This window comes from Dasypus novemcinctus, chromosome 3 (genome assembly GCF_030445035.2).
Source record: "Dasypus novemcinctus isolate mDasNov1 chromosome 3, mDasNov1.1.hap2, whole genome shotgun sequence".
NCBI classification, from domain to species: domain Eukaryota; kingdom Metazoa; phylum Chordata; class Mammalia; order Cingulata; family Dasypodidae; genus Dasypus; species Dasypus novemcinctus.
In genome coordinates this window covers 15186805-15258893 of record NC_080675.1, presented here as the reverse complement: position 1 = coordinate 15258893, position 72089 = coordinate 15186805, and the positions used below count along the sequence as shown (strand labels likewise).

At 38.0% G+C, this 72089-nt stretch overlaps 1 protein-coding gene across 1 annotated transcript; it reads left to right on the top strand.

Moving 5' to 3' along the window:
* Positions 1-18925: 18925 nt before the first annotated feature.
* On the top strand, positions 18926-58277 carry CPSF2 (cleavage and polyadenylation specific factor 2). The gene is made up of 16 exons (XM_023583765.3): positions 18926-19177; positions 22433-22489; positions 26963-27146; positions 28600-28759; positions 28838-28943; positions 29933-30062; positions 32254-32369; positions 33645-33832; positions 34509-34799; positions 48497-48597; positions 48944-49144; positions 51390-51542; positions 52278-52503; positions 54272-54571; positions 55892-56026; positions 56407-58277. Exons 3-16 carry the CDS (start codon positions 26998-27000, stop codon positions 56497-56499), a joined length of 2349 nt encoding a protein of 782 aa, XP_023439533.1. The 5' UTR covers positions 18926-19177; positions 22433-22489; positions 26963-26997; the 3' UTR covers positions 56500-58277.
* Positions 58278-72089: the final 13812 nt, after the last annotated feature.

Genomic DNA, 72089 nt, shown 5'->3' with positions numbered 1-72089 from the left:
ATTGTTGCAAGAATATTACAATATTGCTGTTAACTATAATCCATAGGTTACATTAATTGTATTTTCCCCATGCTTCTCATTCTTACCACCTTGCAATAGTGATGTACATTTGTTCTGGTTCATAGAAAGACATCCTTGTATTTGTACTACTAGCCACAATTCTCATTCACCTCTGGTTTCACTATGTTATTCAGTCCCTAGAGCAGGGATTCTTAATCTTTTTTGTTCCATGGGCCCCTTTGCCAGTCAGATGAAATGAATACTACTGTAATTTATTTATTGCATACATTCATAAGTTATTTATTTATTTATTTATTTATTTTCAATTCAAGTTCACAGACTTCCTGAAATCTTTCCACAGACTCCCTGGGGGTCCATGGACCCCCGGTTAAGAACCCCTGCCCTAGATTTTTCTCTAGCTTTCTTTCAATTGTCATTTATATCCCTAGACTATCCTTTCAGCCACAATCCCATTTATAATCCAGTTGTGTTAGTTCTACTCACTATTATGTGTTACCATCAACTCTGACCATTTCCACACTTTTATGAACAAGTTAATGAAAACTTCTACATACATTAAGCATCAGAACCCCTTCTCAGCCCTCCTCCTATCTCCTAAATTACTATACTCTAGGTTTTAACTCTATGCATCTATTCTTCATATTTAGTTCATATTAGTGAGACCATGAAATATTTGTCCTTTTTTGTCTGGCTTATTTCACTCAGCATAATGTATTCAAGGTTCATCCATGGTATCATATGTGTCCCAATTTCATTCCCTCTTACAGGAATAGTAAGCATAGTATTCCATCATATGTATACACCACATTTTGTTTACCCATTCATTGGTTGATGGACACTTGGGTTGTTTCCATCCTTTGACAGTTGTGAATAATGCCACTATGAACATCAGTGTGCAGATGTCTGTTCACATCAGTTTTCAATTATTCTGGATATATTCCTAGTAAAGGAATTGTTGGATCATATGGCAGTTCTCTATTTAGCTTCCTGAGGAACTGCTAAACTGTCTTCCACAGAAGCTGCACCATTTTACAGTCCCACCAAGAGTGAAGGAGTGTTCCTATTTCTTTATATCCTTTCCAGCTCTAATTGTTCTCTCTCTCTCTCTTTAAAATAATGGTCATTCTTTATGGTGTGAGATGATATCTCATTGTCACTTTGATTTGCATTTCCCTAATAGCTAGTGATAATGAATATTTTTCTATGCTTTTAGACCATTTCTATTTCCTCTTTGGAGAAATATTTATTTAAGTCTTTTGCCCATTTTAAAAATTTTATTGAAGTATATCATTCATACCTGAACATACAAAAACAATAAGTGTATACTAAAAGTTGTGAACTCACAAAACAAATATGCATGTCATACAGGGGTCCCACACATCAACCAACCACCAATACCTTGTATTGTTGTGAAACATTTGTAACAAATTATGAAAGAATATTATCAAAATCTTACTACTAACTATAGTCCATATTTTACATTTGGTGTATTTTCCCCCCAACTTACCCTATTATTATTTTTAAAACATATTTTTATTACAGAAGTTCTGAACTTACAAAACAATCATGCACATGTGTAGAATTCTTATACTACACCCCTTCACCAATGCACCACACTGTGGTGGAACATTTGTTACAGAATATGAGATAATATCATCAGACTGTTATCACCAACCATGGTCCATAGAGTATATTTGGCACACTTTTTCCATAGTGTCCCATTATCAACATAGTACATCTTTGGCATATGACCCGACCTGCGGATCAGTCGAACCAAGACCTGAGGGAGGGAGCAGGAATGAAAGGGACAAGAGACACAAAGAATGGAGACAAGACAGGATTCTGATCAAGTCTCGTTTATTGAGGGTCGATCAGGGGTATTTATAGCCAGGGATGAAGGAGGTGGTACATACTGAGGACAGCGCAGTGTTGGTAAATGATTGGGTGACTAGATTTCAAATTTCGCGCCATACGCATGGGCAGATGGTTGTTTAGTAACGTCCGCGGAAAGACTTATGCGCTCTTTAGGGAGTGCCCAATCGGAGCCCCGGGGAGTGGCATGAGGGTAGAAACTTAATTACTTTAGCGAGGGTGGGGAAATAGAAACTTAACTAGGTTAGGCATATTTCACGAGATGGCTGCAACTGATACTGGCGCCAAAAGCGGCCTCCCACAGGCATAGATGCCTGAATATTACAGTATTGCTGTTCATTACAGTCCATAGGTCACACCAATTTATTTTTCCCATGCTTCTCCACCTTCCCGTCACTCAGCAATAATGATATATATCTGCTTTAGCTCATAGGAGGACACTCTTGCATATGTACCATCAATGATAATTCTCATCCACCTATGGGTTCACTGTGTAATTCAGTCCCTAGATTATTCTCTAGCTTCCTTTCAATTGACATTTATATCCCTAGACTACCCTTTCCAGCCACATTTCCATTTATAAACCAGTTGCTACTCACTGTAAAGTGTCACCATCAACTCCATCCATTTCCACACTTTTACAGTACAGTTAAGTAAAACTTTGACATACATTAAGCATCAGTAGTCCTTCTCAGCCCTTTTCCTATCTCCTAATAACTAATACTCTAGGATTTAACTCTATGCATTTATTCTTTGTAGTTAGTTCATGTTAGTGAGACCATACAATATTTGTCCTTTTGTGTCTAGTTTATTTCACTCAGCATAATGTCCTCAAGCGTCATCCATGTCATCATATGTGTATGTGTCTCAATTTCATTTCTTCTTACAGCAGCATAGTATTCCATCATATGTATATACCACATTTTGTTTATCCATTCATTGGTTAATGGAAACTTGGGTTGTTTCCATCTTTTGGCAATTGTGAATAATGCCACTATGAACATCAGTGTGCAGATGTCTGTTCATGTCACAGTTTTCAGTTCTTCTGGATATATTCCTAGTAAAGGAAATGCTGGATCGTATGGCAGTTCTATATTTAGCTTCCTGAGGAATCGCCAAACTGTCTTCCACAGAGGCTGCACCATTTTACAATCCCACCAAAAGTGAAGGGAGTGTTCTTCTTTCTCCACATCCTCTCCAGCACTTACTGTTTTCTGTTTTTTGAAGTATGGCCATTCCATGCAGTATGAGATGATATCTCATTGTTTTTTTGTTTGCATTTCCCTAATAGCAAGTGATATTGAACATTCCTTCATGTGCTTTTTGGTCATTTGTATTTCTTTTTTGGAGAAGTGTCTGTTTAAGTCTTTTGCCCATTTTTGAATTGTATTGTGTGCTCTCTTATTATTGAGTTGTATGATCTATTTTTACAGAATGTAAATCAAACCCTTATTGGAGATGTGGTTTCCAAACGCTTCCTCCTATTGTGTGGACTGCCCTTCCTCCTTCTTGATGAAGTGCTTTGAATCACAAAAGTGTTTAAGTTTGGGGAGGTTCCATTTATCCTTGTTTTCTTTCATTGCTTCTGTTTTTGATGTAAGGCATCTAATGTATTTTTAATCTCATGCATTGTCTTTTGTTCCCATAAGCTGTTTTTTTTTTTTTACAGGTTTTCAAACTGTTCTTTATGTTTTCCCAATGTCTTCTTAATATCCTTTATCTCTTTAGTCATATTTTCCTTCAACTCCATGAACTGATTTAGGAGATTTGTGTGATTACCATTGATAAGTTGTCTTAAATACTTGTGTCGTTTCAGGATTTTTGGTTTGTTCCTTTGCCTGGCCCATCTCTTCCTGTTTCATTGTATGGCTTGTAATTTTTTGCTGATATTTAAGCATCTGAATTTACTCTGATGGTGAATTTCTCTTTCTTGCCTAGCGGTTTTGTTTCACAGCTCTTCTTTGATTTTGGGTTCAACTTATTCTAAGTCTTTAAAATTGCCCAGGCTAAGTTATCCAAATAGGGTAATGTACTCACTAATGGGGTGTAGATCCCCCCAGGAGTTCGGGATAAGACAAGCCTAAAAGTAGGTTTCCTCCTTGCAGTTTCCTGGCTGGCCAGCAGATGGCAATCATCAGTGAACCTTTTCCCCGGAGGTGACTCAATCTCCACTTGAGTGTGATTCTGGTCTGGCCAGAGCCAAAATTCAAAGTGGGCTCTGCTGGCCAAATTCAGTGATAAAAAGCCACTCTGGGGAAGTGGACGTGGCTGAACTGATAGAGCGTCCATCTACCATGTGGCTCAACTGATAGAGCATCCTGGACCATATGGAGGGTTCAGGGTTCAATCGCCAGGGCCTCCTGACCTGTATGGTGAGCTGGCCCATGCACTGTGCTGCCATGCACAAGGAGTGCCATGTCACACAGGGGTGCCCCCGCATAGGGGTGCCCCACACACAAGGAGTGGACCCCACAAGGAGAGCTGCCCTGTGTGAAAAAAGTATAGCCCGCCCAGAAGTGGTGCCAGACACACGGAGAGCTGATGCAGCAAGATGACGCAACAAAAAAGAGACGCAGTTTCCCTGTGCTGCCGTATAATGCAAACAGACGCAGAAGAACACACAATGAATAATAAATAAAAATAAATCTTCTTTTTTTTTTTCTTTAAAAAAGAAGCCACTCTGCCTTTGGCAGCATGCTCCCTCTTCCCAGGTATTAATCTATCTGTTCTCTCAGATGACTGTGGTGAGCCACAGGTTTTACCCAGGGTGTTCGTCTTGAGGGTGGGGGCTGGATGGCGTTTTGTGCCATGGGAGATAGTAGCTCATGGGTTTTGTTGTGGCTTCTTCATCTTGCTGTCCCTTGCCCTCCTGGGAGGTGCACAGCACTCTCCTGGTCTGCAGAGCCCCAAAGCAGGTCTCTTAGCTTTTTGTCCTTCCTCCATTGATTGTGTGAGAGAGTTGATCCCTGCCTATCTATTCCAATGCCATCTGGAGGTCTGGAATTGATTTCTTGATTTCCTTTTTGAATTGTTCATTGCTGGTATAGAAACACCACTGAGTTTTGCATGTTGATCTTGTACCCCACCACTTTGCTGGATTTATTAGTTCTAGTAGCTTTCTCATGGATTCTTTGGGATTTTCTACATATAGGATCATGTTATCCATAAATAGGAAAAGCTTTACTTCTTCCTTTTCAATTTGGATGCCATTTATTTTTTTTCTCTTGCCAAATTGCTCTATCTAGAACATCCAGTATAATATTGAATACCAGTGGTGACAGTGGGCATCCTTGTGTTGTTCCTAATCTTAGAGGGAAAGCTCTCAGTCTTTCAGGATTGATTTTCATGTTAGCTGTGGATTTTTGATATACACCTTTTATGATATTGAGGATGTTCACTTCCATTCCTAGTTATTGAGTGTTTTTATCTGGAAATGTTGCTAGATCTTGTCCAATGCCTTTTGTGCATTAATTGAGATGCCTGTCTGTTTTCTTTCCATATATTAATATCATGTATTATGTTGGTTGATTTTCATATGTTGAACTACCTTAGCATTCCTGGGATAAATTTCGCTTGGTTATGGTCTATAATGGTTTCAATGTGCTGTTGGATTTAGTTTGCTGGTATTTTCTTGAGGATTTTTTGCATCATATACATATAGGATAACTGGTCTGTAATTTCCTATTCTTGTGGTATCTTTATCTGACTTTGGTATTAGGGTGATGCTGGCCTTATAGAATAAGTTGGTAAGTGTTTTCTCCTTTCTGATTTTTCGGAAGAGTTTGAACAGGATTAGCATATTTCTTTGTTGGAAAAATTCACCAATGAAGCGATCTGGTCCTGGACTTTTCTTTGTTGGGATATGTTTTAGTTTACCAAAGAGCTGCCAAAGCAAAGTACCAGAAATAGGCTGGCTTTTACAAAGGGGATTTATTTGGGGTAAAATCTTACAGTTCCAAGGCCATGAAAAGTCCAAACTGAGGTACCATAAGAGGGACTTTCTCATCAAAGTCAGTTATCACGTGTTGATGTGAGATGGCTGCCAGTCTCTGCTGAGGTTTGAGCTCAGCTAGGGCAACCAGGCAGAGTGCTTGTCTCTTTCCGGGCCTCTATCAGTCTCAGCTGCTCTGCAGTCTTCCCAAATTCAGCTGCAAGCTTTTGGGTGTATGGCTCATCTCTCCCTGGGCCTTAGCAATTTGAGCCCCTCGGGAGTCTCTCTCCTTACAGGGTGAAATGCGAGTCCTTTCTCTAACAGGGTAGAATCAAACATGGTGGCTTCCTTTTCCTGTAGGTGTGTGCCTCTGCTTTTACCAGACCCAGCAAAGGGGTGGAGAGGCACCAGGAATCATGCCCCACCGACACAGTCCAATCAGAAGTCCAAAAGCAATCTTTTTTTTTTTTAAAGATTTATTTATTTATTTAATTCCCCCCCTCCCCTGGTTGTCTGTTCTCTGTGTCTATTTGCTGCGTCTTGTTTCTTTGTCCGCTTCTGTTGTCGTCAGCAGCACGGGAAGTGTGGGCGGCGCCATTCCTGGGCAGGCTGCTCTTTCTTTCGCGCTGGGCAGCTGTCTTTACGGGCGCACTCCTTGGGCGTGGGGCTCCCCTACGCGGGGACACCCCTGCGTGGCAGGGCACTCCTTGCACGCATCAGCACTGCGCATGGGCCAGCTCCACACAGGTCAAGGAGGCCCAGGGTTTGAACCGCGGAGCTCCCATGTGGTAGTCGGATGCCCTAACCCTGGGCCAAGTCTGTTTCCCCAAAAGCAATCTTATCAAGTCATCTAATCGAAGAATTTAATGCAATCAAAGGGGATCACACCCACGGGAATAGTTTAAACACATAATCTTTCTCTTTTTTGAGATTTATAAAATAATCTCAAACTGCCACAGGAGGTTCTTTTTTTTTTAAAGATTTATTATTTATTTCTCTCCCCTTCCCCCCCACCCAGTTGTCTGCTCTCTGTGTCCATTCGTTGTGTGTTCTTCTGTAGGAATGTCTCTTTTTGTTGTGTCATCTTGCTGCATCAGCTCTCCGTGTGTGCGGTGCCACTCCTGGGCAGGCTGCACCTCCCCCCCCCACTCGGCGGCTCTCCTTACGGGGCACACTCTTTGGGTGTAGGGCTCCCCTATGTGGGGCACACCCCTGTATGGCACAGCACTCCTTGCACACAACAGCACTGCGCGTGGGCCAGCTCATTGCACGGGTCAGGAGGCCCTGGGTTTGAACCTTGAACCTCCCATGTGGTAGACAGACGCCCTATCCATTGGACCAAATCCACTTCCCCACAGGTTTTTATGTTTACTGATTCTGTGACGGTCCTGACCCGTGGGACACTAACGAGGGCTCGGAGACCTGCTAAGGAGGAATGGTGGGACAAGAGACACGAAGAATGACAGCAAGACAGTGTTCTGATCAAGCTGCGAAATTTTATTGAGGGAACAAAGCATATATACTCTTGGGAAGGGGAGGAGCGGTGGGTGAGGACTTGGGGGCTAGGACTGGCTGTCGCTGTTGCTGGGGTAAGTGGCAGGGTTCAGGGATTGGTGGCTGCTGTTGCTGGGGTGGAAGGCAGACTTCAGTTTCGCGCCTTGGGCCTGCGTACTGCTTTATCAGTAAACGGGCGGGAAACAGAGAACAAAGGAGTGGGGAGGAAGAAGAATAAGGAAGTGGGCTCCGCTCTGGCGGCCATGTTACTGGCATTGCTGAACTCAGTGTATACTCGTATTGACTGCTCCCAACATGATTCAATCTTTTTTCTTTGATCTGTTGACCAAAATCTCTTTTTCAATTGGTCTGTTGATAAGTTGTTTCTTCTTGAGTCAGTATAGACACTTTGTGTGTTCCTAGGAACTTATCCATTTAATCTTAGTTATCTAATTTGTTGATATACAGTTGTTCATAGTATCTTTATAATTGTTTTTATTTCTGTGGGTAATGCACCCATTTTCATTTCTGATATTAGAAGTTTGTATCCCTTTTTCTAAAGATTTATCAATTTTGTTCTTTGTTCTTTTCAAAGAACGAAGTTTTGGTTTTGTTGATTCTCTCTTGTTTTTCTGTTCTCTGTTTCCTTTATCTCAACTCCAAACTTTATTTTCTTCCATCTTCACAATTTGCTTTTAGTTTGATCTTCTTTTTCTAGTTCTTATAGGCCTGAACTTAGGTCACCGATTTGAGATCTTTTGCTTTTTTAAAATGTAACATTTATAGCTATAAATTTTCTTTTGAGCACTATTGTCTTTGCTGCATCCCATAATTTTGGGGATGTTGGGTTTTGTTTTCACTTGGCTCAAGATATTTCCTAATTTCCCTTGTGATTTCTTTATCCATTGGTTGTGTTGTTTTCCACATATTTGTGAAATTTCAAGTTATGTTGATTTCTGGCTTCATTCCATTGTGATCAGAGAAGATACTTTGTATGATTTCAATCTTCTAAATCTATTGAGATTTTTATTGTGACCTAATATATGGTCTATCCTACACAATGATCAGGTGCACTTTATAAGAATGTGTGTTCTGCTGTTGGTGGGTAAAATGTTTTACATATTATGTTTGGTCTAGTTGGTTTTGAAGTATTGTTCAAGTCCTCTGTTTCCTTATTTTTTTTTTTTTAAAGATTTATTTTTATTTATTTAATTCTCCTCCCCTCCCCCGGTTGTCTGTTTTCTGTGTCTTTTTGCTGCGTCTTGTTTCTTTGTCCGCTTCTGTTGTCGTCAGCGGCATGGGAAGTGTGGGCGGCGCCATTCCTCGGCAGGCTGCTCCCTCCTTTGCGCTGGGCGGCTCTCCTTATGGGTACACTCCTTGCGCGTGGGGCTCCCCTACGCGGGGGACACCCCTGTGTAGCAGGGCACTCCTTGCGCGCATCAGCACTGCGCATGGCCAGCTCCACACGGGTCAAGGAGGCCCGGGGCTTGAACTGCGGGCCTCCCATGTGGTAGACGGACACCCTAACCACTGGGCCAAAGTCCGTTTTCCCTCTGTTTCCTTATTGATCTTCTATCTAGATATTCTATCCTTTATTGAAGTGGTATATTAAAGTCTTCTACTATTAATGCAAACCATTTATTTCTCCCTCCAACTCTGCCAATTTTTAAAATATATTTTGGGGTTCTCTTGTTGGGGCCCTGCATACTTTTGTATTATACCTTTTCTGTTTGCCAGGTGACATTCCCCGCCCCCCTTCAAGTTTCAGCTTAAGCTTCTTTCCTTGACCTCTGGAAAGGCCACTGAGGAAAAGTCCTTGTGTCACCACTACATCTTGCGCATGAATCTATTAAAGTACTCATTACACCATATTGTATTATTACTTTAAATGCTGGTTTCCCCTACTAGATTATTAGCTTTTGAGGGTCAGGTTGGGGAATCTTATTCTTTGTATCAAGTGTTGGTAAAGAGTAGCAGGGGAAAAAAAAGCGTGAATTCTTTCTGATTGATTGGCCTTTTAAAGAAGTATTACAATAATTCAGTAAGGGAGAGAGAGAAGTTACTGAGCTATCAAGGAAAAATTCCTGGAGCCAGAATTGACTAAACAGATGTACTTCTAGTAGTCTTCCTTTATTACCTTGGACAACTCAACTTTTCCCAAATCCACTTCATTGAAATTGTATTTCTTTTTTAAGGATTTATTTTATTTACTCATCTCCTCCCCACCCCCTATTGTTTGCAGTCACCATCTGCTGTGTCCATTTGCTGTGTGCTCTCTGTGTCTGCTTGTCATCTCTTTAGAAGGGTCCTGGAACCGAACCCAGGACCTCCCATGTGGAAGACAGGTGCTCAATCACCTGAGCCACCTTAATTCCCTGGTTTGTTGTGCCTCTCATTGTCTTTCCTTTGTGTCTCTTTTGTTGCATCAGCTTGCTGTGCCTCCCTGCTGCGCCATTTCGCCTTCTCCATGAGACACTGGGAACTGAACTTGGGACCTCTCATGTGGTGGGCAGAAGCCCAATCATTTGAGCCACATCTGTTTCCTGATATTGTATTTCAATAAGTGTGATTGCACACAAATATTTCCTTCTTTTCGAACCTTGTCCCTTTTCATTCAAACTGGCATTAAGTTGTTATCCAAACTAAGTAATTTAACTTAATTTCAAAGAAACATCTGACATTTTAAAATTTATGTGTCAATTTAAGTGTCTTGAATCCTGACATGAATCAGTGATAACCAGGGCTTATTATTTCATTGTAATGTTACTTCTCCTAAATTCAATCTTACCTAAACACATCAATAAAATTTTGTTTCCAAGAAGAGGTACCTGAACATTAAAATATTTTTAAAAAACTGTCAACCAAATCAAAATATTCATATGGGATTACCTGGAATTAGCAATTTATTTCAGTAGAACCTATAATAAGACATGTATCCAAGAGCATTGTTTAAAGTTTCTGTATTTCCCTTAAGGGCCATAGATTTAGGGGTATTAATGCTCGCAGTAAAGTATATATGCTGGGAAAAAAAACCCAAAGAAATATAACCAAATATTATATGTAAGTGCTACTATTTATCTGTGTCCTTTCTATGCTACCCTCCTAATACTCGATTGCCTATTTTCCCAAATATTATTAATCAATATGCTTTCATATATTGAAGGCAAAGGAAAATTCTTGAGCTATCCCATTTCTTTAGTGTTATTTTTAGAATTCTCCAGTATCTTGTACCTCAAAAGTGGCTATACTTTTTTTTAAGTCTTGACAGCTTTATGGAAGTATAACTGATACAGAATAACGGCATGTTAAAATGTGTAATTTGATAAATCTTGACACATATATATCAGGTGACATTTATACATGGGAAACCATCACAGTCAAGATAATGAACATATTATGCACAAAAGTTTCCATGTCTTCCTGCTCTACTCCCTCTTCCCTTAGAAAACCACTGACATTTGATTACTATAGATTATATTTTCAAACACTATATGAATGGAATCATAGTGTGTTCATCATCAGCCTTCTTTCACTCAGTATTTTGTTGTTGTTGACGTACTGGGATTGGGAATTGAACCTAGGACGTCATATGTGGGAGGGCGGTGCTCAAGCACTGAGTCACGCTGGGTCCCCTATGTTGGGTCCCTCATCTGTTTGCTCAGTGTTTTGGTTGTTTTCTTTAGGAGGCACTGGGAACCAAACCTGGGACCTCCCATATGGGAGGCAGGTGCTCAACTGCTTGAGCCATATCCGCTCCCTCAGCATAATCATTTTGAACTTCATCCATGTTGTTATGTAGATCCTGTTACTGCAGAATAGTATTCCATTTTATGGATTTAATATAACTTATTTATGCATTTATCCTTGATGGGTATATATAAATGTATAAAGATACATACATACATACATATATATGTTTTGGCTATTACAATTAAAGCTGCTACATTCATGTGAAGTCTTTGTGCGGACATATGCTTTCATTTCTCCTAGTAAAGAACTCAGAGTGGAATGTTTATGTATTAGATTTGTTTAAACTTTTAAGAAACTGCTAAACTTATTTCCAGGTGGTACAAATACTGGTAGCTACTGTTTCCATTTGCTCTACATCCTTGTCAACACTTGGCAAGCTTAGTCTTTTACACTTTATTCATTCGAAAATGTTTGTGGTCTTCAATTGCATTTCCTTGGTGACTACTGATGTTGCACATCTTTTCCTTTTATGTGCTTGCCATCCTCATATCCTTTTTGATAAACTGTTAAAATCTTGTGCTTATTTAAAAAAATTGGATTCCTTTGACTCATTATTGAATTATAAGTTGTTTACATTTTCTTAAAACAAGTGTATGCTTATATTTTCTCCTAGCCTACAGCTGCATTTTTGCTTTCTTTACACTGTTTTTGAAGAGCAAAAGTTTTTAATTTTGATGAAGTACTAAGTCTTGATTTTTAATAATAGTTCATGCCTTGTGTCATATTTAAGATCTCATTGCCATTCCAAGGTCATTAAGAGTTTCAGCTATATTTGACCAAATAAAATCTCAGCATCATCCTCTTTAAAAGCTCCTTTGAAGCACATGGTTTGCAAAAGAAAATGCTGAGAAGTCACTGAAGAAGAAATTTGATTTAATCTTATGGTCTAGAAAATTAAATGCTAATTGTAAATTTAATACCAATGTATACAATTAGGTAGTAAATAATTATGAAAAAAATATATATATATATATCCCCCACCCCCTTCACTGATAGCTCCCTAAGCTGTTGGCTTGTTTGTGCTTGTTGTCTGCTTGTTTTTTTCTCTTCAGGAGGCACTGGGAACCAAACCCTGGACCTCCCGTGTGGGAGGTGGTGCCCAACCACTTGAGCCGCATCTGCTCCCCAAATTACTTTTTAAGTTAATGGATTTTTAATGGTTTGTTACTTGAAATTTGATACTTCACACAAAAATAATCACTCTTCAGAGTCTTCAAATCAAATGATCAAAGTATTTTATTTCTCCCACAATTTTTTTTGTTTAATAATTGTGAATTTTTTTTAGGAGGTACCAGAGTTTGAACCCAGGACCTTGTACATGGGAAGCAGGTGCTCGAACACTGAGCTATAACTGCTCCCTTCCCATAATTTCTAAAATAGAAACATTCTGTAATTCAGCCTCAGTCTCTACTTCCAGGTAACTTCTTCATTGGGTCTCAATTCCCTGTGTGGAAAGGAAAAAGGACAAATAAAAGTCTTAAGAAGAGACAAAAGAAAAAGTCAAAGGAGTAATTCAACTACTTTATCATCTACTAGATTGAACTGTTTTTAAAATTATACATGAGATTCAACATATTCATTCTACTCTCTCATGATTTAAATTTTTACTATATATTCAACTTAAGTTTTCTAGATGAAGAACTATAATTTCTTTATCTTTATATGAAAGCTATTCTCCTATTGATGATCACATTTAATGTTTTTAGACCCATCCTGGCTCATTTTAACTTTCTCGAGATCCCTGACTCGTGAACCACCTCTATATATCAACTGTAACTGCGGCTCACTTCTCTTGGCCCCTGAGCTTCCTCCTACCCAGCATGTATACCCACTAGCAGACAGACACTCTGTCTTGCTAACCTCAACTGCTGCCAGAGGGACAAGGCAGTTGCCAGTTCCTATTTGATCACTCAACCACCATTTTGCCCTAAACCTCTCAGGTAGTGTTTCAGAGAACAGAGTGCTAAGCTACTATTTATTTCAGCTATATCATGGCTTAAGTAAGATAGTATATGATAATATATATGAAAGCAGTATGAGGGTAAGATTTAATGAGCTGATCTAAAACTTAGTTACTATAGTGAAATGTGCTCTGAATTGCAAAAATACAGGACTTCCAAAGATTTGAAACAGCTTGTTCATAAAGTGAAGACTTTATATGCCACAGGTAATAATCCTAGCTTTATTTAGCCATTAAATAACAAACAAAACTAAGAAGTTATTACCACTTGAATTTAAGTACTCAATGGGAAAAACTTGCTACTTTTGCTTATTTTTGGCACATGTAATAACAAGAATAAACACAAAAGTTGGTCAATTGCTGGTATTAAAAAATATACAAACTAACCTTTTAAATAATATGCTCTTGTTCCGGAAAGCAGTTAACTTTTCATCATTCTTTCTGTCTAAATAACATCCGAAGACAAATCCCATAGGTACAAGTATATGAACCCAGTGGTCCCGTACAATCTGAAGCAAATTCACCATGATTTCTAAAAAGTAAAATACAATAAACCAAAGCATAGAAAACGTTAAAATAAAAAGGTTATCAGAAATACAACTGCCTTTGAAATATCTTTTAAACCTCATCTGAAACAGGAAGATATAGGAGATAAATGTTGAAAGCACAAGCCTCTTTAAATTTGCTTGACATTACAATGTAGCAAAATATATAGGCAATGCTAAGTATAAAAATTACACAGCATTCATGTCTATTTAAATTTTATTTCTACCTTCAACAGTGATCTGATATGATCTAGTGCATAGAAATGGAGAATGGAAAAAAAATTCTACCAGCAGAAGCTGATTACTTCTACCCTCTCAGTATTTAGAATTTTCACATATGTAAAATATTTTTAGAACCTCTCACAATGCTAAAACAAATAATAGTACATTTAGCCAGAAACAGATTTCTTTAGGTAAAGCTATAAATTATTGAAAACTAATTTTTCCAAAGAAATGAAAAGATAATATTCAACACTATCTGTTAAATAACTACAACAGATAGGGGGGAAAGGAATTAATTTTCATAGAATGCCTACTAGGTACCAGGGCTATTACATATTCCTAATACATATAATGTGAAATAACTATTATTATCCCCATTTTGCAGGTAAGAAAAATGGAATTCATAGAGGTTAAAACCAACAGCTATTAACTACAGAGCTGAAATTCAAGTTCAGGTCTTCTCCAAAGTCTGGGCTCATTCTCTCACACTCCCTCTCTAAGAAACCTTGCTCTGAATGGATATTTATAGTACCTAAGAGCTTTTAAGTTCTAAGCATTCCCAAAAGGCAGAGGAAGAGGAGAAATGTTTGTAGTTATTATGTGGAAGATAAATTTGCACTAAATCAATGAAGACATAATTCAATTGTTAATTTTCTATAAAAATTTGTAGATAAAGATGGAATCAAAATACAACTATTTGTACATGACCCTAAAGTGAACAAGTCATAACAATGGCTGAAAAGACAGACAACTCCTTAGAAAGAGAAGTAATCATTAGTGCCAAAAATAGTGCTTAGTACTTAACTGTGCTAAGGGTATGAAGACTGAATTCCTGCCTCTCTCTTCTAAGACCGTGGTTCTCAAACAATTCTAATTCTTTTGTTTCTCAAACTTTAACCGAACATGCACTATATATAAAGCCATGAAGTTAAAAGTCACACAATTACTATATAACATAAAGTGTCTTTGTAGGAACTCCCCAGATGATTTTGATGCAAACAGTTCTTCAACAGTATAAATCTAATCTTATCTTATTTCCTAGAAAATTTTGTTCTTTTAGACTTGTGCCTTCATTAGTAGCATTATTTTTGCATTTGGTCTGTACTTTTTGTACAGACTAAATGCTCACCAAGTGCTTACTGCCTCAAACATTTTACGAACCTGAGCCAATCAAATATGGGGATCACAATGACTGCCTTAGTCAAATAAGATAAAGTAACTCTGCAAGTGATAAACTGCAAAATACTACACAACAGTATAGGTCTCTGCAGAGGTTGAGTTAACCATCTATCCTGCCTCATCCTTAGCAGGCTCCTCAAATTTCTTAAGAGGTGTCCATTAGATACTATTTTGTACTTAACCATTAGCAAAAAAGTAAATGCTGACTCCCAGTCCAAGACGGTATCAAATAAGCCATGGCCACCTGTGGGCTCTAAGCTATTAGTGCTGGCACTCTTCCAACAGGGCCAGCACTAAGGAGTTGCTTTTGTCTGACCTACCCTGACCAGAAGAGATGAGACAAGCCCTAGTGGCTCTTGCTGCATATAAGCTTTTTTTTTTTAATAATTATTTTTTTATTTTTAATTTTAAAGAAGCTTTAAATTACGTAATTGTTACATAAAAAATATAAGGGATTCCCATATGACCCCTCCGTCCCCCTCCCCCACTTTCCCATATTAACATCCTTCATTTGTGTGGCACATTTGCTACAATTGATGAACCCATATTGAAGCATCGCTACGAACGATGGCCTACAGTTTACATGATAGTTTACACTCTGTCCCACACAATTTTGTAAGTTGATAAAATATACAATGGCCTGTATCTGTCACTGCAATGTCACGCAGGATAAATCTAATGTCCCGTAAATGCCCACATATTTTACCTATTCTTCCTTCTCCTATCCCTCAGAATCTACGGTGGCCATTGCCTTTACATCAATGATAAGAATCCTTCCTTTGCTAGAATAAGTCCGTATTAGCATAATAATTCTACTTTAGTCTGTTGCTCATTCCCCAATCTTGAAGACTTGGGATGGTGATGCCCATTCTGCTTATAATTGAGAGGAAGTTAGATCCCATGGGGCAGATGGATGGAGCTATCTTGCTTGCAGTTGCAGACACTCTGTGTTCCTTGGGATGGGCGTTGTCCATCATCATCTCCTTGTTAGTTGTCCTGGGTGAGTTCAATGAACTGGAGAGCAGGTATTGCAACTCTGCTGAAATTCAGGGGTCAACCGGCACTTGGACAGACCAAAGATTTAAGTCTCTGGGACATATATTTATCAAGTATAGTGCTAATTATGGGTTCAAATAAAAGGGGTGGAAAGGCCATGTGTAGAGAACCTATACATGAGTCTAACTTTGTTACACTGGGGAGCATAAATTCCAAAGTAAGGTCCACTGAATTCCTGAGATGCTGAATTCCTGAGATGCCTGCCCTGCTTATTGTTTCTAGATATCTCTAGAACCCTCAGGAGCCCTGCTATTTGAGGCATTGTTTACTGTGATAGTCAGAGATCCTGCTGAAACTTGCATAAGCATAAGACCTCCCTACTCACTTTAAAATTTCTTAGCCATAAAAACTCATTCGTATTTACCATTTACCCCTTTTGGTCAAGGTCTATTTCCAGAGGCATTGCTAGTTGGTGCTTAATAATAATTCCTTGGTGCCAGGGAGGCTCATGCCTGGGAGTCATGTCCCATGCGGGGGCTGGAGGGAAGGGGGAGATAGTGTGTACATGTGCTGAATTTGGCTTAGAGAGAAGCATGTAGGCCCTTACACAGACCCTGGATTCCAAAGGCAAAGACAATGGGACTGACAGATAAAAGGATTCTGTGCAGTGAGAATCCACAACTGGACTCAACCAACAAAAGTAAGTATAATTCCATCCCTAAAAGATAAATGACAGGAGGTGGATGTGTAAGGTGATTGGGCTCCCATCTACCATAGGCCCTGGGAACTGAACCCAGGTGAAGGCAAGCTGGTGAAGGCAAGCTGGCCTGTGCCAGTGTGGAGAGCTGACAAGGGGGTAGGGGGATAATAAATAAAATAAATAAATCTTAAAAAAAAAAAAAAAAGGATAAATGATGAATCTTAGTCCTTAGAGGCATTTTATACCACAATTGTACAATATACTATTTAGTGGACTTTGGGATCAGTGGCACTGAATATACCTTGCACTGTATGTTTTACTGAGAGTGGGTGAAAAGGGAGGACAAAGATTGATGAATATAAGAAGTGAGCTAGAATAATTCCCTCCTGGAGAATGGACAGGAGAGGAGGGTAGACAGGCTCTTGGGGATGGGTCATGGGCTCAAAAACATAAGTGAGCTTGATAGGCAGAGGGCCGTGAGGATGAGAGAGCGTAGGAGGCACTCAGGGGATGGAGTAAGGACCAGCTGCTCTAGGGAGTGAATATCCACTTGGGTGCCCATGAGAGAGCTGTATATGAACTTTCACTAATTTGCACTTGCTATTCTGTCACATAACTACATTAAGAGATAACATCAGACACAGTCCTACATAACTCCTTTTATTTACCATTAAAGATGCTATCAAGGTCGATGTACAATAAATTAATGTCTTCTTTACATTGGTTTCCCCAGGGAAAAAATTGTCCTTTCACTTCAGAAATGGGAGAAGCCATGATTTTCCTGAAAAAACTAATGTGTTTTTTCCTTATGGACTCTGGGAATCATGTAACCGCTCATGATCCATGTTTTCACCTTCTTCTAGCAAAAGCTGACTTTTTTTTTTAATAGTTTCCCCCTTATCACGCAGGTTCTCACTGCTTTTCATAAGCATCCATTCATATAAGCCTCACAACAGTATGTATATTAACTATTGCAATGTTCCCAGTGTCCCCTATGCGGTGGGCACACACACAAACGTATACATATACATACACATATATATTTTTTTCCATGAGGAAATCCAGGGACAATCATAAAGTCATTTGCCCAGGCCCCAGAAACAGTAAGTGGCAGAGCAGGAATTAGTAACGAGGCAGACTGGCTCTTTGGTCCAAGCAATTAACTTGTGCTTTTCTGTCTCACATAGTAAGTCCAGAAGTAACATTTATATTAACCTCACTCCTGGCTTGATCTTTTTTCCTTAACATTACTTTTTCTTCAACCCAATTTTTTTTTTCCAGTTAAGTCCTTAAAGCAATCCTCTACATCTGATGTGTATTTTTGTTAGTCACTCTGCATTCACATTTGAAAGCTGTAGACGACTACATATTTACATCTCAAAAAATACTACTTTCTAATTGGTCTCCAGAACTCTTTATACGTACTGTCCAAAAAATGGCAATTTAACCAATAAAAACATTCCTGGATGCATGGAGGAACTAACTACTCGAGGCAGACACGCTATAGAAACGGAGCACAAATAAAATATTGGGTGTTTTTTTGTTTTTAAAAGCAAAAGGATGTGTGCATATTTTGTGGACTGGTCGGCACAAGAGCATTTGACATCTAGCAGAGTGAGGTTACTTCTAATCCTAACGAGGACAGAGAAGGCTGAAACTTGGACGAATTGAGATGCTAGTGGATAAGAAGACCCATCCCTGCTTCAGTCTCGGCACGGCATCTTGATCAGTTTCCTCCCCAGTCCGTGACTGGCGGTCACCGGGTATCTCTAAAGACTTTTTACAATTATGACAACCTCAGAGTTCCATTCTCGAAAGTTTCCAGGCGGGAAATATGAACCCAACCGTCTATCAGAAAAAAATGCTGTGTCCCTCTCCTACGCTAGAAGCCTCGGGAAGTTCGGCCGCTGCAGCCTGGGGCAGGCCCATCCACTATCCCCTTCACCACCGCCGAGGGCTTTCATGGAGGTGACCCCTCCCCGCCTGCACAACCGTGACCTGGCGCACCTCGGTCGCCCTGGGCCCAGAACTCACCGGCGATCCTGGTGCCAACAACGACCCCAAGACCAAGGGCAGCTGTGAGCTCAGCCACAGGCGCCGGCGGAAGCGGCGGCCTTGGGACCCGCACGGAAGGGAGGGGTGGCGCCGGGAAGTCATACTTTTTCTTCCCCTTAATGTTCGAATCTTCTCATACTTATTTTAGCTCTAAACGTCAGAAATATATTTAAAATAAAACCTCAGTCGCAGGTGATGATAGTTTTTGGTGGAAGAGCCATCTCCTTCCTGCAGCTTCGTTCTCCCCTCTCCCCGGAAGATGGTATCACCCTGGGTCTCCTCCGCCTCAGCGGGTCGCCTCCAGTTTCAAAATGGCGGCCTCCACGGAGGGGCTCCTGCTGGCCTGTCTTCACGGGTGCTGCTGAGTGAACATCAGCTTTCCTCGCTCTTGAACCGGCACTCGACTGGGGGTTGGGAAGGGCAGTGGACGGCGTTGGGGGAGGACTGACGAGGCAAGTGAGGGCGGAAGAAAAGAGTGAGCCCGTGGATGGGGGAGGGGGCGTCTTAGGCGCTCCGGGAGGGCCAGGCTCCTACTCGGACCCAGCCTTCTCCCCTGCGGACGTGCTCCCGGGGTTTAGGGTGCTCCGGTCATGGTCGTCCCAGGCCAAAGTGCTAAGCGAGGGAAAGAGAAGTTCCTTCTCCATGGGTCAAAAACTTCGAGTCTCGTGGGTGTACAGTTCACTCCCGTGCTCCTCTCTCCTCCTCCCTGTTTTCTCTTCCCTTTTCAGCCTGTGGGCGCTGGTGGAGTTAATCCGACTCCTGCTTTAATTTCTTCGCCTCGTGGCTGCGGTTTTCTCCTCAGCCTTCTTGCCCAGATTCGCCCTTCTTTTCGGGTTGAGAGACCCGCGGTCTCCTAAGCAGTGGCACAAAGTAGGTGTTTTTGTAGTTAATTGACTCCAGTTGTTGAAATGATGAGCTCCAAAGATCTTAGACGTTATCACGCTTTATAAAAATTGTCTCGGCCCTCCGCGCCCTGCCTCCGTCGCGCCCGAGCGCATCCACCCTCACAGCAGTTTCACTGGCCCTCATTTTCTTTTGACTTGGTTCTATTTTACATGTCCCCCAGAAAACAGGAGGTAGACTAAGTGTATCCCCTGGCAAGTCAATCCTTTGACCAGGCGAAGCTGAGGTATCATTTGCCCATAATCTATATTCTTATTTTACAACCCCTTTGGCTGTGTTATAAACCGCTGCTCTCCGGAAACTGACCAGGAAGAGGCTTCGGCGCCCAGGGAGCTACAGTGCCATCCCAGACCTCTTCGTTTTTACTTGGATTTGACCTAGTTCCCGTTAGTTGTCATCAACATGTACAATCATTGTTGAGAGAGTCAGTAACTGTGATAGATATTTGGGATGAAGATGAAGTATATAATAAGTGCCCTGAAGGCATTTGAGAGGGCACGGATTCGTGCTTGGTCTTGGAGATAAAAATGTTAGCTATAATAGGTAGACTGTATAGCCGACATCTGTCCAACAGATATTTTTTGTGCCTACTTTGTTACTAGGTAAAAATAACTGGCTTAGTCTCAGGGCACTGAAAAAGGTTTATGAAAGAGTTAATATTTGAACTGAGTCATGAAGGGTGAAAAGAGATTTGCTAATCTCCAGAGGAGGTCGTTCCTGGAGGGGTGACCAGTACAAAGGTGCAGAGACTTGAAAAGTTTTGGCTTCTTAGGAAGAGTGGGAAAATAATTGTGCTTAAGTATGTAGGGCAAGCAAGGGTGGCTGGTGAAGTGAAAGGTTGAAATAGACATGTAAAGGGCCTTGATTCCCGATTAAGGAGTTAAAGTTTTATTCATTAGCTAGCAGAAAACCTCTGGATATTTTGTGCAACCAGCAGGCATGAGAATATTTGATTTTTAGGAGGGTCCCTGACCACTGTATGGAGGATCAACTTGGAAGAGGAAAACTAGATGAGAGGAAATTACAGTTATCCCGGTAAGGTAATGAGTGCCTCAATTGAGGTAGGACAGTAAGGATGTTAGAGGATTTATGAAATGTCAAGTAGGATTCAAGTGCTGATGGCCAATTTGATAGTAGGAGAACCACTCCAGAGTTTTAGTCTGGGATACTAAATGGTTGGTGATACCATTAAAATTAAATCCAAGACTCGAGTATATAAATAGAATGGTGCCACCCTGTACTCAGGAGTGATACAGTGCTCTACAATCTGAAATATTGATTTTAAATCTAGAGTCCAGATCTGCGCTGTCTATTAGTAGCCACTAGCCACATGTAGCTATTGAGCACTTGAAATGTGGTTAGTTTAAATTGAGATGTGCTGTAAGTATGTATGTATACACCCTGAATTTTGAAGCCTTCATATGAAAACAAGACTGGACAATGTCTCAATATTTTTTTTAGAATGATTACATGTTGGAATAATATTTTAAACCTATTTGGGTTAAATAAGTATATTAAAATTAACTTCACCTGTTTCATTTTACTTTTTGATGTGATTATGAAAAAAAATAAAATTACATTTGTATTATATTTCTTTTGGACAGAACTGTTCTAGTCTAATGATGGAGAAATTCAGTATGAATGTGGGATTTGAGCTGGGCCTAGAGATGATGCAGGGCAGCTTCTGAAGCCCTCCAGTCCCAGTGTAAGGCATTCAACTTGTTTTTTCTCAAGCAATAAAATGCCTTCAGAGATTTCTAAGCAAGAAGTAATATGTGTAGGAGTGTTTCTGAAGATTAATCTGGCAGTAGTGTTTAGGTTGAACTGAAGGGAAGTGGAAAAACCCAAATGTAATGTAATTGAGGTACAGCATTAAGGTATTGGCAGTAGGAATGGAAAGGGAGTGATAGATGTGCAAGACAATCTGAGGGAAAAATAATCAGGAGTTAGTAACACTGTCCAAGAAGAAGTAAAGGGAGAAATAAATAATGTAGAGTTTCAGAGCTTCGTTATTTGAAGACTAATGAATTGATGTCATAGAGTTATAAAGTACATTTGAGGCTAAAGAAATTTAGTCCCAAAGTGGAACCAGCAAAGTTGAGAAGAGGAAGTAGTCTGCTATCAGCTCTCCTTTTATACCCTCCTTTCTTATCTTATTATCCCATCAATAGGACACAGATAGCGTTGTTAAATACTGAATTGGCAGTATCATGCTATCTTCCTACTCAATAAGGGATCTTAAAATGTTTCTCTTTTGTCTATAGAATTAGGTCTAAAATTCCCCAGGCCCTTTATTATCTGGCGCTCTTCTATTCATTAGGCCTTTTCTTTAATTTATGGCTAATATGAAAGTGTACCAAACTAGTTTTTTCATGATTCTCTATAAATTGTTCTGTCCCATTGCTCATGGTATTTCCATTTTGAATACCATCTGTCTTTTTCTACTCAGGTCCCACCAATCTTAGATCCCACCTCTTCAATGTTAATAACATAATCTAGTGTGTGTCAATTTTCAAAAATCCTGTTTCCTAAACTCAATGTTCCGTACCTGATTTTAAACTTTTTGGCAGATTATTGTTTATTTTTATGTCTTTTATTATTTTTTCCCTGTGTGTTTTATGTAAATTTAAGCTTCCTAAAATTTTAAGTTTCTTTTAAGAAAAGTGATCATATATTGTACTACTTCCTGTTGCTCACCAGTGCTCATCTTAGGGCAAGACATACAAGCAAAGGGCCATAATTAAAAACAAGTAAATCAAGTCATTTTACCACATTCATGAGGCTCTTATTTGTTTATTTTTTAGATTTATGAAGAATTTTCCCCCTCATGCTGTTTCATCCTATATATGACTGAGATATCAGTAAGTAATGAGAATCTAATCAAGATATAGGTTTATTATATTACGAGCAGTTATAGTAAAATCTCTTTTCTGCTGAATACTGGGTCTGTCTTCAAAAAAGGTTATAACATAAATTCCTCATTTAGTTCTATTTACAAGATACTTTGTATCTTGCAAGATACTTTCACTTTTTAACTTAAATAAAGTGGGAAGTTAAGGTAGGTTTCCAAGTAGAAGAGTTTCCCTTAGACCATTAATTGTGGTATAGCAAGCTTTTTGGCAGAGAGAATTTCCTTTCCAAAATTTTATTTACAAACTTTTTTTTCAGATAGGAAATTAGTGTGTTTGTACTTCTCTTCTACCTTACAAATAGAAACATACTAAATCAATTAGTTTAACCTCTTTGTTTCCACAACGTTTATTGAACAGCCACTATATGCAAGGCATATACTTCTATACTAAGGACATAAATGGATCAAGCTGCTTCTACACTGAGAGAGCTCTCCTTAGCAAGGGGAAACATGTAAATAGGTAACTTAATGGTATGGTAAGGGCACTAAGCTCATATAATACCAACCAGACTTCATTCATTCATACCATTAATATGCTTTGGGCACTGTGCAGGCATTGAAATATAGCTTTGATCAAAATAGTCAAGTTTTCTTCATGGAGTCCATATTCTACTGTGGGGGTGAGGAGGAGAAAAGGAGACAGACAGAGCAAGTGAATAACAACAATTATAGAGAGCACCAGGCATTTAGAGGGAAATAGAATGATGTTGTAGAGTGTAATGGGTTGGGGGGCTTTAGAGTGGATGGAGAAGGTCTCTGAGAGAATAAATTGGAGGCATGGAAAATATGCAACCTAGTGAGAGATCTTGGTGACAGTGGAGATAGAAGAAAATTTGAGAAATGTCATGGAGGTAAAATTGGAGGACTTACTGATGAATTGGATGTGAAAAATAAAAGAATCAGGAGTATCAGAGAACAGATGATATTTAAAGTCATGGGATTGGTTGAGAGATTATCTAGAGAAAAAAGAAAAGAGGTCCTTCTGAGAGGTACTGTGGTATTTAGAGGTTAAGTTGAGAAAGAGAATTAACAAAGGAGATTGAGGAATGACTTATTAGAAGGAAACCAGAGGAGGGATAACACTGAAGAAAGGTGGATAGAGCAGTTAATTTTGTTGAACACTGCTAAAATTTCAAGTAAGTTAAGGACAGAGAAATTTCCATTGGTTTAAATTGTGTAGAGGTTTATCATTGACTTTGATGAAAGCACTTTTTTCTCCACATGGTGAATAAAGAAGCTAGATTAGGTAATGTGAATTGGAGATAAGGAAATGAAGACACATATGTGGGTAAATATTCTGAGAAATCTTGCTGTGAAAGAGGAGCATGGAAATGATGCATGGTTGCAGGGCAGTGTAGAGTTGAGAAAGAATTCTTTCTAGTTGGGAGATCCTAGAGTATCTTTATATGCTTATGGAAATGATACATGAGTGATACATTGATGATGTGGGAGAAAAAAAGGAATGACTGAAGAAGTTAGAAGGTAAATGAGAATAGGATCCAGAGTGCACAGAGAAGGATTGGTCTTGGATGGGAGCAGGACGATTTATCCTTATTATAGGAGATAAAACAGTATACATGCAAAGAAATTAGTAGATGTGGTATTTGGAAAATGAGGATTTACTGTCTAATTACTTTTACTTTCTGGTTGAAGAATGAGGTGAGATTATCAGATGAGAGTAGAAAGGAGAGACGGTAGGTAATGCTTGAGCAGAGACAAGTTTCAGATGAAAAATAACCTATTAAGAAAAATAGAATTGGCAGGTAATACTTAGTAGGCATTTGAGATCTTTGTTATAAATTTAAAGAGGAAATATACAGTTGTGTGGTTTTGTTTTTTCCCTCTGGCAATATTCAGCTACTGATATAGACCAAGTGAATGATTAGAGTCAATAAAGGTTGAGGTTTTGCCAGGCTAGTATAAAGAAAAACTAGAGGAGCAAGATATTTAGAATGTTTACCAGAGAATGATAATTGGATGGATCATGGAATCGAAGATGATGACATGAGTGGAGACAGGAGGAGTCACAGATAATGAAAGAGTGTTCAGTGGATTAGAAATAGCAATGAGTACAAAGGATTTTGCTGTGGGAATACTAGAGTAAGTGAAGTGGCAATGAGAGAGAGACATTTCTAGGTGAAACTTTGAAAATGGTACAGTTATTGGTAGTGATAAGGTATAGGATATGACCATGGTGGCATGGGGCTGATGTGAAATGAAGAAGGTTATTGGAATTGAAGTCAAGGAACAGAGAGGACAGAGTATTAAATGGAACATCTGTGTTAATATTGAAGTTACTGAGAGGGAGACTATCTCAGGAACTAAAGTCCTCAATGAATAAATTTATGGTAATAGATTTCAGCAATGAGGAGGAAATCTGAAAGGTTAACAGTGAACTATGTTGGCAGCATGAGCTTTAGTGGGACTGGAGTATTTGAAGGATGAAGAAGGTGTGGTTTGGCAGCCACATTGGGGAACACATGTGCCTTATTTCCTGCTTTTCAAGTGTGGGAGAGTTGAGGTGAAAAAGTCTCTTGAGAATGCTGCAGGAAAAACAGTAAGAGGGAATAGTCAGGTGTCCATGAAGACACAGGTGAAGGAAACCTTTAGAGAAAAGGTTGAAGTTACAGATGAATATAATTATAGTTCCAGAGGACAGTCTGAAAAGATCAGGGAGGGAGAAGTGAGGGAATGGGTCCAACCAGGAGATGTACACCTCAGTAGAATGGATAACCTAGGAGAGTTGGACTTCTGGCTGAGACTGATATAAACAGGGAGGGGAGAATTGGTGAGATGAGCACACCTCCAAGCCTTTTGTGAAAGATAGGCAGTCAACTCACCTTTGTTTATAAGACGTTGGGCAGCTGCTCCTCCTACTGTTCGGGTGTTGAAAGAACAATAGGGTGTGCAGTAGCCATCTCTCCTTTTTTTTTTTTAATTTTTTTTTTCTTTATTTTTTTAATATTACATAAAAAAATGAGGTCCCCATATACCCCTCAACCACCTCACCCCACTCCTCCCCCCATAACAACAACCTCCTCCATCATCATGAGACATTCATTGCATTTGGTAAATACGTCTCTGAGCACAACTGCACCTCATGGGCAGTGCTCCACATCAGAGCCCTCACTCTCCCACATTCCACTCAGTGGGCAATGGGAGGACTTACAGTGCCCGGTAACTGTCCCTGCAGCACCACCCAGGACAACTCCAAGTCCCAAAAACGCCCCCACATCTCATCTCTTCCTCCCGTTCCCTACCCCCAGCAGCCACCATGGCCACTTTCTCCACACCAATGCCATATTTTCTTCGATTACTAATCACAATAGTTCATGAATAGAATATCAGTAAGTCCACTCTAATCCATACTCTATTCCTCCATCCTGTGGACCTTGGAATGGTTGTGTCCGTTCCACATCTATATCAAGAGGGGGCTTAGATTCCATGTGGATGCTGCTTTCCTTTTAAATACTGGAGTTAGCTGTGAAAAGCTAATTTACTTTAAGGAGCTAACATCTAAAATATTGCTGTGGAGTTATACTTTGCTAATGAATAGTCACAAATCAGTTTAATGGCACTCAATTCTTCTGGTTCCCTCTTGAAATACATATAGTAGACATTCCAGCCATCCATCCATGAAATATGTGTTGAGCACCTACTCTGTCAGGTTCTGTTTTAGAACTACAAACATAAGATACCACCTCTGTATTTTTGTTGCTCATAGTCCTCTGTAAAGGTTCTTAACATTAAACTCCTTAAAATGTATGCAAGTTTCTATGTGTGTATGTGCTTTTTTTTGTGTTTTGTTTTTTTAAGGGCGGGAGGGAGAACAGAGGTTCATAACTTTTTATCAGATGGTCGAGGGAGCATATTTATTTAAGAACCTTTGGTTCACCATGTAAACTAATAATTGTAATGCAGTGTGGTAAGTGCCATCACAGCAAACTACAGGAGGAACAGAGTCACCTTAAATTAATTCAGCAGGCATTTATTTATTGAGGAACTTGGATGGGCTAATAGAGATTAGGTAATTTATACATTATTTCAAATCTTCCAACATCCCTTTTATGTATATATTAATTCTCATGTTTTTTAGACCAGGTATGTAGGTGAAGAAAGGTTAATTAACACGTCTTAAACCACAAAAGAGTAAATTCAAATCTGGATCTGTCTGCTTCCAAAGTCTGCTTGCTTTTCATTAAACCACAACAGGGAGCCACTGATGGATATGTCAAAAAGATTATGTTTGCATTTTTAAACTTAGCAGTCATGGTGACTGGACTTTAAAATGTTGGCTTTCCGTGATGATAGAATTTTTGTGCACTTAAAAATTTGATGTTTTTTTTTTGTGATATAATTTTAATTTGTCTATTTATTCAATTGCATTTTTATGTTTAAATATGTTTTCTTTTTCTTTTGAAAGAATATTTTAGATTGTTGCAATTGGACCAAAAAAAAATGACATCTATTATCAAATTAACTACCCTCTCTGGGGTCCAAGAAGAATCTGCTCTTTGCTATCTTCTCCAAGTTGATGAGTTTAGATTTTTATTGGACTGTGGTTGGGATGAGCACTTTTCTATGGATATTATAGATTCCCTGAGGAAGTAAGTTATTTTTACTTTTCATATTTTTAGACTTTTAAGTTAACTTCTCGTTTATACTGTAATACCAATTTTTATGTTACACTGTACTTGCTTTTATGCTTTTATTGAGTGTATTATAAAGGATTTAGTTTTACTTATGCGAAAGTGACCATTTTACTTCCAGAGTTTTGTATGAATTATAAGCTATATTTCATGAAATTCAACAAAATCTTAAATTGGTTGTTATTTGCTAAGGGATCTCTCTGTAAAAATTTTGCATGCCAATTTTAGGAAAGAGCAAGATTAAGTTCTTGCTTTGAGGAGATAAAGCAACCTTCTATGTGAAAGTTCTACAGTCAGATCACATTTAGTCTGTTTTCTGTATCTTTTTTTTTTTTTTAAGATTTATTTTATTTATTTTTCTCCTCTTCCCTCTGTTGTCTGCTCTCTGTGTCCATTCACTGTGTGTTCTTCTGTGTCCACTTGCATTCTTGTCAGGTGGCACTGGGAATCTGTGTCTCTTTTTGTTGCATCACCTTGCTGCAACCGCTCTCCATGTGTGTGGTGCCATTCCTGGGCAGGCTGTGCCTTTTTTGTGCAGGGTGGCTCTCCTTGCAGGGTACACTCCTTGTGCGGGGGCACATGGGGGGCACCCCTGCATGGCACAGCACTTCTTGCGTGCAGTAGTACTGCGCGTGGGCCAGCTCACCACACGGGCCAGAGGGCCCTGGGTATTGAACCCTGGACCTTCCATATGGTAGGCGGATGCTCTATCAGTTGAGCCACATCTGCTTCCCTGTTCTCTATATCTTTTGATGCTAGACATTGAGATTTGGTGGCTAGAATAATGACTGAAATACAAAAGGATCCTAATCCATCAAAGAAAATTTCAGCTATATTCCCAGAATTATTCAAGTTACAGAAGGAAAGAGGACTTAAACATTTTAAAAAACTTAGAACTTGAAGCAAAAAAGTGTTCTCTTTTTAACTTCTTTTGTCAAAAAGAGCAAATGATTTCCTGGTTAATTGAAGTTTTACTATAATAATTATATTGTCAGCCACTGTCCTAAAAAGCTGAGGCAAAAATCCATTATAAATACGTGGTAGATCAAACATTGTCTCCTCAACAGTTCCTGAATTTCCAAGGTAAGTTCTTAAAATTGAACTAATATAGTTACACAAAGTAGTCATTCAAAATCAACTTACCTGGGGTGTCTGTTCTTTTTCTTTTTTAAAAGTGTGTCTAGACACTAATTTTAGGTGCAAGTTATAGCTATAATTTTTATATCTGAGTATTAATAATTGAAATTCAAAGAATCATAAGGTTAGCTCTTAGTTTTGTTCGTTTATTGCATCATAGTCTTTAATCCAAAATATTATAAGGAATAGAATTAGCAAATTAATTTTGAATATCCCACCTTTATCCTTAAAAACAAGATTCGAGAAAGTAGTCATTTTGATTGTGTTTGTCTAGGCACGTTCACCAGATTGACGCAGTACTATTGTCTCATCCTGACCCTCTCCACCTTGGTGCCCTCCCATATGCTGTTGGAAAGTTGGGTCTGAACTGTGCGATCTATGCAACCATTCCTGTTTATAAAATGGGACAGATGTTCATGTATGATCTTTATCAGGTAATTTAAAAGATTTGTTTTTCAATTTTAACACTCCTACAATGGTCATTTTTTAACCTTTCATTTGTGTTATTTTAGTCTCGACACAATACAGAAGATTTCACGCTTTTTACGTTAGATGATGTGGATGCAGCCTTTGATAAAATACAGCAGCTGAAATTCTCTCAGATTGTGAATTTGAAAGGTAAAAAATTATTCTAATAGCACATAATTGGACTAATGGGTTTTAACTACTAAAAATTCTGAGGAGAACTTGTAAAAATTATAAGCACTTTGATGTGAAGAATAAAAATTAGCCGTTTTCTGCCTTGATAAGGAACTCTGAACATACCCCCAAATCATTTGGATTTTAGGTATTTTAAACAAAGTGTTGAACAGCTCAGACCTTTTGACATTTGACTTGGGAAAGACTTATTTAATTTTTCCTATGTGTAACGCAAAAAGGTGATTGTGACCTACACCTAGGAGTGCACAGATAGGGGGAAGAGACCAGCTCAGGTAGGTAAATATAGTGATTGTAGCCAGTGAAGTGCTGTGGCAACACAGAGCAAAAAACTACCGAATTCTTGAATTGGACATTAAAAACTTTATTGTTTAATTAGGTCAGAAGTCATATATTCAGTTTATATTTATCATCTACAGAGAATTATATTAGGGATTTTCATAAATTAAGATTCCTAGCATTGAAAGAATGGTGCAACATTGGACTCTGAAGTTTTAACCAGGAAGTACCAATGGTGTCCAACAGTGTTGCTTGTACTTAGTTTTTCTATAGGATACATTCTTTACAATAATTGAAATATTCTGTCAGGTTAGTTATAGTATAAATGGAAACACTTGGTAACTATGCATGCCCATTATAAATATTAACCTTTATTAATTCATACTAAATAATTTAAAATGTACTAGCTTTTAAGTTCAATCTCTAGCCTTGTGTTTACAACCACAAATATTTCTGCAAGAATACATAATAAAATGGCAGTGGTGTTTGCTACCAATGAGGGAATGGAGAAGTTGGGGGACAGTAGAGTGAGATTTGCTTTTCATCATATTCCTTTTTACTTTTGAATTTTGTGTCACTGATTATATCGACTCTTAGAAAACAATTCAAAAATAGCCTTTATTCAGAGTTGTAAAAGAAGTCTGAGTATTGTCATTATCTTCTTGACATAGGCAAAGGACATGGCTTATCTATCACACCTCTGCCAGCCGGGCATATGATAGGTGGAACGATATGGAAAATAGTTAAAGATGGAGAAGAAGAAATTGTTTATGCGGTTGACTTCAACCACAAGAGGGAGATGTAGGTATATCAAGACAAAAGCTAAAGGAAATGCAATTGGTGCTATTGCATTCTTTTTTTTTTTTAAAGATTTGTTTATTTCTCCCCCTGCCCCCGCCCCAGCCTCAGTTGTCTGTTCTCTGTGTCTATTTGCTGTGTGTTCTTCTTTGTGCTCCTCTGTTGTTGTCAGCAGCATGGGAATCTGTGTTTCTTTTTGTTGCGTCATCTTTTTTTTTTTTTTCAAAGATTTATTTATTTATTTAATTCCCTTCCCTCCCCCAGTTGTCTGTTCTCTGTGTCTATTTGCTGCGTCCTGTTTCTTTGTCCGCTCCTGTTGTCCTCAGCGGCACGGGAAGTGTGTGCGGCGCCATTCCTGGGCAGGCTGCACTTTCTTTTGTGCTTTGCGGCTCTCCTTACGGGGCGCACTCCTTGCGCGTTGGGCTCCCAATATGTTGCGTCATCTTGTTGTGTCAGCTCTCCGTGTGTGTGTGGTGCCATTCCTGGGCAGGCTGAACTTTCCTTTGTGCTGGGCGGCTCTTACGGGGCACACTTCTTTGCACGTTGGGCTCCCCTACGTGGGGGACACCCCTGCGTGGCACAGCACTCCTTGGGCGCATCAGCACTGCGCGTGGGCCAGCTGCATACAGGGCCAGCTCCATACAGGTCAAGGAGGCCTGGGGTTTGAACTGTGGACCTCCCATGTAGTAGACGGATACCCTAACCACTGGGTTAAGTCCGCTTCCCTATTTTATTCTTTAGAGGGAAAATTAGAAACAAAATTACTTTATTAACCAGATTTCTAGAGCAATTTAAAAGCGTCAAATAATGAATATTTTCAGAATTTCTTAATTATTTGGATTTGTTAGGGAAAATCGTATGAAAGAGAAAACATACTTTAAAAATTTACATGTAAATACCCACTCTATAAAACAGATATCTCCCTGGAGATGTTGCAAAAGAGGTGATAATTTTTTACATCAAATTATATTTTATATGCTCTTGACAATATTTAAAGGATCTTGTGGTTTTTGTTGTTTATTTTGTATGCTAGTAATTACTACCTAATACAACTATATTTAAAGTTAGATTTTCTTTAAAAGAGAATGCAGTATTTATATATACTTCATTTTGTATTCAGAGTATTACTATAAAATTGTTTAGGTGTTTTGTCTCTTATATGCATCTTCATAACTATTTTGAATTAGATTACAATAGTCTCAAGAACTTTTGTATCTTATGTTAAGAAATATTTAAGACCAATAAATAGAATTTTAGACTCTTGTTATCACAGTTTAATGAGGAAATGATGGACATTTGAGTAAATGGTGTTGGGGAAGTCAGCCATTTGGGGAAAAAAATATGTTTGAGTCTTTACCATATACCATATAACAAAATAAATTTCAGATGTATTTAGATTAAATGTAAAATATAAAAGGAAGAAATACTGGTGAATCTTTATCTGATTTGGGAGGGATTTTATAGGCATAAAGGCAAAAAAGGGAAAAAATGAGATCATTTTCAGTTAAATACATTAATTTTTTTTAATGGTGGTATTCTTCTGGAAAGTATTTAATGAGTTTTTCAGTCTTTACAGCTGAACCTTTCTGGAAAAGGCTAAACCTTTCCAGAGAGCCATTTAGAAATACTGCATATTTTAATAAAGACATTTCTAAGAACGTGTCCTAATGAAACACTCAGATGCAATTGAAGATTTCTGCAAAAATGTTCTTTGAAAGATTATTTATAAAGGCAAAAATAAAAGTAACCTAAATATCAATAAAGGGAAATGATCATTTAAATATAGGACAGATACAATAGAAAGTTTTTTATAATTGTTAAAAATTAAGTTTAGAAAAAAATTGTGATGTCATGGAAAAAACAGATTATAGAACTGAGTTTTATAAGATATAAACATGATGAAATCTTTGTAAAATATATGTGTTTACACACAAAAAAATTTATATTTAGAAAAGGAAGTACAATAAAATATCATTGTATCGATTACCTCTGACTGATGGTAACTGAAAGATTTTTATTTTCCCATTGGTACTTTTTTGAATTTTCCATTTTCACATCAATGCACAGGAATACTATTATAATGAGGAGAAGGGAAAAATCCTTATAAAGAAGTTGTTTATCTTTTAAGTAAGAGAGGTATTATTGTAATTTGAAGTTATATAAAGTATTCTTTTTTTTCAACTTTTTTTAATAGACATTTAAATGGATGTTCCCTGGAAATGCTAAGCAGACCCTCCCTACTTATCACAGATTCATTTAATGCTACTTACGTGCAGCCTAGGCGAAAACAGAGGGATGAGCAACTTCTGAGTAGGTATTTTAATAATGTCCTTTTTAAAGAGCACTAAAAGTGCATGGTAGTATAAGTTGTTATGGATTCTGTTGTGTTGAACACTTTTTTTGGTCATAAGAGATTAGCTAACTCTAGTTTTTTTTTTAATACCATGTGATCACATTAATATTTTATGTAAGAAAGTGCTTAAGCTTGTGTTTTTTCTTTTTTGTGTGTTTTTTTCCTTTTCCTTTTTTTATTTTTGAAAAAATACTTAGATTACATAAATGTTATAGAGTTCAGCTTGATTTAATTTAACTTTTGTGGAATAAAGATTGGCTTTTCCCTGCCATCTATTACGTAGCTAGCTGTCCCTGGCACTCACTGCTACAAGTCTAGAGAATGCCAAAATATATTAAGACTTCATATAAATCTATTAGAATAATACTTAAACTCTGAAATAAAAATGAACAAACAAAAATGAGTATATAAACATTTCACTTATTTTGGTGCTGGGTGTTCAATGCTATAACCTAGTAGCCTGGGTTCCAAAGAGATGCCTCTGGGTCATTGCTACTTCATTCTGCTTTGATTAGAGCAGCTCTACTATTATATTTCTTTTTTTTTATAAGCCACATAGGATTTCAACAAGGAAAATTGGGTTCTACTTTTAAAAATATTTGAAATCATTGCCTTTATCTACTTAAAATTATGTAGTTTGTATACTATGTTACCCTAACTTTAAAAAGTATTTTTTGCTAGAGGTTGGTTTTACCAAATGTTTCCAAGCAGTCTTTCATCTAGAGCAAGGATATCCCTTTATAAAGATACTTTTCTGTTGGAAGGGAATTTTGATCTATATTTTATTATATTTATATATCTATGTATAAATGTATACATACACACATTGAAGGATTATTTATAACAAAGTTCATTGGAGTGGACAGGTAAGATGGGTGGCCTAGAAACCCCAGGCGGTTTGCCTTTGGCCTGGTCACCCATTTATCACACAGTACTGTACAAATAAAATTTTTTACGTGTACTATGATGTGAAAAGAGTTCAAAACACTGATTTTTAAATTTCTTAATGAAAAAAATTGAGTTTATGGCATTTTCTTCACTCCTACGAAGATATTTTTAAAAGAATAAAAGTAGTTTTTATACTCTGAATGAAGTTCTTTTATTTTGTACTTGACCAATTGCTTACTTGTAAATTACAGTTTTTATAGTAAAAACAGGGAGATAAAGTTATTTTTAATTCTATTGCCAAGTATTGTTACATTCTATAGGGATTTTACATTCTTGTTTTCTAGCAAATGTTTTGGAAACACTTCGAGGTGATGGAAATGTATTAATAGCAGTGGACACTGCAGGCAGAGTTTTGGAACTTGCTCAACTTCTTGATCAAATTTGGAGAACTAAAGATGCAGGATTGGGTGTTTACTCATTGGCACTTCTAAATAATGTCAGTTATAATGTCGTGGAGTTTTCTAAGTCCCAGGTTTGTTTTCATGCTATTTGTTTATAATGAAGAAGGTTGTTAGTGATTGGGGCTTTTAGAATATGTGTCTTAATTGCCGATTTTACTTTATTTTTCTGTTGAAAAGGTTAGTAATAGCTAGAGATTATTAACCATTTACTGTTCTGTGTCCTTTACATTTATTATTTCCTTTAATCCTTATTCTCCCTGTGTAGTAGTTTTTATTTTTGTCCCCATTTTACAGATTTGGCAAGTTACTTCTCTAAGCCTTTGTGTTCCAGTCTGTATAATGGGGACAAAACTAGAACCTGCCTCACAGGTTATAAATGTTAGAATTCATTATTCTCTTTCTTTTGAATAAGTGCTTTCCTTTGACTTAGAAATCTCTGGGGGTAAAATAGTCACTTAAAACTAAGCCAATATTTAAACTGACTTAAAACTGAAACAAAAGGCAAAATTTGATTATTAGGGATGAAAACTGGGGTGGGAGGATCTAGAGGGAAACAGGATTGAATGTTGTTGTATGCAGAATATAAGTTGCTTCTCAAAATAGTACAAATTTAAGTATTTCCTCAGCATCCAGGGGGAGAAGAAAGACTTAAAACAAGATAGACCTTGAACTCCTTAACTGTCATAGAACGCCTTGTACATATAGTACAGTATTTATAGTTAACATAATTTTCCCTCTCCTTCTTAGGTAGAATGGATGAGTGATAAACTGATGAGATGTTTTGAAGACAAAAGAAATAATCCGTTTCAGTTTCGCCATCTTTCTTTATGTCATGGTCTTTCTGACCTGGCTCGGGTACCTAGCCCCAAAGTTGTACTTGCCAGCCAACCTGATCTGGAATGTGGATTTTCAAGGGATCTCTTTATTCAGTGGTGTCAGGACCCTAAAAACTCAATCATTCTAACTTACAGAACTACTCCTGGGACTTTAGCACGCTTCCTAATTGATAACCCTTCTGAAAAAATAACAGAAATAGAGGTAAGCCCTTGTTTGTGAACTTTACTTTAAAACTCATTTTGAGATACATTATGCATAATGTATAAAAATCAGTGGTCAAAAATAAAACCTGAAGTTGTTTCAGGGTTTTTATCAGAATAACAGTAGAAAGCCTTTAAAACTCTCATTCTTGAACCTTTCATAGGAACCATACCCAGAGGGTAAACATATATGCTGTATTCTCAATATCTCTTCGAAAAGTTCATTTCACGTCCTTTCCTTAATTGAAATCTGGCTGTTTCCTAAATATATTCTTTCCCTGTAGCCCTCTCAAGTAAACAGTTTTTTCTCTTTCATACCCCATGTACCTCTAGTAGGGTAAGTATGCTGCTTGGTCTTTATTGCAGTTTTCACGCCATTTCTCCTCTTTTTTTGCAGTTCATGCTGCCAAACTTTACAACATGCTAATGTTTCTGACCTTTACTGACCTCTTGGGCATTCTCTACCATTCATTGGTGACTTTAGAACTTGGTTCACAGCCTTTTTGTCCACCCATACTCAGAACTTCATTTTTAGTAACTTTAGCATCCATGTGTATGATCTATCCATTCCTTGGCTCTCCTACTTCCTTGCCACCTTATTTCTTAATGAATTTTCCTCCGCATTACTCATCCATCCATTCGCACATTCATATTGTTCACTTCCGTGGTCATACTCTTAACCTTGTTATGATTGAACCATCTCCAACTCTTTGACCTCAGGGATCAATCCCACTCTGATCTTACAGCTCACTTTCTCTGTTACTCTTGTGCCAGCAATTCTTTGACTCTACTTGTTTTTTAAAGCAGTTTTATGGAGATACATTCACATACCACACATTCTATCCAAAGTATACAGTCAGTGGCTTTTAGTATAATCACAGTGTTGGACATTTACCACTGCAAGAAATTTTAGGACAATTTCATTACTCCAAAAAGAAAAACTCCACACCCCTTTGCAGTTACCTCTCAATCCTTCTATCCTTCCTCAGCCCTATATAACTGCTAATCTAATTCTGTCTTTATAAATCGATTTATATTTACATTTTATATAAATGGAATCCTACAACATGTAGTACTTTGTCTGATTTCTTTTGCTTAACATGTTTTTTGTTTCATTTTGTTTTTTGCCAGATATTAACAATTTGTAACATTAACATACATTCATTAAATTTCAAAGAAAAAGCCTTAAATATGCAATATTACCCATATTCATGTTTCACAAGAGGTTTCACTATGCTATACAGTCCCACGTTACATTTTTTAGCTTTCCTTCTAGTAATATATATGACCTTAGATTTTCCCTTTCAAGTACTGTCATCCCATATAATAGCATTGCCGGTAACAAACACTGTGATGTGCTTTCACCTACTCTATTCCTTTCCAAAAATTAACAAATAGGCTTTCTGAAATCAGTCCTCCACACTGGCTGTTCCTTTCTGTAGTCCCACCAACAGTGAATAAGTGTTCCTATCTCTTCACATCCTTTCCAACATTTGTAGTTTTCTGTCTTTTCTGGCCATTCTGATAGGTGTGAAGTGACAGGTCATTGTACCTTTGGTTGGCTTTTCCTTAACGGCTAGTGATGTTAAACATTTTTTCATGTGTTTTTCACCATTTGTATTTCTTTGGACAAATGTCTAAGTCCTTTGCCCATTTTTTAGTCAGGTTGTTTGACTTTTTATTGTTGAGCTGTAGCATCTCCCTATATGTCATACATATTAAACCCTTATCAGATATGTGATTTCCAAATGTTTTCTTCCATTGAGTTGGCTGCCTTTTCACCCTTTTGATTAAGTCCTTTGAGATGCAAAAGTGTTTAATTTTGAGCTGGTTCCATTTATCTATTTTTTCTTTCGTTGCTAATGCTTTGCGTATAAGGTCGGAGAAACCACCACCTACCACAAGACCTTGAAGATGTTTCCCTACATTTTCTTCTAATCATTTTATGGTCCTGGCTTTTATATGTAGCTCTTTGATTTATTTTGAGTTGATTCTTGTGTAGAGAGTGAAATAGGGGTCCTCTTTCACTCTTTTGGTTATGGGTATCCAGTTCTCCCAGCACAATTGAAGAGACTGTTTTGTCCCAGTAACGTGAACTTGGTAGGTTTGTCAAAAACCAGTTGGTTGTAGAGGTGAGGGTTTTATTTCTGGATTTTCAAGTCTATTCCACTTATCAATACATCTGTCTTTATGTCAGTACTATACTGTTTTCAACACTGTCGCTTTGTATTATGTTTCAAGGTCAGGCAGTAAAAATCCTCCCATATTGCCCTTCTTTTTTATTATGCTTTTGTCTATTCGAGTGCATTTCCCCTTCCAAATGAATTTGGTAATTGCCTTTTCAATTTCTGTAAAGTAGGCTGTTAGAATTTTTATTGATATTGTTTTGAATTTATGCTATATATCACTTTGGGTAGGATTGACATCTTCACGCTATTTAGTCTTCAATTCATGAACACAGAATATCCTTTCATTTAGGGCTTGTATTAGTCAGCCAAAGGGGTGCTGATGCAAAATTCCAGAAATTGGTTGGTTTTTATAAAGGGTATTTATTTGGAGTAGGAGCTTATAGATACCAGGCCATAAAGCATAAGTTACTTCCCTCACTAGTCTATTTTCACGTGTTGGAGCAAGATGGCTGCCGACAGCAGCGAGGGTTCAGGCTTTCTGGGTTCCTCCCTTCCAGGGTCTTGTTTCTCTTTCCTCTGTGAGCTTACTTCCTGGGGCTCCAGCTTAAGGCTTCAGCATCAAACTCCAACATCAAAACTCCAACATTAAGAAGCCTTAACTATCCTTTGCCATGCCTTTTATCTGTACTGGCACAAGAAGTTTGCATAATTACTTAATCAAATACACCTATGAATCCAATATAATCTAATATGTCCAGAGGAAAAGATCAGTTTACAAACATTATCCAGTATTTCTTTTTGGAATTCATCAATAATATCAAACTGCTACAGGGCTTCTTTGATTTCTTCCTTTTTTTAAAAAATATGTATTTTTTACGGAAGTTGTGAACTTACAAAACAATTGTGCACATGTGTAGAATTTCTATACAACAACCCTTCACCAACACAGAATATTTGTTTCAGACTATTACCATTAATTATGGGCCATAGTGTACATGGCATATTTTTTCCGTACCCCCATTATTAATAAAGTGCATCTTTGGCCTTGTTGCAAGAATATTACACTCTTGCCTTCTACACTCTCCTCCAAACCTCTCTTATCTTTTTCTTTTGGACTGTAAGACTCCTTTTAATACTTCCTGCAAAGACTGATTCTTTTTTTGTGAATTTAGTTTCTGTTTCTGTATGAGTATTTTATACTCATTTTCATATTTGAAGGACAATTTTATCTGGTAAAGAATTCTTGGCTGGCAATTTTTTCTCTTTCAGTATCCTTATACCACTCTCTTCTTGCCTCCATGGTTTCTGATGAGAAATCTGCACTAAGTCTTACTTGGCATCCCTTGTATGTGATGGCTTGCTTCTCCCTTGTGGCTCTCAAAAGTTTCTCTTTATCTTTGATGTTTGACATTCTGAGCAGTATGTGTCTTGGGGTATGTCTGAATTTTTTCTGATTGAGATATGTTGTGTCTCTTGGCCATGTAAATTCATTTCTTTCATGAGAATTGGGAAGTTTTCAGCCATTATTTCATCAAGTACTCTTTCTGCCCCCTTTGCCTTCTCTTTTTCTGGAACTCCTATGACATATATGTTGTGCTTTGTGTTACCATTCAATTCCCTGAGCCCTTGCTCAATTTTTTATGTTTTTTTCTCTCTTTTTCATTTCAGTTATTCTATTTTCTGCATCGCTTATTCTTTCTTTCTATCATTTCAAGTCTGTTCTATGCCTCTAATGTATCTTTTTTAAAAAAGATTTTTATTTATTTCTAACTCCCTTGTAGTTTGTGCTCGCTATGTGCTCTTAGTATTCATTCGTTGTATGCTGTCTGTGTCAGCTCATCATCTTTTTAGGAGGTACTGGGAACTGAACCTGTGACCTCCCATGTGGGATAAAGCCACTCAGTTGTTTGAGCCACCTCTGCTCCCTGCTTTGTTGTATCATTGTGTTTCCTTGTTGCTTCTCCTCATCACGTCATTGAGTCATCTTGTTGTGTCAGCTCACTGCACTAGCCTGTTGCGTCAGCTCATTGTCTTTTTTTTTTTAAAGATTTATTTATTTATTTCTCTCCCCTCCCCCCACCCTCCCACCCCGGTTGTCCATTCTCTGTGTCTGTTTACTGTATCGTCTTCTTTGTCCGCTTCTGTTGTTGTCAGCGGCATGGGAATCTGTGTTTCTTTTTGTTGTGTCATCTTGTTGTGTCAGCTCTCCGTGTGTGCGGTGCCATTCTTGGGCAGGCTGCACTTTCTTTTGCACTGGGCAGCTCTCCTTATGGGGTGCATTCCTTGCGCGTGGAGCTTCCCTACGTGGGGGACACCCCTGCATGGCACGGCACTCCTTGCGTGCATCAGCACTGCGCGTGGGCCAGCGCCACACGGGTCAGGGAGGCCCTCGGTTTGAATTGTGGACCTCCCATGTGGTAGACAGACACCCTAACCACTTGGCCAAGTCCGCTTCCCAGCTGTCTTTTTCATCTTTAGGAGGTATCAAGAACTGAACCTGGGACTGCCCATGTGGTAAGCAGGCACTCAACTGCTTTAGCCATATCCGCTTCCCCTCTAATGTGTTTTTGATCTCACCTATTATGCCTTTCATTGCCATAAACTATTGTATTTTTCTATTCAGGTTTCCAAATCCTCTGTGCTCTCCCAATGTCTTTTTTATGTCCTTTATCTCTTTACCCATATTGTCTGTCAATTCATTAATTTGATTTTGGAGATTTGTATGAACTTAATGGATTAGTTGTCTCAAATCCTGTGTCTCATCTGGGGATTTGATACATTCCTTTGCTTGTGCCATTTTTTCCATTTTCTTAGTATGGTTTGTAATTTTTTGCTGATGTCTGTGCATCTGATTTTGATATGGTGAGTTTACTCTGATGATCAGGTTTTTTCTCTTTTGTAGGAATTTAGTGATGGAATGTTATGTGTTACTGCTGTTCTTTGATTCTTGGTTCAGCCTATTCTAGGTCTTTATGACTGTCCCTGTTAGTTGCTCACATCTGGGCTGTGCACCCAATAATGGGTTGCAGACTCTCTTCCAAGGATCTAGGGGAGAGTGGCTGTAAAGCCTGGAAAAAAAGGCTCTCTTACTTACTTACTTTTTTTTTCCTAAAGATTTATTTTTATTTATTTTTTCTTTATTTATCTTCTCCTCCCCCAGATGGTTCTGTCATCTGTCTGCTTACAGTTTGCTTGCCTTCTCCAGGAGGCACTGGGAAACGAACCTGGACCTCCCATGAGAGGCGAGTGCCCAATGGCCCATGGGCTGCGGCGTCTGCTGGCTTGAGGCATCTGCTCATTGGGGTTCAGCGTTGTCTAGTTTGTTTTGGCAGGAAATGGTGTCTGTTTATCTTCTTTTAGAAGGCATATGGACCGTAACCCAGGACCTCCCATGTGGTAGGCGGGTGCCCAACTGGTTGAGCCAAAACTGCTTCCCACTTACTTTTAATTTCCTTACATGCACTTCCTTGGTTCACCAGTATATTGTGCTCTTTGGCTGCCCTCTCAGTTTAAAGCCTGGTCAGAGTGTGTTCGCTGCAACAGGGACCAGATCAATGTGATGGAGGATCCTGCCTCGAGTTTAAGAGCCTCATAATTTAAACTTTCTCAGAGGCTGTTCTTAAAACTTTGTTGGCAGCCCTTCCCTTTTCCTGGGTAGGAAATATTTCCACTCCCCTCTGTGTCCTCAACAACCAGTCCTGGTCACTAGAAAGGGAGATTGAGAGGGTTGGATCTCTTAGTCCCTTGCCATCTTCCAAAGCAAACATGGCATGGTCCCACCCAGCCTGGAAGGCCTTGTGGGACACACTAGAACAAACTTGAGGGTCAAAAGCTGAGTCAATCTTAGGCTGTGTGTCTCTCTCTCCCATTTCCTGGGGAAGTGGGTTTCTGTGGCTCCCTTTGTAGCTAGTAGCCTGGAGGCCTGAGAATTCAAATGTGCCTGTAGGGTGGGGGAAGATGTAAGGCAGCTGCAGCTGCAGCTTTTGACTCACAGTTTTGCCATTGAGATTCTTTTCCTTTGCTTCATTCTCCTCTATGTAGTGTCCAGCCCTCCCCTGGGGTCCTGAACTCTAGAACATTTTTTTCCAGGCCATTTCTGCCTATCCTCTATTTTTCTAGGAGAGAAGTGAGTTCTATGTCTCTAATTTGCCATCTTCCCAGAAGTCCCTTTATTACTTTTGTGTAACACAATTTCTTTAGTTCTTTCTCTTCAGCATACTACAGCTCACTTTCATCCCTCACCCAAAGCACATGACCTTATCTCAAAATTAACTGAGAAGTAGAAGCAGTCAGACAGGAATATTGTTATCTTTTAATCACCAAATATCTTAACAGATCTGTTTCTCAGTCCACCTTTGTTGCCTTATCTCCAGTCATAGTGGCAAATGAATTAACCAATGACCAGTATGCCAAAAGTCCATTTTGCCTAATGTCCAGCCCATCAAATCTATCAATTTTCCAACACTTGTTTCATTAACTATTACAAAGTTTTTAGTGGTTGATACTGAATGGGATGGTTAATAGCTGTCAGAGTTGTGCAAAGTTACAGATGCCTGCTTTTTACTTTGTCTTCTTTGGAACCTTTTTATTTTTTTTTTCCTTACCATTACTTTATTTTTTTTAATTTTTATTTTTTTCAAATTCTACTCAATTTATTCATTTTTTAAAAAGATATTACATTAGAAAAATATGAGGTCCCCATTCGCCCCCACCGCCCCCACTCCACCACTCCCCCCCCAATAACACTCCCCCATCATCATGTCACATCCATTGCATCTGGTGAGTACATCTGCAGGCATCGCTGCACCCCATGTCCCATGTTCCACACCATAGCCCCCACTTTCCCACGTTCCATCCAGTGGGCCATGGGAGGACATACAACATCCAGCAATTGTCCCTAGGGCACCACCCAGGACAACTCCAAGTCCCAAGAATGCCTTTCTTTGGAGCCTTTTTAAGGAATGTTTGATTTGTTGAAAGCTAAGTGGTAGTCTTATAACTCTACTTAAGAAAAGCATAATATTAGTAACTCAAATCTGAATATATTTATTAGATATATAGAATTGTTAAGGAAGGATTCAGAGCAAGCATACCAAAGTAAAGTATAGTCTTCTGGGTCATTAATATCTTAGAAATGTAAAGGGAAAAGTACATTCTTTGTACAATTTAATTAAATATGAAATACTGAAATTGAAATTCTTAATTGCTAGAAATCAAATTATGGTTTATGTCATTTGAGGAATTAATTAAAGGCTCTTAAACCTGGCTAAAGTTTGAAAGAAAAAAAAAGGAAATGGCATTGGAATCATACTAAAGTAATTAGAAGCAACTGACATTTGAAATGTTAGCTTTTTTATTTTTTAATAGGTAATACTTGTACTTGGGATTCTTTCTCCTTTTGCCTTCTAAAGGATATTTCTCCTGTGATATGTCTTCTCTCTACATTATTTACCATATTTTCTCTCTACTGGATCACATCCAAATGAGAATCTTTACTGTTCCCACCTCTTTCTCCCCTCACTCCCAGACCTGCTCTTGTCAGGGAATAGAAGCACTTTCTACACATTTACGCAACTTAAAAATCTAGGAATTTTTTAAACATTTTAAAAAATGTTCAATGACATATAATGTATACTGAAAAGTGTGGGTATCATATAAGTATATAGCATGACAAATTTCCACAAACTGAATGCATCTGTTTAACCAGCACTACCATCAAGAAGTAGAATGTTATCAGCACCTCACACACTCCCTTCCTTTTTTTTTTTATTTTTTATTTTTCCCTTTTATTTTCTTTTGTCTTTATTTTTTTAATATTACATTCAAAAAATATTAGGCCCCCATATACCCCCACCCCCTTCACCCCTCTCCTCTCCCCATAGCAACAATCTCCTCCAGCATCATGAGACATTCGTTGCATTTGGTGAATACATCTCTGAGCACCACTGCACATCATGGTCAGTGGTCCACATCATAGCCCACACTCTCCCACGTTCCATCTGGTGGGCCATGGGAGGACATACAATGTCCGGTAACTGTCCCTGCAGCATCACCCAGGACAACTCCAAGTCCCAAAAACGCTTCCACATCTTATCTCTTCCTCCCATTCCCCACACCCAGCAGCCACCATGGCCACTTTCTCCACACCAATGCCACATTTTCTTCGATTACCAATTACAATAGTTCATGAATAGAATATCAGTAAGTCCACTCTAATCCATATTCTTTTCCTCCATCCTGTGGACCTTGGAATGGTTGTGTCCACTCCACATCTATATCAAGAGGGGGCTCAGATTCCACATGGATGCTGGATGCAATCCTCCTGCTTTCAGTTGTAGGCACTCTAGGCTCCATGGTGTGGTGGTTGACCTTCTTCAACTCTGTGTTAGCTGAGTGGGGTAAGTCCAACAAACCAGAGTATAAGAGCTGAAGTCTGTTGAGGCTCATGGCCTGGCTATCATATGGTCAGTCCAGAGATTCAGATCCCCTGGGTATATATTAAACCTCAGCACCAACTACAGTTCTGGTAAAAGTAACAGGAGAGGTTTGTGAAAAAAGATCACATCTGAGTCCAGCTCCATCACATAGAAACACAAACTCCAAAGAAGGGCCAGCTGACATGGCACTGAACTCCATCTGCCATGACCATAGACCCTGTGGGTCTCTGTAGCCCTCAGAAGAACCAAGACCCAGGGTTGTATCTACTTTATCTGTCTCTGGGACTCTGCTGAGGTGTGATAAGGGCAACCCCTCTGATAACCTCCCAGCTCTTTTTGGAGACTCATAGCCATATAAATTCGTTTGTCCTCTCCATTTCCCCCTTGATTCAGGTCAAAAAACATTTTTAACTCCTGGTATTATATGTAGAGTGAGATATTCTGCTGATCCGAGTTGACCTTTTATTCAAGGTCATTTTCTAGTTACATCATCAACTGGTACTTGGTAGTAATCCCTCGGCGCCAGGGAGGCTCATTCCTGGGAGTCATGTCCCACGCTGGGCGGAAGGCAACGCATTTACATGCTGAGTTTGGCTTTGAGACTGGCCACATTTGAGCAACATGGAGGCTCTCAGGAGGTAACTCTTAGGCACCCTGCAGCTCTAGGCCTTGTTCTTATTTCAGGTATACAGGCTCACAAGCGTAGTCATTAGTGTTAGGGGCTCATTGTTGGACCTTCATTCTTTTTTGGTCATTGCCGTTGCACTTGGGCACACTCCCTTCCTGACCCTTCCTACTATCCTCCCCAGCCTGTCCCCTGCACCAAGGATAAGCACTATCCTGACTTCAATGCACACATTATTAAAACAGCGTTACATTTCTTAATGTTTTCTCATCACCCACATCCTCTATCAGCAAGTGTTACTGAATTAATCTCCAGATATATCCTAAATTTGTGTACTTTTCTCCAACTCTACCATCATCCTAGCCTATTCTAAAGGGACTTATCTGGACGGTGCAGTGTTTTCTTAACTGGTTTCTCTGTTTTTACCTTTATACTCCCTTAATCCTTTCTTCTCACAGCAGCCAAAGGGATCTTTTTTTTTGAAGGTACCCAGGACATTGTATGTGGGAAGCCAGCACTCAACCCCTGTCAACCCCTTTGGCTCCCCTGAGTTAGTTTTCATTTGTTTTGCTTGTTTGTTTTTGACTCAGGAAGGCAATAAATGTAGATGAAAGAATGCCATACACAGTCAACTTGTATGATCAGAAATCTGGTTCATTGCATATTTACTCATTTAGTCATTCATAAATTCAACCAGCTCATTTACTGAGGACCTCTGATGTGTCAAGCACTACTCTGAGAAGTCTTCGAGCAAAACTCGAGTAAGCATTAATAGGGTTAGAGTGGATTTCAGTTAGGAAAAGGAATAGCTTGGAGGGAGTACTGTGAAGGAGTAGGAAGAATATATCTTAGGGTGGATTATTCTAGAAATCTATTTCTGAAAATAGGCATTAATTTTAGACCTCTTAAATGGAAAATGATAAGCTAGAGAGCAAAATTTATTATGGCAACAGGCATAGATTAAATCATGGGGGTGGTAAATGTTTTGTTAAAATATACTTGGGAGTAAGATGGGCATCTCTATAATTTGCTAACTATATTAAAGAAAAATGATGACACTATTTTCTAAATGAAATTTATTTTAAAGTAACCTACTAGGCAAATGTGGGAGACCAGATCTAAACATAGAACTCATTCATTCATTCTCTATATTAGAATCACTTGATTCTAATTTATTATTTTGTTTTTTTAAATTTTTGTCTTTTTATTTATTTCGAAGTATTTTCAAACTTAATGCAGAATTTGCAAAAATAGTACAAGATTGCCTAATTGTCAATATTTTACCATACTTGCCTTATCACTTCTCTCTCTATATATCTATACACACACAGTATTACATGTTTTTTTCTGAACAATTTAAAAGTAGCAGATATGCTTTATTACCCCTAAACACTGCAGTATATATTACCTAAAAACAGGGTCACACTCCTACAAAACCGTGGTAAATCCATGGAAATCAGGAAATAAACATTGATACTATACTACCATTTAATCCACCGATTGCCCCAATGGTGTCCTTTATGATTATCCTTTCCATTTTTGTCCAGGATCCCATGCATGATTATATATTGCATTTAATTGTACTAACTGTTGGTATTTTTGAAATGTATATATTCTGGTTTTTTTTTCCTATTCATATACGTGTCTGTATGAAAAAGAAAGACCTGGGACCAAATTATCCATATATTCTGAAGTGTGCTTTTTCCATTTGAGTCTTTCTTGAACAGTATCAGTATAAACACATCTACCTTATATAGTATTCAGTATATTATAAACACTTCAAGGTTTTTGAATAAATGAATGAATTCTTTTTAGTAGTCGTACATTGTTTTTCTATACTGATTTATTTAATCCCATGCTCTCAAAAGTATGGTGCAAGGATCCCTGGGGTCCCTGAAACCTTTTCTGGCCGTGAGGTCAAATCTGTTTTTCATAGTAATAATAAGATGTTATTTGCCTTTTCACTGTGCCAGCCAACATTTATACTGATGAGCAAAACAAATAGTAAAAGTGCTGGCACCTTAGCATAAATTAAGGCAATGACACCAGACTGACTAGTTAGTGGTCACTGTGTTTGTCACCACTACATACTTGCAGTAAAAGAAAAAAAAGCCAGTTTCAATTAAGAATGTCCTTGATTAAGCAATGAAGTTTTTAAATTTTATTAAATTCTTTTAATAAAAGGTTTTTCTCTAATAATCTGTGACAATTTGCGACCTACTCATAGGCACTTCTTTTGCGTACTGAAGTACAACAGTTGTCTCAGAAAATCACTAGTATGATTGACTTGTGAGCTTAAACTAGTCACTTTTTTATTGGAATGCCATTTTTACTTGAAATAATCATGACAAGTAAACTATGGTTATTCAGACTTGGCTATTTGGCAGACATTTTCTTGAAAATGAATAGAGTTTGCACTCCAAGGAAAACAATTGACCACATTTGTTGCCAATGATAAAATTCAATCTTTCAAATGAAAATTAAAAATTTAGAATACTTGTATCTGTCACTGTGAGCTTAACAGCTTAAACGTAAAGATTTTTCTGATGAGAATGGTGGTGGTATTTGTGAATGATTTTTTTTATGGTTAACATTTGGAAGATTTACGGAACTTAGTAAACCAGTATTTTCCAAATAACCATACCTGATGTTACAACATAATGCTTGATTAAAAGACCTATTTAAAGTGCAAAATAGATAGTGACTATTAATGTAACAGAGTACAAAAAGCTTATTGATAAAGGTTTCAGATTCCACATTATAGCTAACCTTTAACAGCCTACTTCTTTAACCAAGTAGAAGACTGAATTCAGTCTGTGGGCAGGAGACTGAGTTCAGAAGCAGCTGTGGGAATCTAGCTATCTTCTCCTGAGCCAGACATTAAAGAGATTTTTAGGAATGTAAAACAGTGCCTGCCATACTTCCTACTGATTTGGGGGAAGGGGGGGCTTTGGAAAATATAATTGTTTGCATATATATTAATGTTATGGGCTTTTTTTTTTTTTTGAAGGAGGTGCTGGGGCTTGAACCTGGTACCTTGTGCATAGGAATCAAGCATTAAACCACTGCGCTACAAGTGCCCCACATTATTTTTTTAATGAACAAATATTTTAAAAATTTCTCAGTTTTAGTTCTGATATTATGTTTATGATAAATCTAATCAACCAAAAAAAAAAAGGTTTTTGGGGTTCTTGGTGCTTTTTAAATCTGAGATCAAAAAGTTTGAGAAACCACTAAGTTAAACATTCCATGTTGATTGTTTTAAAGTTATATACAGTTTTCCACTGTTACAAACAATTACTGCAATGTGGTGCTTTTTTTTTTTTCTTTTTATACTTACGTGATTGAGAAGGATAAGTTCCTGGAAGTAGAAATGCTGTGACAGATGACAAGCACATTTTTATGTCAGATATTGGCAAATTACCTTCTAACATAGTTACACTGGTTTTCCCAAAGATAGTGAATGGTGATTGGTAATTAACACTTCCAATTTGATAGATAAAAAATTTTTTTTTGCTTTTTAAAAAACCATTAATGAAATTAGACATATTTTCATGGATATTAGTTATTTCTATTTTTATTTTGTAAATTACCTGATTATGTATTTTACATTTTTTGATATGTTGATCGTTTTCTTAACTTAGAAAAGCTCTTAAGAAAGTGTGACTTATGATTGTCATAATGCTGCAAATATTTCTTCTCAGTTTCTTTTGTTTTTATGGGATTTAAAATGCGAAACAGAGGGAAACGGACTTTGGCCCAGTGGTTAGGGCGTCCGTCTACCATATGGGAGGTCTGCGGTTCAAACCCCGGGCCTCCTTGACCCGTGTGGAGCTGGCCATGCGCAGTGCTGATGCGCGCAAGGAGTGCCCTGCCACGCAAGGGTGTCCCCCGCGTGGGGGAGTCCCACGCGCAAGGAGTGCGCCCGTGAGGAAAGCCGCCCAGCGTGAAAGGAAAGTGCAGCCTGCCCAGGAATGGCGCCGCCCACACTTCCCGTGCCGCTCACGACAACAGAAGCGGACAAAGAAACAAGACGCAGCAAATAGACACCAAGAACAGACAACCAGGGGAGGGGGGGAATTAAATAAATAAATAAATCTTTTAAAAATATATAAATAAATAAAATAAAATGCGAAACAGAGATTTTAATTTTTTTCATGTTGCCAGATTTATTCATCTTTTCTTTTTTAACTTTTTGGGATTTATTTCATACATAGACCTCACCTAATCCAAATTATAAAAAATTCTTACCTGGATTTTCTTTTCCTGATTGACTGGTGTTTTTTTACCAGTTTGATTTAAATTAAACCCATCCTAGAAATGTGACAGCTCAATTTAGTACTAATCTAAATAGGATCTATAATTGCTTGTAATGGAAACTTGAGTAATTTCAGAGGAAAATTTAGTTTAAAGATGATGAATCAATTTAGAGGTGTGATGTATCTCACACCCTGTTACATTAACACACTAATATTGAAATTTCCTTTTGTTTCTCATTTTTCTTGAGTTGCGGAAACGTGTGAAGCTTGAAGGGAAAGAACTTGAGGAATACTTGGAGAAAGAGAAGCTAAAGAAAGAAGCTGCTAAAAAACTTGAGCAGTCAAAAGAGTGAGTTAATACCAGGTGGATTTAAGTTCACATATGTAATTGGAGAAGAATTTATTTCTAATATTTAAAAATATCTAATTGAAAGTATTTAAATTTTCTTTAGACTTCATTATTTTTGTTAAAAAGACATCTTTCTAATGGTGCTAGAATAACAAATTCAGTACTATTTGTATGCATTTATTAACTGTTAAGTTTTATAAAGTATCAACCTAGTCATATTGACTATTTTTATATTATCATAGAATTAGTAAATCGTATGAACATTAACTGAATAATAATTTTATAGATATAAATTTGATATCACTTTGCGACTTTACAACCTTCATCTACTCTAAAACCCTCTTAGGGCAGATATAGATTCCAGTGATGAGAGTGACGTTGAAGAAGATATTGACCAGCCATCAGCTCATAAGACTAAACATGACCTGATGATGAAAGGTGAAGGTAGTCGTAAAGGAAGTTTCTTCAAACAGGCTAAAAAGTCTTATCCTATGTTTCCTGCCCCAGAAGAAAGAATTAAATGGGATGAATATGGAGAGATTATCAAGTATGTGAGCAAAACAATCTTTTTTTTCTTTCAAGTTGAAGATAATAATTGTTATCATTTGAGCTCAGTGAATTTGGTCTTTCTGGTTATTTTGTTAGTTTTTGAGTCCCTCAGCTTGAATAATAGAGAAGACTTTGCATTTGAAACATAAAGTCTAAAAAATTAATACTAATGGAAAACTGGTAGTTTCATTACTTAGGTATATGAGAAAGGTTTGCAAAAGATGATCAAGACTTTTGTTTTTTACACCTAAAAAATGATGTAAGGGACATGTGTTGGAGAAAGACATAGGATAGGAAGAATTTTGGATGGTTGGTGATTGTGTTAAGTTTGAGAAAAAGGTTATGTCTCAAATAGTTAAGCATGAGTGGAACCATGGAAAATCTATAAAATCTATACCCACTATTGGAAAAACCACTGAAATCACATGTTCTGATCACAAATCTGAAAACACTACTGTCCTTTGTAAAAATCCAAGGTTTCATTTGCCCTCTGGATAAATGTCAAATGCCTACGCATACTGTACTATGCTTTTCGAGATTGGTTCCTCCCTACTCTTCTAGACTATTTCCTATTATGTCAGTGTTTGTTCTCCACTCTGGGTCTACCAACTTATTCACAGCTTCCTTCTCAGCTGCTTCTTGTCATGGTTCTGTATATGTTTTCGATTCAACCCTGTTCCACTTCCCATCCCACATTTCCAGGCTGCTGATTCTGGCCTTTAACTCCTGAAAACTTTCCTGATTCTACATTGCCACCCCAACACAGTTAAGACCTTCTATGCTTCCTTTGTACTCCCATAATGCTGTCTTGAACATATAGTGGATTTGTCTTTCTTGGGTTTAATTAGTAGAATTTCACGTTCTTCCTTGTCCTTCAAAGAAAAAAGAAAAAATAGAAAGGAAAAAAAACAATTTAAAAAGCATTGGTTCATTTACTCACCATTATACATAATGAGTGGCCAGTGTGTTTAGAATATAAACAGTGTTCTTTAGTTTCAATTTTCTTATCTGGAAAATGAGGGATAAGAATTAAATAAGGTTGTGTTTTTAAGCACTTATCACAGCACCTGTAAATGGGCTTTAAGTGGTTGTTACTGCTGTCATTATTATGTGGATTATAGTTGGAAATACTAAGCTCCAGAGGCCAAGAAGCTGTGCAGCAATCTAGGTTTTGGGTAATGGAAGCCTGGATTCTCAGAGGGGGTTGAGAAAGAAAGTTTTTTAAAGAACAAATATTTTTTTAAACATATAACTCTCTGATATTAGAAGTAAAGATGAGAAAATAGATGTTGTGTTAATAGTACAATGAGCTAAAGATGAAGGTTTTTGAGGGAGCTAATAATTTTTTACCTTAGTCTTCTCTGTCATGTCCAAATAGAGAGTCATCTGCTTTCTTTGGCAGAGAGGGAATAATTTGGGATCTTAAGGAAATCAGAGGAAGATTGAGGTTTATATAGCTATTAGGAGTTGACTGCAGAAATTGAATAAAAGGGTTAGTGAAAAGCCTGCATGTAGGGCCAGATTACAGTTGCTTACTAACCCTATTTAACAGGTTTCTGTGTCTGCTAACAGTACTTGTAAAAAAAAAAAAAAAAACAGTACTTGTGATAGCCACTAAGATCTTCTAGATGACCTGTCTAGGTCCTTTCACTAGTCCACATGGTGATTTTAATTTTTAAAAATTTTTTATTCTTTTAAAGATTTATTTATTTTTTATTTATTTCTCTCCCCTCCCCTTCCTCCCCCAGTTGTCTGCTCTCTGTGTCCATTCATCTGTGTTTCTTTTTGTTGCGTCATCTTGTTGTGTCGGCTCTCGTGTGTGCGGCGCCATTCTTGGACAGGCGGCACTTTCTTTCATGCTGGGCGGCTCTCCTTACGGGGTGCATGCACTCCTTGTGTGTGGGGCTCCCCTACGCAGGGGACATCCCTGTGTGGCACGGCACTCCTTGCGTACATCAGTACTGCACATGGGCCAGCTCCACACAGGTCAAGGAGGCCTGGGGTTTGAATTGTGGACCTCCCATGTGGTAGGCGGACGCCCTATCCATTGGGCCAAGTCTGCTTCCTGACATGGTGATTTTTAAAGAATATACCTTAATAACATTGCTTTGCATCAAGTATATATTTAATTATTGAGATACATGAAGAATAATCTAAAAATTATGATACCCCCTAGCTAGTTATATATATTGTATAATATTACCTTGCTTGTTACTACTTGTAATTAGAGATTTATTATTCAGACCAGAGGATTTCTTAGTGCCAGAACTTCAAGCTACTGAAGAAGAAAAAAGCAAATTGGAGTCAGGCTTGACTAATGGAGATGAGCCCATGGATCAGGATTTATCTGATGTTCCTACCAAGTGTATTTCTATGACAGAGTCTATTGAAATAAAGTAAGTACTTTTGTTGCATTTTGGGAACAGAGTACAAGGCAAAATTTAAAGCACTTGTATTTTATAATTTACCTTGTTTCAAACGTGAAATTTTTGAATAACTTTTTTAAAAATTAATTTTTTTCCTAAAAAGACTTTTGAAGTATGATGGTATTTTCTTTTCTTTAATGATATTTGAATGCCAGAGTATCAAAGATAATTGAATTGGTGGTAGGAAGCGGGTTAAACATTGAATTATATTTATATGAAGAAATATTATTTCTGGCCTTTTTAATAGCAGGTGAAAAAGAATATTGCAACTCAGGTTTAATTTTTCTGAGCAAGTGCTTGCTTCATAAAATATACTCCTTAAATTAACATTAACATTAATACTAATGACTTAAACATTCGTACTCTAATGTCTTAAAAGCGCTGTTGTCATCTGAAATAGTTAGAAAATCCCTCTTTTCCTTCCTACTTAGTACAGTTAATAATACCAGTAAATGATGAATTTGGAAATTTTTCAGGTCATCAGAGAGCAAAATGGCTTATTTTTCCAGTGATAACTCTTTAGAATATAGTCTCAGTATAGCCAAGATCTAAATAATACATGTTAATGATACACCATATATGTATTCCTCAATCCTCATTTTAAAATATTTTGTGTACATTTCTTTCCTGATGATAAAAGCCATTAAAAACCTAGTTTCAAAATTGATAAGAAAAGTAAGTTTGAATAATCATGTCTAATTACAGAGCCAGGGTCACTTACATAGACTATGAAGGACGATCTGATGGAGATTCCATTAAAAAAATCATTAATCAGATGAAACCACGACAGTTGATCATTGTCCATGGACCTCCAGAAGCCAGTCAAGATCTTGCAGAGTGCTGCCGTGCATTTGGTGGGAAAGATATTAAAGTGTATATGCCAAAGCTACATGAAACAGTTGATGCCACTAGTGAAACTCACATCTACCAGGTAAATATGCTAGCATTTGAGCCACACAGAAAGAAGTACTTTTTGTCACAAACTAGTACAGATACATTAGGGATATAGTGGTGAGTGAGATGGACATGGTTCCTTGCTCTAGCAGACCTTATAGTCTGTAGGGCTTGTAATAAGGAATTAGCACTTATCGTACTGTTATACCTCTGATAGGGGAAATATAGAATGCTGTGGGAGTGTAAATGGGGCCCCAACCCAAATTTGGAGGCATAGGGGTTTCCCTGGGGGAATTGATAGCCAAGCTGAATCTTAACAGATGTTTTAGTGGGTTGTCAGGTTTGGATGGGATGGGGGAAGGGAGAAAGAATGTTCTTAGCAATGGGAACAACATTTGCAAAAGCCTAGAAGTGAGAGGAATGGTGAGTATTCAAGATTTCAAATGTTTAATAACAATACTTAGATGCCAAGCAAGGTTCTACTCCTAATAAAAAAAAAAAAGAAAAAGAGGTATGTGCAGAAAACTGGAATAGCACAGAGGAGAGATGGACTGACTTTTCTTTTATTAGACTTGTCAGTTTGATTTTATTTTTGTTTTTTAATTTTAAAGAAGCTTTAGATTACGTAAATGTTACATAAAAAATATAAAGGATTCCCGTATGCCCCACTCCCTCCCCCTCGCACACTTTCCCGCATTAACAACATCCTTCATTACTGTGGTACATTTGTTATAATTGATGAACCCATATTGACTGCTAACCATGGACTACAGTTTAATTATAGTTTATACTCTGTCCCACATAATTTTGTAAGTTATGGTATAATATACAATGGCCTGTATCCATCACTGCAACGTCATGGAGGACAAATCCAATGTCCCGAAAATACCCCCATATTATACTTATTCTTCCCTCTCCCATCCCTCAGAACCTCTGGTGGCCACTGCCTTTATATCAATGATAAGAGTTCTTTCACTGGAAGTATAATAATAAGTCTACTATAGTCCATTGTTCATTCCCCAATTTTGAAGATTTCAGGATGGTGTGGCCCACTCTGCTTCTAATTGAGAGGGGGCTTAAATCCCATGGGGCAGATATATGGAACTACCTTGCTTGCAGTTGTAGACACTCTCTGTTCCTTGGGATGGGCATTGTCCATCATCATCTCCTTGTTGAAGATGGATTAACTCTTATTTGGGAGTGGGAGATGGTATCAATTAAGGTTTTCCATAGGAGGTGATAAAAATCATATTTCTTTGGAAAAAATGAATTGGGATTCACCAGGCAGAAAAAGTCATTCTGGGCAGAGCAAGAGAAAGCAGTATTTCAGGAATATGGAGGTGTGTGTGAAACTGCATGGTATATTCAGAAAGCTAGAAGCAGTTCAGTACTCCTGAAGTACATCAAGTACTAGAGGACAAGACTTTTATCAGTTGTCTTCAATCCTGGGTGCACATGAGAATCATCTGGGGAGTTTTGGGGGAGTGAGGACTCAGTGCCCTGGTCTTACTCTCACCAATTACAACAGAATCACTGGCAATGAGTCCCTGGCATTAATAGTAATTAAAAAAAAAAAAAAGTTGCCATTGTAATTCTAATGTGCAATCAGAGTTATAAGAATCTCTAATTTGGAAAGTAAACTGAGGCCCTAATGATCTTATTACAGGCCATTGTGAGTGAAAGATTTTCAAATTTTAAATACACATTTGCCAGAGTTAGAAAATGATAAAAATAGGTTATATTAAATTTGTTAATATTTTATATTTGATGGATTTTATTTGTCCCCCTCCCCTTTGAATATCTAGGTGAGATTAAAAGACTCACTTGTCAGCTCCCTTCAGTTTTGTAAGGCAAAAGATGCTGAATTAGCTTGGATAGATGGTGTGTTAGACATGAGAGTTTCTAAAGTGGACACAGGAGTTATTTTAGAAGAAGGAGAGCTGAAGGATGATGGAGAAGACTCAGAAATGCAAGTGGATGCTCCTTCAGATTCTAGTGTTATAGCACAACAAAAGGCTATGAAAAGTCTGTTTGGAGATGATGAGAAAGAAACAGGTGAAGAAAGTGAGATCATTCCTACTTTGGAACCTTTGCCACCTCATGAGGTAAAAAAGCATGAGTCTTTTCTATTTCTTCTTTTATATATATATATATGTCTTTTAGTAGGTACCTGGGATTGAACCTGGGAGGCAGGTGCTCAACCATGGAGCTACACCTGCTCCCCCCTCTCTCTAATTTGTCATCCTTCTAATGTTTTATATTTCTAGCCATGTGTCATGTAGGCTGATTTTAGAGTTTTAAAAAGGTTGCTCAAGGTATGTTATGTGTGCACATGTATGTATATATCAGTCTGGTATGGCTAGGGAATGATAACAATTTAAAGGAAACCTTTTAGCAAATCTTGAAAGTTACATAATTACTTCGTGATTGTTTTTTTCCCAGTATAGATTTTTAAATATTAAGTTTGATGATTGCGAGGCTTGCCTACATGCCACCCAGAAGATTTGTAGTTTTCTAAGAATGTCATAGTCTTGTACTACAGTTTTGTATGTTATCAGCTCAATTCAAATCACTTTTGGTTTTGATATAATTAGGAATCTTTTATTAAGTATAATTAATTCTAGTCTAGTATTTACATGTTCTCACGAGGTATCTAATTAATTAGCAAAGTTTTCAGGCTGTACTTAATTACCTTAAACTTAACCGTATTACAACTGAAAGAATCCTATTTCATGTCTAGGGATGTCTTTAGCTCTGCTCTGAAATTAGGAATAGAGAGACAGTATCTGTCATTAGATTCCCTTCTAGTACTACTATTTTGAAATTGGGAGGAGGAACTAAAATCTTTTTTCTCTCTGTGCTAAAGCTAGCACTCCCTCAGAGCAATTTCAAAGCAGTAGCATTTTTGAATCGCATGCCTTTCTGATTCTAAAACCAATGATGGCCATTGCATTCATTCTGAGGAAGGAGGGAAAATGGAAATGGGGTTTAGAGAGAATCGTCCTCTGAACTAAGCAAAGGACTGGGATGTGGAAAATGAAGTTTTTAATTCTTTTCTGCCTTCAGGCACTCTAGTTGACCCCCTTAGGTAAGTGGGTGAGTGAAGAGCATAACATTACCAAATGCCTTTCTCTGTCATTATAAGGCATGACTAATAAAATAGATTGTAAAACATTCATAAAGTGTGCAGGGCTTTGTAATGTTAAATAATGAGGTTAAAATTCAGAATAACAACTTGAAATATGATTTACATTCTTGAAATGATCTATCAAAAGACTTCAGGGAATAATAGAAAATATCTTATAGATCATAATTCACTTTATTCAGTATAACGTTGTGTCTGGTATTGTTTCACTTTATTCAGTATAATGTTGTGTCTGGTGTTTTATTTGAAGTTGTTTCTTTTCTTTTTGACCTTTTCTAAGGTTCCTGGACATCAGTCCGTTTTCATGAACGAACCAAGACTATCAGACTTTAAACAAGTTCTTCTACGGGAGGGTATTCAGGCCGAATTTGTCGGAGGTGTACTTGTTTGCAACAATCTAGTAGCAGTCCGTAGAGTAAGTGTGTTTTTAATAAGGGCATAATTGAGCAAATGCTTCTGATGTTTTGTCATTTTGGATTCTATGTATCTGCATTGGTAATTTCACAAAACCAATCATCAGTAATTCATATTCATAATGATGACCTTAAAGTCTTAAAAGAGTGACTCTCAAAGAAATGAGATGTAATTTTATTGTAAATTTTATTATTTGAATCCTGATATTTATATATCTGTGTAAAATTCATGACTTGAATATTATACCCATATTCTATGAGTTATGGTAACTCATTCCCTGGCCAATCTTAAAGTAATTTATTTAATATATTTTGGTTATTATGTCTGCATAGTAATGAATAGAAAAATTTAAAGAATTAATTTTTCCCCTTTAATTTCTAGACTGAAACTGGACGCATTGGATTAGAAGGCTGCCTTTGTCAAGATTTTTATAGGATAAGAGACCTTTTATATGAACAGTATGCCATTGTGTAAAGGACATGATGTCAAGAAGTATCTATTTGACCTTTCTAAGAAAGAGAGAATTCTTATTTTATTCTAAGGTTTTGCTTTTTTGTTTTGTAACATACAAAAAGAATTGACCAGGAGCCTAGGATGCATTAGATTTTAAAAAATGTAAATAGAGACCATTTTGCTAATGCTCAAATGAGCATACTACCTTTTGACTTTCAAAGTGATAGAAGTCCTAACAAGTGTACAGGCCTAGGAGTTGAAGGTGATTGGTTTCCTTTACAGTCTCCTTATTCTAAGAAGGGCTTTTTACTTGAATAAAACAATGCAACTTAGCAAACCAGTTCATGGCCTTAAAGAAACATGTTTGCATGATTTCTTGCAAACTGTTTCTTAAGAAAAGTGAGAATTATTTAGAAAAGATGTGCTACTTAAAACAACAAAACATATTTTTGAGGCCTATCTGTTTATAAAAAACAAACCAAAACTTTTACTGAGTGTGTCCTATAACTCTTCTTTTTGAAGTCTAATATGCAATTATCACATAGCGCATATCTGTTCCATTTCTTTATTTCCCAGTGATTCACTCTGCTATGAGGGAGTACACATTCGGTTTAGAAATCAATTTTTATTTTCTCCCATTTCTTATTTCATCAAGATATTTTTGTTCAATTTGAATAATAACACTGTCATTTGAGTATATATAATTAGAAAAACCTCTGTGGTGTGTTATAGTCTTAAGGTTTCTGAATACATTTTAGGCACATCTGACTGTAATAGAAACTCTGCTTAGTGCTGTGTTTTTAGGAAAACAAATGTTGAGCCTCACTCTTTTATAAGGTAACAGTATACTTTAATTTAAAAAGTGTAAATGTTTTCATCTCTTAAACTTGTTCTCCTTAAGGTTACCCAAGCAGTGGTTGGATTTTACACACATTACTACAAAAAGAATACGTTGGATAAGGTCATTCTTATTTTGTGTTGATGTCTTTTGTGGCTAGCAGCCCTGATACAGCATAAACCACTTGTGTTCAAGAGTGAAAACTGAATGTATGTAATTTACATTGAGTTTAAGAAATGAAAACCATGTTGCCTATTGTAATGTTTATGTTTTTTTAGAAAGTAGCTTAATCATGGGCAGACCTTGGTGTTTACTTCTTATTTAAACCCTCTTCTTTGCAAATATTTGGCATTTTTAGAAGGATCAGTCTTTTTGTTTAACGTAAATGGAACTATGTATGATACAACCCAGTGATATCAGACTAGAATTAATATTTCTTTCTCTTTCAAATGCTTACAAAACTTCTATTGTAGATTATAGTGCTAATGCAACGTTTACAACCTTGATACTGAAAACCACATATATAAAGCAATGTTACAGAAGATACCTAAGAATATGTTTTGTTTTTAGAACTTTGAAAAAATTTCACTTAAGCGCTTATTACTGTAAGCCTAGAATCCTATTTATATTCCAGGGAAAAGAAAACCTGCATTTGCTTCATGATTTAAAACATCTGGTTATTACAGATATTGAAAATTTGTTTCTTTCCTAGCCTTTTTATTGTCTTATGAACAGGAATTAAATTTAAAAGTACTGCTTAAAGATGACTGTGCTAACTAATGTCGTTATATGCAATCCTTTTACCTGTTACAAAAACTTCCAAAATGAAGACATTTGTTTTATCTTCTGTTACTTTCAAAACATATACATTTTAAAAAGGACTATGAGGTAATAAACCATGAATTCAGAGGAACTTTCAAATCTTTGTTTAAAGGCAAGAATAAATACAAGTGGACTGTCAGCTGGTATCTGCAAATTTGATTAAAAGGAAACTTTATTGTAATATTTGTTGCAGGGGGATTATAAATGTCAGATATTGAAAAGAAGGTTATTTTTATAAACCAGTAGGTCATTGAAACAAATATAATTTTCTAAGGGGGGTCATTCATCTTTTTAAAAAAATTGAGATATTATTCCATACCATAAAATCCACCCTTTAAAATGTGCAATTCAGTGATTATCAGTATATTTATAGAGTTTTGCAACTCTCACCGCCACCAAATTCCAGAACATGTTTCATTCACCCCAGAAAGAAACCCCATACCCATTAGTCATCACTCCCTATTCCCCTGATCCCTGGCAACCACTAATCTATTTGCTTTCTCTATGGATTTACCTATTCTAGATATTTCATATAAATGGAATCATCCATTATGTGGCCTTTTATATCTGCCTTCTTTCACTTAGCATGTTTCCAAGGGTCATCCATATTGTGGCATGCAATACTTCATTCCTTTTTATGGCCAAATAATATTCCATTGTATGGATATATCACATTTTGTTTATCCATTTGTTTGTTGATGAACATTTAGGTTGTTTCTACTTTTTGGATATTGTGAGTAATCCTGCTATGAACATTTGTGTTCAAGTTTTTGTGTGGATATATGCTTTCATTTTTCTTGGGTATATATCTAGGAATAGGGTGTATATCTAGGGTTTGCTAGATCATATGGTAACTCTATGTTTAACCTTTTACAATATTTTACATTCCCATCAACAATGTAAGAGAATTTCAGTTTCTCTGCATCCTTCCAATACTTGTTATTTTCCATCATTTTATTTTAACCATCTTGGTGGGTGTATTGATTTGCATTTCCCTGATGACTAATGATGTTGAGCATCTTTTCATGTGCTTGTTGGCCATTTGTGTATTTCTTTAGAAAAATGTATATTCGAGTCATTTGTCCATTTTTTAATTGCATACTTTGTCTTTATTGTTGAGTTGTAAGAGTTCTTTATATATTCTGAGTTTCAGATATGTCATTTGCAAATATTTTCTCCATTCTGTATGTTGTCTTTTCACTTTATTGATAGAATCCTTTGACACACAAAAGTTTAATTTTGATGAAATCTAATTTATTTTTTCTTTTGGTTGCTTTTTCTGTTGGCATCATGTCTAAGAAATCATTGCCTAATCCAAGATCATGAAGATTTACACCCATGTTTTTTTCTAACAGTTTTATAATTTTAGGTCTTATAAGTAGGTCTTTGATCCCTTTTGAGTAAATTTTTATATATGGTGTGAGGTAGGGGGTCCAACTTCATTCTTTTGCATGTGGATATCTAGTTGTCCCAGCATCATTTGTTGAAAAGATTATTCTTTCCCCACTGAATTGTCTTGAAACCGCTGTTAAAAATCAATTATCCATAAATGTTTGGATTTATTCTTGGACTCTTAATTGTGCTCCATTGATCTATATGTCTATCTTTATGTCAGTACTACACAGTCTTGAATACTACAGCATTGTAGTAAGTTTTGAAATCAGAAGTGTAAGATTTCCAAACTTGTTCTGTTTCAAGATCTTTTTGGCTATTCTTGGTCCTTTGTATTTCCATATGAATGTTAGAATCAGCTTGTCAGTTTCTGGGGGGACAAAAGCCCCACTCACCTTGTAATAGGGGGGGAAAGCTGTTGTAATTTACAGCTTGAAATCCTTGAATGTCATGGTTGAAAAGAACTGCAGAACTCATTTAGTTCAATCCTCTTCTTTTTGTATTGAATGAATAGGCTGGAAGGGAAGGAAGTTCTTCTAGAACTGGCACACAGCTGGTTAGAGGCATAGTTGGAATTGGAACCCAGCCTTTAAGAATCTAGCATTCTTTCTACACTGCTGTGCTACTTTAGTTCCTTAGTTTAAATTTATTTTACTTATTAATAATTTGTAGGGAAGCAGACTTGGCTCAACAGATAGTGTCTGCCTACCACATGGAGGTCCATGATTTAAATCCAGGGCCTCCTTGACCCATGTGGAGCTGGCCCACGTGAAGTGCTGATGTGCACAAGGAGTGCCATGCCACGCAGGGGTGCACCCCGCGTAGGAGAGCCCCACAAGCAAGGAGTGCACACCGTAAGGAGAGCCATCCAGCACAAAAGAAAGTTCAGCCTGCCCAAGAGTGGCGCCGCACACATGGAGAGCTGATGCAGCAAGATGACACAACAAAAAGACACAGATTCCTGGTGCCACTGACAAGAACAGAGGTAGACACAGAAGAACACACAGCGAATGGACACAGAGAACAGATAAGCGGGGAGGGAAAGGGGAGAGAAATTTTAAAAAATAATAAATCTTTTTAAAAAAACCAAAACCAATAGTTTGTTCAGTTCATCTGCTATAAGAACAGCAACTTTTACTTAGGACCATAGCATGCTGAAAGAGAAAGTGATTTCCAGTCATGACCAGTGAAGGTGGGGGGAGAAAGTAAATTCACCTTTTGCACTCTTTTTTTGGTTGTAAGGTTTTAAGTTTTATCACTTGGGGTTCTTCTACTTTTAAATTTGATGAACTGATTATCACCTAAGTAAAGAAATTAAATAGTGGTTAGTAACGCAATATTGAGAGGTCAATTGTTCTGTTTTGGGAGTTGTTTTGGTGTTGATTCCCTGCCACCCCTAAGCCCCTTTATTATTCAGGCATTTGATATCTATAGAATGAATGTATAAGTGAGGATGCAGTGGCAACTAGGGAAGGAACTCTTGAGGTCTGTCTGCTTGGGCAAGGACCAAAAGAAGGGATTTTTTTTCTTTTTCTTTTTCTTTTTTTTTACTCTGACTAACCACCTCAACTGTGTTTATGGGAGAATGCCAAAAATTACCAAACGGCTAAAATAAATGAAAAACTTAGGACTTTGCTGGAAGTGAGGGTATCTACTTAACTTCTCCCTCTCTTTACCCGCCACCATCCCCAAAACACATACACATGCAGACATACCACAGCTCTTAGTTTTTGGTGCTTTTCACTCATTACAGGTGATAATTGGGCCCATTTTATTTTAGCTCTTGAAGTCCAAAGTGTGATTTCAAGGAGTAAAAAAGAAGTTTGGAGAGTTTCAAATCTCTCTTCATTATAAATGAGGAGAACTAAAAGTCTATGTGCTACTTTTGTGAAACTGTTAGTGGATTCCATGGATCCTACTGAAATTTTCTATGAGTATATTCTCAAGTGGAGAATATACAAAAGATTTGATGAGAACTTACTGAATCACTAAGATTGTTGATTTTTTAAAGTTTATGAAAGAAAAAGTTTGTGGGGAGGGGATGTGGCTCAAGCTGTTGAGCACCTGCTTCCCACATGGGAGGTTCCAGGTCTGATTCCCAGTGCCCCCTTAAAAAACAAAAACAACAAGCAAAACAAACGAAAAAAAAAACAACTCAGGGAAGCTGATGTGGCTTAGTGGTTGAATGCTGTCTTCTCACAAACAAGGTCCTGGGTCAATCTGTGGCACCTGGTACCTCAAGGAAAAAAAACATGAATTTCCTTTTTTTTTTTTTTTCAAAACTAATGAAGTCCTTCAAACAAATTTGGTGGGAAAGCTGTTCCAAAAGTACTGCTGCTGCTCTTGTTTTAAATATTTTTGGATCTCTCGTTTTTTCAATCCATTTGCCAAGTTTAAGAGAAAAGTTGTAAGTTTTAGAAACACATTGTGATCTTGGCCCAACATGGCATTTATTTCACCCTAAATGACTAGTAAGTAAATAAATAATGCTCCCTTAAGGACAGACATTTGCTAGGATAGAGAATGTTTTAATTTAATTTAAACATAAATCTTTAATATCAAGTCATAACTAAAAATACCAGGAGTGGATGTATACTAAAAATTACAAAGATAATATATTTTCCAACTCTCCACTCATAGGTTTTGGTAAGTTTAAATTCCATATTTAAACATCACAGAACTTAACTCTCTAAAAAGATTGTATAAATCCTTTATTTTAAATTTACAGAATGCATATTCTCAAGATTTTCCATATCTTACATATGTGATTTTTCTTTAGTGAGACAAAGTACTATAGAAAAAAAGGAATATGTTTTAACAAATGAAGAGGATTCAGAATATTGTAAATTTTGAAATATTAAGCAGAATTTTATATGCACATTATTGTCCTTTCAGAAAAGCTTCCTTCACATTTATTCTATTCTTTTGAATTGTTTTACCCAATATAATGACGCCATTAAACTATTTTTCCAATAGAATAAAACCAGTGTAATAAATTCCTAATAGCTGAAAGATCACTTGAATGATCTTATTTTCAACTTTTTATTTTGAAATCATTTTAACCTTACGGAAGAGTTACAAGAATAGTTTAAAGTTTCTGTATATCCTTCCCCGGGGTTCCCCTATTGTTAACATTTTGCCTTATTTGCTCTGTCATTCTATCTCTCCATGTATACAGACATATTCTTTTTTGAGCTATTTCATTGTATCTTGGGGTTATAATATCCCATTAGCCCTCAAAACATCAGTGTATGTTTTTAATACAAGGACACTCTCCTGTATAACCACAGTATATAGTATCCATCAAATGAGGAAACCAACACTGATAAAATTCTACCATTTAATCCATAAACCCCATTCAAATGTTGCTAATTACCCCCAAAATGTCCTAAAATAATTTTCCTTTTTGGTCCAGGATCCAATCTAGGATGGCACATTGCATTTATCATGTTTTCCCTTTAGTCTTCCTTAATCTGGAGAAATTCCTCAGGTGTGTGTGTGTGTGTGTGTGTGTGTGTGTGTGTGTGAGAGACATTTGCATTTTTGAAGAGTGCAGGCCAGTTACTTTGTAGAACGACCCTCGCTTCGGAGTTGCCTGGTACTAACTTGTGATTAGATTGAGGTTATACATTTTTGGCAGGAATACCAAAGAAGTGAGGCTGTGTTCTCTGCATTATATCAGGGGGCACATGGAGTCCATTTGTCCCATTACTGATGATGTGATGTCTGCAAGGTTTCTCCACTGTGAAGTTAATAAGTAATTTTTACTTATCAAATAATAAATATTTTATTGGGAGCTACTTTGAGATTACATCAATATCCTGTTCCTTATCAGATTGTTATCCACTATTTTTAACATTCATGGAAGAGTCTTGTCTGAATCAATGGTTGGCAAATGGTGATTTTTCTAATTTCATCATTGCTTCTGCATTTGCTAATTGGCATTATACTGTTGGGTAGAGCTCTCTCTTCTCCCTCCTTTATTTATTTATTCCTTATTTATGTCAGTATGGAACATGAATTTCTGTTTTATGTGTATAGACTATTTGCTTGCTTGCTTGTTTATTTATTTTTAGCTTAACCACAGGGAATTTATTAGCTCATGGTTTCAGAGGCCAGACCTCTTGCTTTCTCCCAGGATTGTAGCATTTTGGCTAGCTGGCAATCCTATGGTTCTTTGCTTTCCTGTCATGTGGTGATGTCCTCTCCTTTCTCTTCTGCATTCTCACTGATCTCCGGTTTCCCACTAACTTTGGTTTCTGACTCCCTGTGGTTTGCTCTTCCTCTCTCTTTTTTTTTTTTTTTCCAATTATTACTATTTTTTAATTAAAGAAGTTACAAGTGTGCTACAGAACCATTATGTGGGAAATACAGAGTTTCCATATATCCACTTGTTTTTAATATTTTGTATTTGTGCGGTACCTTTTTACCATACTATATCTGTACTTTCTACTATATAATGAAACAGCTGGGCTGCCATAATCCTCAAGGTATTTACTTAGTTCAATTCCCTGTAATAACCAAGGTCCTGACCATGGGGCTGGCTCTTTTGCGTCAAGCCCCCTGTAGATGGCTGCTACAAGGACTGAGGTTCTTACTTTCCCACAAACCATAGCAGTACCTGTCAATTGAACCCCAGAGTGGGTATTTTAAAGAAAACTCCTTTGGCTTAGATGACAGTGCCAAAACAGGTGTTCTGATTTACATGTTAGTCTAGCAGTGGTGAAATAAGCATAGGTTCTGAAGGTTTCTACTTTGAATGGGATTATATAGTCCTTTGAGAATTTCTCAGTTCTTTTGTTAAAACAGTTTCCTCTTTACTTTCTTCTCTTTAGTTAAGCCTTGCACCGAAAACTTAGGCTAAGGTAATGATCACTGTGGGGTAGGCTTAGTGGAGGAAACTGTGGAAAGGTAGGAGGTTTAGATCCAGTCTTCAGGGGAGTAATGGATATGGTGGGAGGAGACCACACAGTAGCTGTCTCAATCCAGAATGTTCTCTGTGCTAAAACAGATTAATAAAGATCTTAAATTCAGTGTTAATACTATTTTATAACTGTCCTTGTAAAAAACTGCCTGTCAGTTCATCATTTGGATCATCCACCCCCTTAACTCTTTTAAGTTTTAGGAGTGTCAGGACCAAGTTCACGCTATTGAGTGCTGAAGTATTCTTTTATTAAATAGTCAGTTATTCCTCAATCTTAATTTGTAGTGGGAGGAATAATATCATGCTTCTGGACAGATAATTCCTTGGTAAGCTTAGGATGGAGCCCAATTATACAGCAAAATGTGGGCAACCTGTGTAATAATTATTAGAACTTATTCCTACCTGTGGAAAAAATGGAGTCTCTGACCATAATTATTTCCATTTTAGAGATTTGGTTCACCTGATGGAAATAATTGCTCAAATGCCTTTTTACTAAAACAAAACATAGCCCATAGCAATAGTAACTGAGCATTTTCTATGTACTCAGTACTGTGCTGAGTATTTACATGCATTGTCTCATTTAATCATCATCGTGTGCTGTATGGGTACTGTTATTCCCATTTTATAGCTGAGAAAACTGAAGCTTAGGGTCTGATGTTAGTCCGCCATTTCTTGTATACACAATAGGCATTATGGTGTGTAGTTAGAGTTCTTTGGATTTGAGTGAAAGAAACTGCCTCTGGCTAACTTAGAGAAAGGGAGTTTATGGGGGAATGTGGGGTAGTCCTGGAGATCCAGGCAGCAGGGCCTGATAGTCATTCAAGGCGCTACCAAAGGAATCAATCAGCTACAGCCTGGTTGTCTCAACACACAGTCATGAGGGAAATCCAGCATTGGCCTGGTTTTTGTTATGTGCCCACCCTATGGCTAGACTGATGGGCAGCTCAATTGTCAGTACTAAGATTAGATACAAACAGGGAGAGTTGGCCACAAGAAGTTGAGGGACTTTCTAGAAGGTAGAAGAATGGATGGTGGGAGGCAAAAACACAACAGTAAATACCCACTCTATAGATGTAGTGTGTAAGAGCTTGGGGTTTGGTGTTAGGGGCTTCAAATCCCAGGTATACTGCTTTCTAACTGTGTGCATTGGGCCAATTCATATGTTAGAGCTTCAAATATATGGGGGTGGTAATCATACCACTTCCTAGAGTTGGGTGAGGATTAAATGACATAAGCCACGTAAAGCACTTAGTGTCTGGCACATAGTACGCACCTTAGTACATACTGTTATCAAGTGCTGCTTTCACATACAGTGCCTCATTCAAACTTTATTACAACCCTAAATGCTAGGGGTCACCCGTGTTTTAATAGTTAAGGAAACTGGCCCAGAGGGTTTAAGTGGCTTATTCAAAATCACACAGCTGATGAGTGGTGAATCTGGTGCTTTTATTGTGACACTTTGCTCTCCAACAAAATGTTCTAATATTTATCTTTTTAAACTTCTAGTCAAGAGTCCTTTAAAAGAGCTTCTAATGTATTACTTAAAATTTCCTCTAAATAACAGTGGAATTTATACCATATGACCTAATGTAAGTCTAAGACAATTTTCTCTTTAGACATTTTTTAAGACAATTTAAATGCAACAAACTTTCCAGTTATACTCAATATAATAATGCATTAATCCACAGATACTGAATCTTGTTCAGACTGCTGATTTAACACCATTCCCTACAGAATAATGGAAAACAGGCATGCCTTGGTCAAAAATGAGAAAATCCACAGGCTGCATGAAAATCTTGCAACATTTATCCAGGAACTTTTATATGTATAGTCCGAAAAAAAAAATTAATAATTTTTCATGAAATTTTTGTGGATAAGATGGAGAGAAGGGGGTTGGGTTAGAATTTAGTTAGGCATGTCTCTAACCCTTAGCTTTTCCAAAAGGTACTCACTAATAGATATTTACTGGTCTGAATTACCAGGCTCTGTCCTCATTTTACCTTATTTGACATTTTAAAAAATTATCTGGTTGAGGATATTGGTGACAGGTTAAGAAAATTTGCAAAATGACCTGCCACTGGAAGACAGCTCTTGCATGAGAAGCCAGACTTGATAGTTACAGGATCTTGACAAGTTTGGACAATAGTCTATATCTAAGAAAATGGAATTTCACCTGTCTTTCCAAACGAATAGCACAAATATAGAATGGAGAGAGAAAGCCTATAATTCTAGGTTTAAAAAAAAAATTCATTTTATTGGATTAGAAGCTGACTATAAAGATGGCTGCCAATAAATGTAATAGACTGAGGGTCACATTACTAAGACTAATAGATTCTGTAATTACTAATAGGCTGTTTAAAATAGAGGTGCTGGGAAGGGGACTTGACCCAGTGAATGGGGCATCTACCACATGGGAGGTCCACGGTTCAGGCCCCGGGGCCTCCTTGACCCAAGTGGAGCTAGCCTGCGTGCAGTGCTGATGCGTGCGGGGAGTGCCGTGCCACGCAGGGGTGTCCCCCGCATGGGGGAATCCCATGTGCGGGGAGTGCGACCCGTAAGGAGAGCCACCCAGTGCAAGGGAGAGTGCTGCCTGCCCAGGAATGGCGCCACACATGGAAGCTGACATAACAAGATGACGCAACAAAAAGAAACACAGAGTCCCAGTGCCACTGACAACAACAGAAGCAGACAAAAAGAAGAACACGCAGCAAATGGACACAGGAACAGACAACTGGGGGGGGGGGGGGGGGGAAGAAATAAATAAAAAATAAATCTTTAGAAAAAAATAAAATAGAAGTGCTGATAGTCCTGTTTTTTTCTACTGGGCCAACATTCAGTAAACATCCCCCTCTTTTATAAGTTTCTCCCTTAATAAGTAATAAAGGTACACTATGTAAAAGTTAGAGGGTATAGAAAAGTATGAAGAAACAGAAAAAAGCCGTATACTAAATGTAATGCTTATCATTTTGGCTTTTTTCCATTTTTTTCTATGAAATGTATATGTTGTTGATATATATATATATATATAATTTTGTATTGTGACTTTACAGAAAATCTTCCTATTTTTATAAATAATCTTTTAATAGCAATAAATGTTTCATCATTTGGCTATCTCATTTATTCAACTCTTCTCAATTGTTGGATGGTTTCCAACTTTTCTCTATGACTGAAATGCAGGCAGATTTATGCACAAAGTCATGTGTCATGGTGTATTAGCCAAAGGGTTGCTGATAGAAAATACCAGAACTCTGTTGGCTTTTATAAAAGATACTTATTTGGGGTAGAAGCTTACAGTCACAAGGCCCTAAAGAGCCCAACTAGGTACCATAAGAGGTACTTTCTCACCCAGAGTCATTGGCCATGTGTTGGAGCAAGGTGGCGGGTGATGACTGCAAGGGTTCAGCCTTCCTTCTTCCTCTTAAGGCTCTGTGGTCCTTTCTTCTTCCAATCTCAGCTATAGGCTTGTATAAGACTTGTCTCTGTTCCCGGATCTCGTTTCATTCCCGGCTCAGGCTGCTTAGGTTTCTTCACAAGGTCAGTTGTAGACTATCAGGCTCGTCTCTCTCCCTGGGGCCTCTGCTGTGTCTAATAAGCTGTCTCTTCCTCTGTGTTCTTGTCTGTGTGTTTACTTCCATGTGAGTGTCTGCTTTATCCCCAAGGGACCTGGGACTTGATGCTGAGTTGCACTCTAATGACTTGGTTGGATCAGAGCCCTAATCTTAGCATAATTTAATCAGACATCTCAGCTGAATCTAATGCAATCAAAGGGTTATGATGCCAGGGGAACCAACCAGTTTACAAACATAATTGATATTTCTTTTTGGAATTTATAAATAATATCAAACTGCAATACATGGTCATATTAATACTTGCAAGTAATTGCAAGCAGCCTAAGCACCACTTTTTTTTTCCTCTCCCCTGGCCCCCCCCCCCCCCATTGTCTCCTCTTTGTGCGTTCTTCTGTGTCCACTTCTATTCTTGTCAGAGGCCTGGGAATCTGTGTCTCTTTTTGTTGTGTCATCTTGCTGCGTCAGCTCTCCGTGTGTGCGGTGCTGCTCCTGGGCAGGCTGCACTTTCTTTCGCACTGGGCGGCTCTCCTTACGGGGTGCATTCCTTGCATGTGGGGCTCCCCTATGTGAGGGACACCCCTGTGTGGCACGGCGCTCCTTGAGCGCATCAGCACTGTGCATGGGCCAGCTCCACACGGGCCAAGGAGGCCCAGGGTTTGAACCGCGGACCTCCCATGTGGTAGGCGGACGCTCTATCCATTGAGCCGAGTCTGCTCCCCTAGTACCACTTTTTAAGGACATTAATAGTTGGCTTAAGTCTAGAGAAGAGCAACCAGCTTGTTGAGGCAAGGAAGGAACCTATCCTAGAGGATTCCGAGGGAATATGCCCTGCCAGCAACTTGTAGCTTCAACAAGAAGAAGAAATGCATTGTTTTAAGCCACCCAGTTTGAGGTAATTTGTTATGGCAGTCCCAGGAAGCACCCTCTTCCTTTGGGGAAGAGGAGGTAAGTCTTCTCCATGTGGACAACTAAATGAGTAGTACATCAGTAATCACCCATCACCAACCCCAAACATAACTGCTCCAAGAATTTGCTTCCAGTACCAGCATCTTATATATGTCATTTGCTACATTTGACATTCCTTCCCTTGTTTCTTCTTTTAAAAAAGAGGGGTTCTCTGTCTTCTAACTTGTGAGATCACATTTGACCCTGACAACTCCAAGGAAGAAGAAAAAGATTTTTAAAAAAGACTTGTTAGAACTGTCACTCTTCTCATTACTTAAATGCTGGTGTAGCAGTTTGGCATTATTTATGAATTCCAAAAATAGATATTGGATTATGTTTGTAAACTGGTCTGTTCCTTGGAGCATATTTGACTGTATTAAATTCAGAGGTTTCACTTTTAGTTGATTAAATAATTAAGGCTTTGACTGGGCCACTGTCAGTAGAGCATTGAGTTCCCACCTACCAAGGGGGCAGGCACTCACAAAGAAAACTACATGGCAGAGGAATTGAAAGAGTTTTTTGCTGCCGGAAATCCGGGAAGTAAACACGCAGAAGAACACAAAGGAATGAGATGGCTCCATATGTGTGGCAGAGGCCCCCAGAAGAGACAGCCTGATAGTCTACAGCTGACCTTATGGAGGGAAGAGAGCAGCTGAGCCCAGAGAGGAACGAACCTCAAGAGAAAGATAAGACTTATCCCAGCCTACAGCTGATATTGGAAGAAGCTGGGACCATGGAGCCCTAAAAGGAAGAGGGAAGCTGAACCCTTACAGACATCAGAAGCCTTCTTGCTCCAACACGTGGCAACAGACTTTGGTGAGGGAAATAGCTTATGCTTTATGGCCTACCAACTGTAAGCTTCTACCCCAAATAAATACCCTTTATAAAAGCCAACAGATTTCTGGTATTTTGCATCAGCACCCCTTTGGCTGACTAATACAGCTGTTTTTGTTTGTTTGTTTTAGAAGGTACCGGGAATTGAACCCAGGACCTCGTGCATGGGATGCTGGCTGCTCAACCACTGAGCCACAGCCACTCCCCAATGAGAGTTGGTTTCTTTGCTTGTTCGTTTTGTCTTCAGGAGGCACCAGGGATCAAACCTGGGACCTCATATCATACATGGGAAGCATGTAGCTCACTTGAGCTACATCCGCTCCCCTATTGCTGGTAATTTAAAAGAAATATACATGTAAAAGGAAGGATATTGTGGCAACTGTACAACATTTACCCAAAAGTATCAATCAGACTCAAGCAAAATGATATCCCAAGAAGCAGCAATGCTTAAGCCTGGGATGAGTTCCTCACTTCCAAGTCTTTGGTTTCCTGAAGAAATTACGCCAATGTTAACATAGCTCTGGAAGAATTAATTTCTATTGGCCACTCTATGGAAATCAATAAAGGTCCACAGAAATAAATAGCAGCTATAAAGATAGAGCATTTCATAAGTTATTTATTTATTTATTTTTTAAATTTTATTTTATTTATTCATTTAAAAAATATATTACATTAAAAAAATATGAGGTCCACATTCACCCCCACCACCCCCACCCCACCACTCCCCCCACAGTAACACTCTCCCCCATCATCATGACACATCCATTGCATCTGGTGAGTACATCTCTGAGCATTGCTGCACCTCATGGCCTGTGGTCCACACCATAGCCCACACTCTCCCACGTTCCATCCAGTGGGCCATGGGAGGACATACAATGTCCAGCAATTGTCCCTGCAGCACCACTCAGGACAACTCCAAGTCCCGAAAATGCCTCCACATCTCATCTCCTCCCATTCCCCACACCCAGCAGCCACCATGGCCACTTTTTCCACACCAATGCCACATTTTCTCGATTATTAACCACAATAGTTCATGAATAGAATATCATTAAGTCCACTCTAATCCTTACTGTATTCCTCCTTCCTGTGGACCTTGGCTTGGTTGTGTCCATTTCACATCTATATCAAGAGGGGGCTTAGATTTCCACAGGGATACTGGATGCAATCCTCCTGCTTTCAGTTGTAGGCACTCTAGGCTCCATGGTGTGGTGGTTGACATTCTTCAACTCCATGTTAGCTGAGTGGAGTAAGCCCAATAAATCAGAGTGTAGGAGCTGAAGTCTGTTGAGGCTCAGGGCCTGGCTATCATATTGTCAGTCCAGAGATTCAAATCCCCTAGATATATCTTAAACCCCAGCACCAACTACAGTTCCAGTAAAGTAGCATGAAAGGCTTGTGAAAAGAGATCACATCTGAGTCCAGCTCCATCATGCAGAAACACCAGCTCCAAAGAAGGGCCAACTGACATGGCAGTGAACTCCATCTGCCATGACCATAGAACCTGTGGGTCTCTTTAGCCCTCAAAAGAACCAATACCTGGGGTTGTATCTACTTTATCTGTCTCTGAGACTCTGCTCAGGTGTGCATAAGGGCAATCCTTCGGACAACCTCCAGACTCTTTTTTAGAGACTCATAGCCATATAAACTCATTTGTCCTTTCCATTTCCCCCTTACTTTAGGTCAAACAGCATTTTTAACTCCTGTTATTATATGTAGACAGGGATATTCTGCTGGTCCGCATTGAACCTTTAATTCAAGGTCATTTTCTAGTTATGTCATCAGCTGGTACTTGGTAGTGATCCCTCGGTGCCAGGGAGGCTCATCCCCAGGTGTCATGTCCCACGCTGAGGGGAAGGCATTGCATTTACATGCTGAGTTCGCCTTTGAGACTGGCCACAGTAACAAGGAGGCTGTCAGGAGGGAACTCTTAGGCACAGTGCTGCTCTAGGCCTTGTTCTTATTTCAGGTGTATAGGCTCACAAGCATAGTCATTAGTATCAGGGGGTCACTGTTGGACCCTCTTTCCTTTCCTTCCTGGTCCTTGCCATTGCACCTGGGGGACTGCCGCTGCTCCCCTAGGGACCATGACAGAGCTCCCCCCCCGGCCAGGAACCCAGTACCCACTCCCAGCTGTTGTTTTTAATTGTTTCCACTATGAGTATATCCAAACATTTCCATGCACCCTGGACACATGCCCTGTATAACTAACTCCCTGTCAACCATATGTCCCCTGTCAATAACATCCCATACCAGTATTCCTCCGCTGCCATTGTTGAACCACTCTGTG

What these genes read in the sequence shown, in the direction of transcription:
- CPSF2 (XM_023583765.3), top strand. Translation starts at nt 26,998, where the DNA reads ATGACATCTATTATCAAATTAACTACCCTCTCTGGGGTCCAAGAAGAA. An exon ending in AAAAAATAACAGAAATAGAG is followed by an intron (nt 34,800 to 48,496) that starts GTAAGCCCTTGT and finishes ATTTTTCTTGAG; the next exon opens with TTGCGGAAACGTGTGAAGCT. An exon ending in GTGAAACTCACATCTACCAG is followed by an intron (nt 52,504 to 54,271) that starts GTAAATATGCTA and finishes TTGAATATCTAG; the next exon opens with GTGAGATTAAAAGACTCACT.